The 60,948-nt window shown below is 44.9% G+C and overlaps 1 protein-coding gene and 1 non-coding gene across 2 annotated transcripts; both read right to left on the bottom strand.

The window, feature by feature from the left end:
• Positions 1 to 2,527: 2,527 nt before the first annotated feature.
• On the bottom strand, positions 2,528 to 3,802 carry LOC119458994 (uncharacterized). Its single transcript, XM_037720845.1, has one exon. It carries the CDS (start codon positions 3,800 to 3,802, stop codon positions 2,528 to 2,530), a length of 1,275 nt encoding a protein of 424 aa, XP_037576773.1.
• Positions 3,803 to 12,495: 8,693 nt separating this feature from the next.
• Trnat-cgu (transfer RNA threonine (anticodon CGU)) lies at positions 12,496 to 12,567 on the bottom strand. Its single transcript has one exon. It is a non-coding gene; the product is annotated as a tRNA-Thr (tRNA).
• Between the last annotated feature and the right edge of the window lie 48,381 nt (positions 12,568 to 60,948).

Here is a 60,948-nt window from a genome sequence, read left to right as displayed (position 1 = left end):
GACACTCCCGTGCATCGGGCCCGCCGCAGGATCAGGGGACTATCCCCAAAAGTCGTCGACGCTACGGTTCCCACCACATCAACTGGTATGACCAGCGCTTCCGTTCAAACCGCGCCAACCGGTACGGAAAACACGATGTCGAACCGGTACACACTTGAGAGCCCATGGATCCCGACGACGTTTCATGGCACAGTGTTCGAAAACGTCGAAGACTGGATGGTCGACTTCGAGCGCGTGGCCGCCGTGAGCGAATGTAACGACACGGAAAAACTGAGGCACCTCTACTTCTACCTGGGGGATGGCGCGCGCACGTGGTTTCAGAAGCCGCGAGGAGAAACTGACGTCGTGGCGCGAGTTTTGTCGTCAGCTTTTGGAGACCTTCACTAGTGCTGATCGCCATGGACGAGCGCAACGAGCGATGCAGCCCGCGTCCAGTTGCCAAACGAAACTGTGACCACGTATATCGAAGACATGACGCGCCTCTTCAGACGAGCTGATCCAAGAATGACAGGGGAGAAGAAGTTACGTCATCTGATGCGCGGGGTCAAGGAGCAGCTCTTCGCATGTGTCGTGCGGAGCCCTCCGAAGACAGTCGCCGAGTTCTTGTCCGAGGCCGTGACCATGGAAAAGATGCTTCTGCATCGGTCGAACCTATATGAGCAGCAAGTGAACGGCATGTCTCCTGCTCACATTTTCACGGTCATAGGGAGCAACAGTGACTGCCTGCGAGAACTCATCGCTCTGTAGTGCGTGAAGAGTTTCAAAAGCCCGCCATTACACCGCACCCTACGGTAAGTTCCATAGCAAGTATTATCAAGGACGAACTGCATCCACACGTTGCAGTGACACCTTGCCTCCTGACAACGCGGCGGAAGTACCTCCTGAATACCACCGTGCGACCTAAGCGGAAGCCATAAAGCGCCCTGCTTCCTCTCCGCCGGTGTTCGTTCGTGCTCCTCCTACAGTGTCAATTCAGTCGGTGCAGCTGATATCGTACTACGAGGCTGGGTACACGCCGCCGCCCTTTGCTCATGCCGCTCCAGATGCCCATCGTTCGGAGCAAGCGGTTCACTACGTCGACGACAGATGTACGCCCCCTCGGAAGTCGGATGTTTGGCGCACACCCGATCACCGGCCTCTGTGATTCCACTGCGGTGAAGCTGACCACTTGTACCGCCATTGCCCATTACCGGCGCCTTGGGCTTCACGGCTTTTTCCGCATACTCGGCGCCGCCCCGATACGGCCAGCGACCCCGTAACATTGCGGACTACCTCTCTCAGCTGCGCTTGCCACAGCTTGCCGGTCGGCTGTCGCGATCGCCGTCTCCTAGACGATTTTCACCTCCGCCCCAACGGCATTCTCCCGCGCGGTTGCGTATCGACGACTCGTTAGATAGACTACGGCGTGCTCACTATTTTTCTTCTCTCGATTTAAAAAGTGGGTACTGGCAAATCGAGGAAGACGAACGAGACCGCGAGAAAACAACCTTTGTGATGATGGTCAGATGGTCTCTATGAATTTCGAGTGCTCCCTTTTGGCTTGTGTTCAGCCTCGGCTACTTTCCAGCGAGTGATGGACACTGTCCTCACTGGACTGAAGCGGAAGGCCTGTCTTGTGTTCCTGGATGATGTGGTCATGTTCTCTGAAATGTTCGAGCAGCATCTTCACCAGCTGCGGAGTGTGCTAGAAGCCATCCGATTAGCAGACATTACACTTAAGGGCGAAAAGTGCCACTTTGGTTATAAAGAGCTCAAGTTCCTCGGGCATGTAGCAGGTGCCAAAGCAGTCTGACCCGATCCAAACAAGCTTGTCGCTGTGGCCGCATTTCCAGCTCCAGCCGATAGGAAGGCCGTCCGGCGCTTCCTTAGGCGCTATAACGTAAATATATTCCCCCCCCCCCTAAACTGTTTTTATTCCAATCTCCTAACGTCAAATTTACGTAACCACCGACGCAAGCATCGGGCTGTGAGCCGCAGCGTTCTCTGTTGTTGTTAGGTTGTTAGAACGTTTAATAAAATAATCATAAAAAGTTTCCGCCCCCAGGAAATCAATCCATCAGGGCGGAGGGAGGGGTAAAAGAGGAGGTTCAAATATTATTCATCATTTTTGACTCTTGTAAAAATTGTAGTAACGACTGGATAATGAGGCGCCGTCTCTCGGGGGGACCAGTGGGAAGGCGCCAGGCGTCCAAATCCTGAGGCCTCAGAGTAGGGGGAAGGGTGGCTATCGCTCTTCTCCGGTGCTCGGCGAGATCCGAGCAGCCCCAGAGTATATGATTCTGATCCAGCAGCTGGTTCCCGGAGAGGAGCGGCAAGTGGCTGATTGACAGGTCTGGAGACGCATCATGGCGCGGCGGGCTGGTGTCACTGCTGTCTCCCTGACGATGCGTCGCAGACGTGTGGCCTCAGCACGGGTAAACTTCCCTGGCAGGGGCGTAGGATTTTTCGCGAGGATGTTCCGGAGCACGGCCCTTAAGCAGCCTTCGCCTCTGCCAGGACATTGTCCGGGTCGATGGGGTACGGCTCGTCATGCACTTGTGGACTGCCTCTCTGAGGGGCAGGAAAGAAGCTCCCTTGCCAGAGAGTCGGCCATTCGGTTGCCAGTGACCCCAGCGTGACCTGATACCCATGCGAGGCGGACAGTGTGGCCAGCCTCGTCGGCGATTGGGATCGCCCGGTGTGTTGAGTGAACAGCACCATTGCGCGAGTCCAGCCGGGCGCAGGCCTTTATGGAGACCTGCGAGTCTGTGTAAACTGTGTGATGAGTGAAGGCTGCGAAAGGAGGCTTGAAGACGGCGTCGCATAAAGCGGATATCGCAGCCAGTTCCGCCGTTAATGGGTCGTTGCAGGCAGGACGACAGGAGGAGTAGGCCGTGGCGGTGCGTGGGCAATAGTAGGCTACGGTTGAAGCTTCGTCACTGAGGGCGGCGTCGGTGTAGACAGCGTGGTGATGGGGAGGAGCGTCGCGAACTTTTGCCTCATGCCGCCTTGCGTAAGACAACTGCCTCTCTGCGTGATCGGCATTCATGTTTTGGGGAATCGGTGCAAAGTCCCGGTCAGGGGACAGTCCCACGGAGCAGGGAAGGAGGGCAGAGGCCGCTGAGGGGACTGGCAGATGAAGAAGCGAAAGGATGCTGCGACCGGATATCGTGGCTCTTAGTCGGAACTGTTGTGAATGCTTCGCAGCCTCGGCTATTGCCTCGATCGTATTCATCTGGGCCATTTGGCCAAGGCGGTGTAAGGGTGTGAAACGCGGCAGGCCGGTGACAACCCTGATGGCTTCGTGGTTGAGCGATTCCAGTTTTTTGCGTTGCTTTTGGGTAAGATTGTAGAAGTTAAAGCCATATACAGCACGTGAGATTAGTAGAGCAGCCACGAGACGACGGAGAGTTCGCTCCTCACGGCCCCAGTTCTTGGACGCGATGCGGCGGATTAGGTGGAGTATCTGATGCCAGGTCCGAGTGATGTTGCGAAGCCATGTTGCTGCACCACCATCTGCATCGATGTAGATGCCTAGAACTCGAACACTGTCTTGCTGAGTTATTTGCTCACCGTCAAAGGTGAACGAAAATTGCGAGGCAGAACGGGCTGCCTTCGTGCCCAGTATTACGAAGTTAGTTTTGTCAGAAGAAGGTGTGAGTCCGACCTCCTTCAGAAATGTGGCAATGGTGTCGAGTCCGGTTTGAATGGCATCGGACTGGTCGCCGTCGGAGCCTCCGTTAGTCCATATTGTGACATCGTCCGCATACACACTGAAGCGAAGTCCAGGTATATCAGCCAGGCGATAGCAAAGTGGGGCCATCACCAAGTTGAACAGCAACGGCGAGAGGACTGCGCCTTGCGGCACTCCCACTCGTGATTTCTTCGGCGCGCAGAGTGTCTGACCTACAGCGACTTGAAATTCACGGTCACAGAGAAATCCGCGTATGTATGCCCAGGGCTTTCCTGTGATACCTGCGCCAGCTGCGGAAGCGAGGATCGAGGGGTGAGGTACGGAGTCAAACGCCTTGCGTATGTCGACCGTAACCAAAATCTTCACATCCAAGCGATGGCGGGTGTGTATAAGGTCCTGCGAGAGTAGTGCCAAATTGTCTTGTGTGCTGTGACGATGGCGGAAGCCAGTCTGGCAGGCATGAAGGATGCTGTTGCTTTCTATGTGCCAGTCAAGGCGACTCAGTGCCATTTTTTCTAGAAGCTTTCCAGCCTGGGAAGTTAATGATATAGGCCGAAGGTTGCTCAGAATAGAGGGTGATTTTCCGGGTTTGGGAATGGGGATGACCGTTCATAGCTGCCATGAATCGGGCAGCTTTCCACTGTCCCAAACCTGATTAAAAAGAGCAAGAAGTTCCTCGAGGGTATTGTCTGGAAGGTTGCGGAGGATAGCGTATGTAATGCCGTCCGGGCCTGGTGCACTGGACGTGTTGGTGGAAAGCAGTGCAGCACGAAGTTGCGCCTTGGTGAAGGGCGAGTTCATTCCCATCGCCCATCGCAGGTGGACTTGGGTTCGAAGTTATGTTTGAAGGATCGTATGAGGGTGGAGGGTTCATTGGGAAAAAAGCGGTTCCGGCAATGTCTGCCACTTCTTGTGCGGCGATTCGGAGGGAAAGAGCTAGGTCTTCTCCAGCTGTGCGAAGGCGGGTGCGCTGGGATAGTCCTCTGAAGGTGCGCCAAACGCGGCCGGCTCCTGTGTGGCTGTCAAATGATTGACAATGCCGCTGCCAATTTTCACGAGCCAGTCGGTTAGCATATTCGGTTGAGTCGGCAGTTGCGCGGTTAAGGCGAATTCTGTCAGGCATGGTTTTGCCGCGGGCGAGGTATATATCTTGGGCGTCTTGCCTGGCCGCCCAGAGGTTGAGAAGATGTTGGTCGGGGACTGGCGTGGAGTCAGTAAGCTGCAAAGTACGTGTGGCGGCACGTCTGGCTTCTTGCAAGTGGTCAAACAACGGCCGTTCTCGGGAGAGATCTCCGAGTGCAGCTCTGAATGCATCCCACTGAATAATGGGAACAGGTAAGCGTGCCTTTGCGCGGCTCAGTGCCATGACTTGTATTCGGATAGGGAAATGGTGACTGCCCCTGGCGTCTGCGAGGACATTCCACGTACCGGTAAGTTTCTGAGAGAGCCAGGTAAGGTCCGGCGTGGTGGCTGATTGAACCGCATGTAGAGGGTAGCGGGTGGGCCTGTCTGGCGAATTGAGCAATGAAAGATGAACTCGCTCGGCAGCTTGTAAAGTCGATGAACCGCGGCCACTATCGTGTGCATAGCTCCACGCGCGATGGGGCATTGAATTCGCCTCCGATGACACAAAGATGGGGAGTGAGGTTTGGAATTTGGGCAAGCCATGATGCGTCCCTGTCACCGGGAGCTGGTTTCCAGTACACCGACCACACGGACAGTGGCTGGGAGCCAAGTTGCACAATAACTGTTGTGATTTCGCAAGTCACTGTATTTAGGTGAGACGTTGGTACTTGCGTCGCAGGAATTGAGTGTTTCACGAAAACGTGAGAAAAACCGGGGGGAGGTAGAGTTTGTTGGCGAGCGTACCGGGGTGGTATAGAAGGCTAATTGAAGACGCGGTAACCGCGCAGGGTGAGTGGCGAGAGGTTAGCTTCTTGCAGCAATATAACATCATGGACTGGGTCTTGGGCAATCCAAACAGAGAATTCGGCTTTTTTGTTGCGGATTCCACGACAGTTCCATAGAAGGATAATGTAAGGGCTTGCCTTAGGTTTCGAAGGCATGTTGTGCCACGACGTTTAGGAGAGGCGAGATGGTGCTCATCATCCTGGCGAAAACATTTTCCACAGTTTGAGTGAACTGGGTGGTTAGGCGAATGAGTTCGTCTTGTAGGCGACGGTTCAGCCTTTCCTCAAGAGTTGCCAGGGCTGCTCGGTACGGCTCGGGCATAGGGGCCATCACTTTTGGTTGCGGGGCCCATGTCGCTGATGCGCCTGGCATAGAGACTGCAGGCGTCTGTGCACACAAGTTTGGCGAATTTGCTTTCTTTGCTACTTTATTGTGAGAAGGAGCTGGCTGAGATTTCTTGGTGCCTGTTGAAGTCGAGGCTGCTGCCTGATGAAGGTTTGGGTGATCAGGGCGTCTTGGCCACTCCACCGAGTCAGTGGTATGGCGGCTCAATGGAGGCGGAGACTGGGAGCTGTGGTCGCCTGGTTGAAATGTGCTAACAATTATTTCACTGTTATGATTGGTCGGTGCTGTGGGAGCATTAGTGTGGGTGGGTGGGGGCGATTGGCGATGCCGAGCGATGCGTACCTTGTGTTGGGGGCGACCTCCTATATGCAGAAATTGTCAAGGCCCGCACATTGCCACTGATGACACTTGCCCATTAAAGAAACAGCTCACGAAGCAGCGTTCTCTGAACAACCCAATCAAACACTCTCCTCGTTTATAGGAGGTCACCTTTGTTCGCTTTCCAAACCAATAACATTGCCTACACTCAGCGGTTTTTCTTATTTATTTGGCTGACAAGACTCGAGGAGCATGCTCTAGTGCAGAGGGTTTCGATGGGGCCGAGCCAGCACAATGAAAATAGATAACCGCATGAAGAGGGTGGTGCCGGCTTCTCCGAATGGTCCGCTTCACCTTACTTAGCTTGCGGTGGCTGGTCGAAAATCGCGGCGGAGGTCAACGAAAGGATTAGAATGCCGCAAAAACGGATCCTCAGCAAAGAAGAGTTCCCAGATAGATTTCATGTACGCGCCGAAAGGGTCCATAACGTTTTACTGCCACACAAAAAGGTTTATCATGCGCAAATAAATACATGCTCACCAGCCGGTGCTAGTAGCGAGGGCCTGAGCGATCGGCCGGCAGCCATCTTCTATTCCTTTCGGAACGGGGCAGTCTCTGGCTATTCAGAAAAATTTTCAGTTTTGTTCGGCATTTTAATTCATTTTTTTCGCGTACACGTCATTTTGACGCGGCGAAGTTGGGAGTGGCCCGCAAATGTTTGACCAATGGTAATGGGCTGATTGCAGAATTGGAGTAGACAATTTTAGAATAGCTTTACGTTATAGCGCCCCTGAGTTAGTGCGCCTACTGTCGCCGGTTTATTAAGGGCTTTTCAAAGATAGCGGAACCCCTGACTCACCTTACAAAGGACGACACGCCATTTGTCTTGCATAATGAGCAACAGGCGGCTTTTGCTGAATTACGACAGCGCCTGCAGTCAGCACCCGTTCTTGCACATTTTGACGATGATGCTGATACTGAGGTGCATACCAACGCCAGTAACATTGACCTTGACGCAGTGCTCGTCCAGCGAAAAGATGGAGTGGAAAGAGTTATAGCCTATGCCTGCCGCTCCCTGTCCCATGCCGAGGCAAATTATTCGACTGCGGAGAAAGAGTGCTTCGCAGTCGTGTGGGTGATCATCAAGATTCGCCCCTCCCTCTATGAACGTTCCTTCAAAGTAGTGACGGACCACCATGCCCTCTGTTGGTTGGCAAGCATGCGCGACCCTTCAGGACGACTGGCACGGTGGAGCTTGCAGCTACAGGAATGTGACGTCACCATCGTTTATAAGTCTGGCCGTAAGCACGAAGACGCTGATACACTGTCCCGCGCGTCCACTGATCCTGGCAGTCAGAAAACAGAGGACGATGACGGCTTCCTGGGCGTCCATTAGTTCATCGGACTTGATCAGACGGCAGCCTGACGACGCTGAGATTTGACCACTCATCGATCACCTAGAGGGCCGCGCACAGCCCTACCACAGCATCTGTGCCGCTCGTTGACGTCATTCTTTCTACGAGACAACGTGCTGTAGAAGAAGAATGCCCGTTCGACCAGCCGTGCTTACTCCTGATGGTTCCAAGAGACTTGCGAGACGACGTCCTCTTCGCTTGCCATGACGATCCCACATCTGGCCATTTAGGCTTCTCTCGAACACTCGCTAGAGTAAGCGAGATGTATTACTGTCCCGTGCCTTCGGCAAGCGTCAAACAGTACGTTAAAAGCTGTCGTGAATGCTAGCGCCGAAAGACATCATCCGTTAAGCCGGCTCGTTTTTTTCAGCCAACTGAAGCACCTCACATGCCTTTCGACCAAGTCGGCTTGGACATTCTCGGACCGTTTCCTCTGTCAGCCGACGGCAACCAACAAGTGCTCGCTGTCCCCCGAGCCACGGCTTCAGAGGTAGCGCAACTCTTCACGTGCCACAGCGTATTGCGTCACACCGCTCCATCCACTGTAATAACAGACAGAGGGACAGCATACACAGCGCAGCCTATGGATGAAGTTTTTTAATTAAGCAACAGCAGGCATCACAAGACGACCGCGTATCATCCGTAGACCAACGTACTTACCGAGCGACAGAATAACTCGGTCACAAACATGCTCGCTATGAACACCGACGTCCAACACAAAACATGGTATCGGATCTTGCCTTACGTGACCTTCGCGTATATAACACCGCTGTGCAAGAGACGACGCTATCCACACCAGTTCGCCTTCTCTACGCTCGTGAAGTCCAGACGATGATGGACGCTATGCTACCGTGTCAAGACGCTGACCAATTGACAAGTGACGCCGAGGAATTTGCAGAGCGTGCCGATGAAGCTCGGCAGCTTGTGCGGCTGCACATTGGCCAGCAGTAGCAGACAGACGCACAACGCTACAACATCCGCCACAGGGACGTGTCCTAAAACCCAGGAAACCAAGTTTCGGTGTGGACCCCCGTTCGCCGCCGTGGCCTCTGAGAAAAGTTGCTGAGCCAGTATTTTGGTCCACATAAAGTGTTTCTCCGCGTCATGTGACGTAATCTACGAAGTGGTCCCGGACTCAACATCGCAGACATGGACGAGGTCACAAAGACAACCGAGCTCGGACGTAGTTAATGTTGTGCGCATGAAAATGTACATTGCACTTTAGTAACTTTTTTCACTCATTCACCCCTCTTTGTTTCTGCTTTTCATGTATCCTCGTGAGTTAACTTCTTCATTCATTGACTGTGGCATCGTGACGTTTATTCTTTTTTTTATTTTGTACTTTCGCTTTGTCTGCGTTGTGTTATTTATTATTGTTTTTTCCTCTTTTTTTCTTACGCCTATTTTGCAGCATCGAGGCGATGCTTTTGTTCGGAAGGGCGGATAATGCCACCTCTCGGTAGTGGGTCGAGGGCAAGAGTGGGTCGAACCCAAGAAAACGAATAAGACCACGCGGGTCTTCCCTGCTCGAGCAGCATTAGACATTTGCTAAATGTATCCACTTAGCACATATATAAAATCTGCACGACTCTTGGCTGATCCCCGTGAGTGGGTATGTGCCAAAGATGATACGGTCATCATCATCAGCCAGCCTCGACGGTCACGTTTTCCAGGAGCCAGCTGCTGTATGCTTTTTTTAAACCCACAAGACTATTTCTGAAGGCTCGTGACAATATTCTAGGTGGGACGCGATGGCCGTTGCCTTCGTGCGCACTGTGTTAACGCGCGCCTATAGTGTTAGAGGTTACGTACTTTCAAGCTTCGGAGTAGCGTTGACGCAAGAGGCAGCACGAAGTGTTCGCTCGCCACGACTGCAATACTTCATTATGCCAATGTTCCGATAGCGAGTGGACGCAGTCATCGAGTGAGATATGTTCACGGTTGACAGTCGAAGCGTCAAATTACCCTTTTAAATTAAATTGTCAAGCGAATGCTTCGTGTAATATATCCGGCCAATAGAGGTATGACCCTACGTCGTATAGCTCTATAATACTTTGCTATAGTAATCAATGCTTCACCTTTTGGGCGGAAACTGCCACTTTGGCACGAAAGCGTCAAATGGCCCATTGACCGATAAATCCAGCGTGCGTCACGTGTAGCAACGAGACGGCACGTAAATTGCCATTGGCGGCGAGGACATGTCACGAGCACGCCTCGACGGAGTTCCCAGTGGCTACGTACACCACGTCACGGGCGCGCCTCGACGAAGCAGAGAAACACCACGTAGAAGGTGTTCAGCACAGCGGCCGAAAGGGAACACCTTCTGCCCCAGTAGCGCACCACGTGTTGCGTGAGGAAAAAGGGCTTGCCGCAACGGCACATCACCCTCGCTCTCAGAAGCCAGCATTATCTGCGCGTTCCTTGTCCGCGCAAGCTTTCGCTTGCGTTCTAAATGCGCCTCGGTAAATCCAAATCAAAACGGGCCGAGCATATCAACACAGTCGCTTATACCACGAGGAGTTCATTACTCGGAAGTACCACTCAGCGCTGTTCAGTTGGACGTTAATGCTTTCGCGTTCAGAGCTCATAAGAAGTGCATAGGTATCGCCAGAGTGTTTTTCATTAAGGAAACCTACATATTCTCGCTTGTAATGAACAATATCCGTTAAATGTTACCGCTTCGATAGGTGCTTTCTTAGGTTATTGACCTTGTCCCATGTTGCGCTGCTGAATTATTGAACCACCGCTGCATTTTACGGGCACCTGCGCAAACCTAGGAAAGAGGTTGAGTATCCTCACGTGAGTTGGGGAACGCATTTGGCCCCGCACTTCTGCTTGGCAGCTGTGACAGGAGACCTGGCCCTGCGGTGTCGTCGCTGCGCAAATGACCTGGTAAACTGATGTTGATGACAGCCTGGAGCACGATGGCGATTTTTTTTTCAGCAGACATTTGAATTGTGGATTCAGGCACACTGTATTCCAGGTGCTTCATTGTAGGACGGAGGTTTGTGACCTTCACATTGCGTGTATTAATATGGGATATTGGTCCACTGGGATCATCGGTAAAACATATTTCCTCTTAATCAACTTTCTTGAAAAAAGAAGATATAGCAGACAACAGAATAACTTTTTATTACTCTCATTGTATGTATATGTAGCACATTGTCTCTCTCATGTATACGCACATCCATCGGTGATAATTCTTGAACCCAGCATTTTGCAAACATTGGTGCCCAAAATATTTATTTCTGAAACAGTACTTGGTAAGATTGGGACGGCGCCGAATTCTAACCCATCGTAGCAAAGAACTTGTTATTTTGAGACCCAGGTTTTTTAGATGGTTTTGCAGGGCTCTGTTTGGCTGTAAGAAAATCAACGTTACATTTGAAATGTTCTTTAAATTGATCACACTGGCTTAATAACAAAGCTACGCCTAAAACTGTAACAAAAAAGCACTTTACTTTTCTTGTAGGTATTTGAATAGGTGCGGAGACTCTAGATTGTAGCGACTTTATTTGTAACCTTTACCGTATTTTTTTTTCAAAACGCATCAACTGCTGCTAAAGAGAGCCGGGGATTTGCATGCCAATATTAAGCACGTTTACAGTACGTGAATATTGCTTCACTAAGATTGTTTCAATGTTTTAATATTATTTCTCTGTATAAACAGCGGCCTGTAAAAAACTTATGTCGTTAAAAGTTTAGTGACGGTCATATCTGGGCAGCATTTAGAACCTTCGTATGCATTGTGGGAACACGATATATTACAGTGTGGTCAACTGAATGCCTATTTTGTGCTTTTGTTCTGAATGCTAGAAAGTGTGCGTAAATGTTTGCATTTGTATATGCTTATAAAACGAACCCTGCCGGCAATAATTCGCACGACACATTTCTGTTGTACATATCAGCATTTTTTTTCTATCTATTTCGTTATATTTTGCAGTGTATTCTGAGTAAAAAAATTTGTAACAATAATGAAAAACAATAAGCGAAGAGAAGCCGAAATATGCAATGTTTTCTAGAAAGGTAATTAATTAATTAATTATGGGGTTTTACGTGCCAAAACCAGTTCTGATTATGAAAGGTAGAAAATGTGTGTATTCGTAAAGGTATTTATGTTTCAATGGTAGCGCGAAAACATAGCGCAAGAAATTAATGAAATGGGAAAGCGAAAATTGAAAACAAAAGAGCAACTTAGTTTTATGCGGTTCTCCAGCTAATGGCAAGAAAGAAATTTCTATTCGACATTAGACAGTTTTCTTCACTAAGCAGATAAGAGTACCATACGGCACTATGATTGTTACGTAGTAGTTATAACAAAAACTGGTGCAAGCACATAGTAATTATTGAGTCAAATCAGTACAGTGAAACAGGAGCGGAAAAAATACTGACATATTTGACAGAATTTTGTGAAGGCCTCAAGTTTACGAGTGAAGCCCTGTCGACGGCGGACTGCCATTTCTAGACCTCAGGTTCCAGGGCAACCTCACGAACATTTGCTTGCGATACTAACATAGATGTGAGAAACAAATTATTGGCCATCTTGGCACGCAAATATAGTTAAAAACAGTACAACTTTCAAACTGCGGTGACAAAGTAGAGTGAGCAGCAGATGTAATTGAATGTGCCAGAACTGATATCACAGCCAAAACAACCAGCGTAACAGCAGTGAACGAGAAGAAAGGGAACCGAGGGCCCCGATTTTTAATTATCCTATCATAAGAAGCAGCAAACAATGACACCAAGGAGAACATAGAGGAAATTACTTGTACTTACTAATTGAATTAAAGAAATGATGAATTAACGGAAATGAAAACGGTTGAAAAAACAACTGTCCGCAGGTGGGGAACGAACCCACGTCTTCGCATTACGCGTGCGATGCTCTCACCACTGAGCTACCGCGGATCCGTTTTCCGATCCACTCTCTGGGGTATTCATGTTTTACAATTAGAACTAACCCGGGGAGTGTTAGCCACTGCTACCACTCACATATCACTCACCACGTATGTGAGTGGTGGCGCTGGCTAACACTCCCAACTAGTTCTAGTTGTAAAACATAAATACCCCAGAGAGTGGATGGGAAAATGGCTCCCCGGTAGCTCAATGGTGAGAACATCGCACGCGTAATGCGAAGACGTGGGTTCGTTCCCCACCTGCGGACAGTTGTTTTTTCATCCGCTTTCATTTCCATTTTTTTATCATTTCTTTAATTCAATTAGTAAGTACAAGTAATTTCCCCTATGTTGTCCTTGGTGTCATTGTTTGTTGGCTTCTTATGACAGCGAACAGCAGGTGATGTCTAAATTTGGGAAATACATAAAAAGTTTAAAGGTCCATTAATCGCCACGACGTAGTATATTAAAGCAAAACAAAAAGAATGCAGCCGTTTGATTTTATATAACGATTTATCACGTCGTATGAAATGGTGATCGCGGATTAGGGCGCCGATCGTAATTTCTTACAGCGAAGCTGTAAGAGGCAACTACACACACGTTCTTGTGGGCTGTGAAGACTCATGTGGTGTGGTGTGCTCGGAATAATGTGATAATCAAAAAACAGCTTGAGTCCCCCCTGTTTCCTCTGGCACGTAATATGGTGGATAATATATAAAAAAGCTGGCTTGGCTTGCTTATGCCCCAAATTGTCAAAAAACTATGTGCGCGGGTTCCTTAGCTAGAAATTGACATTTTTGTGTCTCACATCGACATAGAATGATGACTCAGCACAAGTACATCACGAGGTAATAGCAGAATTACTTAGGGGAGAAAATAAGGGCCATGTACATTCGCCGCCATATCGATACATTGCCCTCATATGTGAACGTGTCTATAATGTTTAATAAACCATGCAGAAAGAAGACGCTTAGTTAGCGCGCATACAGCCTCGTGACAGCTGCTCACAATTGCCTACGAGAGCACGCTACGAACTCAACGTGTCCACAAAAAAGTGATTGCACAAGGTGGGTTAGCGCCACGACCCAGTAACAACAATTCATCGCAGAATAATAACTCAGTCCTTCTGTATGAGTCAGAAATCAGTTACCCTTTCATGAAGTGAACTTGAACTTTTCGTTCTGTTATATTTCTAGTAGCCTACAAGTGTTTGCTGTGTACGTGGCTGTCCGAGTACTCGTCGATGTTTTATTTATCCACATTGTGTGACTGTTTTCCCTTCTCTTTTGGGTAATTCCCACGCGTCTTGCAATTTTTCAGTGATGCCATTGGCATCAGACAGCTATATTTTATATCGGTCACAACCGACCGATATAAATTTCAGATATCATAATTTTTTATTAGTTGATTGTAATGACACATTATTTGCGGTAATTTTTGTAGCCGAATGCTAATGTTCTTGCAGTCCTTCAAGCATGCGTCCTGACATGCCCAAATGACTATATTTCTTTAAATTGTTACGTGAATGCGCATCGTAACTTCTATATGTTATAGACGCCTATTTTTCAGTGACATAATTTTCTATGAATCCGTAAAATAGTAAACGTTTTGAGTAATTCATCACAGTATTTAGCCTGATTTTAGTTTCAGATCAATAAAGTTTAGCACTTCGGCAGCTAATACAAAAAAGCATTATGCTTGATAAAGCCCGCTGCAATGAACACGGTAAGGACAGAGTACTGGCAAAAAGTCCTAAAAAGTAAGAGAAGCCCAATGCAACTACGGGCGCCCATTGCAAAAGTAGTCTGAAAGTTTAGCCATTAAAATGGGTGGACCTCTTTTTTCATTACTACAACTTTGCTATGCAATTTCATTCGCCCAATGAAGACGTCCAAGCCCAGGCCCCAGGCAGCACGCATCCTAGCATTGCAGGTGCGGGCTGCTTCTCTAGATTATACATCAACCTGGTCCACTGGGTGATTGCACTGTATATCCACCAAACTATACATCTTGGGCTCCTGCTTGAGTACGACTGGACATGTGGGTATGTGGCGTAGTGGGTATGTCGCCAAAGAGACAACATGAGTCATTGCAAATGTTAGACTTGAGCAACTAGGTAAGTGAACGCTGGAGACCGTGAGATACTTGACAATAGACAAGTTGTACAAGCGGTGAGGAAGACGACAACAAAAGCGAATAAGTGTGGAGAAACAAATAAAGGCAGTAAAAAGCATCCATAACATGCATTGAGCAAGGAACATTGAGCTACAGAACAGTGATAAAGACCTTGCTAAAAGAAATTGTCTCCAATCCACGCTGTGAAGGTGGTTGGACAGCAAAGCTGTAAACAACTGGAACGATTACCCATTGCGACGTAGGTAGAAATTGTTCACGTGGTGACATTCCATACACTATTCCTCATCATGTCATTAAACCAGCAGAATAAACCAGCAGAATAAAATGTTCTCACGACTGTCATTAAATCACCTTTTGCAACATTGAATTTACCCGTATGCTATTGGACATTGAAGAAAGACAGGCGGTGAAGTCGTAGCACAGGACCTTGCCGATCTTAGGCGCAGGAACAAATTGTAATGGTTATGATTCACCTAAGGACGAAACCAAAATCAGGTAGCGGCGGAAATCGAATGCCAATAAGCAGCCCTGTCTAGCGCACCTTGTGTCATATTTTTACGATAAGTACTCTATTGCTTTGCTTTTTGTCCCCAAATATGAAAATTAAAGCAAAAGAATCTAAACGGTTTTACGTCTGGCATGTTATTTAGAAAAGCTGTACAGTGTGATTGCGCCTTAAAATCTTTAGTTTAATATAAGGCACTCAAAAATTGGAGGACGCTTAAGCTTCGCCTTTAAGAGTATAATTCGATAGCGTTATCGGGACCCGTTCGCATCGCATCGTTCGCATCCGGCAAGTAGGCTTCATTCACTGCAACACAGAACGTGGGATAGCCAGCTTACAAAGACCAAGCTTACACCGATCCCCTAAAAGTCGGCTTCACTTTTAAACAGAAATGCATTGCTGGGAAGACGTTTTTCCAGGGGCAATATAAGCGGTTCTTATATTAAAATGTGAAGGCCCTAGCACCTTTTTATTATTTCATTAATTGTTTGCTATTGCCCTGACGCGCGCGCGTGTCCGAAATGCATTAGCAGACGAAGTCCCAATTTGACCTGCCGAGGATGCAAGTGCCACCTGGATATCATTTTCGCAAGTAAAGCACCCGAGCGCGCGGCTGTAGGTCTGGTAGAAATGCTGGAAAACGGGTTTGTGTTTGAGTTTCCTTGTAGCAGAATTATGTTTTCTCGTACATTCAAATTACAATCCGACGTCGATTGGCAAACAATCCCACAGCGAAAGCGACACCGAATGGTAAAGTCGTACTGTACCATTTTTCTGATGGATTTTACTGTGAGAAATTCAATTTTTCTTCACCAAAACGTTGCACCACGTGGAGGGCCTGCGCGGTCGGGGTGCCTGGGGTGATTGGGGATGATTTTATCCGCTACCGACGCCGACATCGCACGCCGACGCCGGACGCCAACGCCGGATTTTCTGCCACATGGAGCCCTGAACGCTATCGTGTTAAAGATCACGTGCATCTAGGTCCAATAATAACAGGAAATAATAATTTGAAAAGAAAAGCGTACAATCATTGTATTCCACTGGTGATGCCATATGGGGCAGAAGCTTCGAGTTTAACAAAGTAGCTCGAGGACTCCTTAAAGACCTCTCTAAGAGGGATGAAACGAAATATGTTAGACGTAACGTTGAGACAAGAAAATGAGCTTTGCGGATCAGATTACGAGTGGTGGTAGCCAATATTGTAGTTGACATTAGCTTGGCAGGCCATGTATTGCGTAGGGCCGATCAACGGTGGATTATTCGAGTGACAGAATGGGTGAAATGGAAGGCAGGTGCACTCGAGGGAGAAAGAAGATCGGGTGAGGGGGCGGGGGTGAAGTTAGAAAACTTGTAGGGGCAAGTTGGAATTGGTTAGCACAAAACAAGGTTAATTGGAGATCGCTGGAACAGGTCTTTGTCCTACCATGTACATGAAATATGCTGATGATAGTAACGGTGATAAGTTTTAAAGCAAACATTCGAGACTGTCGAGCGACATGTTTGGGACCCTTGGCGTCGAGCGTCTGCCTGAAAAATATTTCGCTGGTAGCTGGCTATACAGCTGTGCTTGGGGTTATGCAATGAGTTACGAGATAGCCAAAGTAGTGTGTAAGACAAAAATTAATGTGCCTGACGCGAGGGTTTGTGCGACGAGAACACCAAGACGATGGCAACGATAATCGTGTGGCGCAGATGGCACGATTTCTATTGCTATAGCTCAACGGGAGCTTCTGATTTGCCGATTGCTGGTTTATACATAAATACTGGCCAGCATAAGAGCGAGAAATAGGGTTGTCGCGTTATAAGCGAAAAATTCGGCAGAAGCACTCACGACTGCTTACGAGTGGGAATGCGCAAGTATTATAGGCACTTTGTTGAAAGTATTTTTAAATGCGAAGCATTTCTTCGCGAAAATTTGCCCCTCGGACAACAGTGTACGACAAACATAAATAATAGGTCATGACATGAATGTCATGACATGCGTGTTATGTAGGTCATGAAACAGCCGCCTAAAATGACAATGACTCAGCAAAACAAATTAACACTCAAAAACCACTGAAAAGGGTTGGGACGTGGGTACTAAGTGAACGAAACACTAAAGGATCGTGGTAGAAGCCATAGTTATGACCATGACTCGACGAAGATGACAATGACTCAGCAAAAAAAAGGATTAACACTCAAAACTACTAAAATGAGTTCTCAAGTGGGTACTAAGTGAAGGGAACACTAAAGGATAATGGTACAAGTCATAGTCACAAGCATAATTTAGAAAAAATGACAATGACTCAGCGAAAAAACATTAACCTTCAAAAACCACGGAAATTGGTTTTGACGTGGGTACTAAGTGGAGACAACACTAAAGGATGATGGTAAACGTCATAGTCATGAGCAAGACTCAGCAAAAATGACAATGACTGGGCGAATAAACATTAACACTAAAAAACCACTGAAATGGGTTATGACGTGGGCACTAAGTGAAGGAAACACTAAAACATGATGGTAGAAGTCCAAGTCATGAGCGTGACTCCGCAAAATTGACAACTACTCAGCGAAAAAAGATTAACACTAAAAAAGCAATGGAAGGGGTACGGATGTGGTACTAAGTGAAGGAAAAGGCTTAATTAAGTTTGATAGTCGAAGTCGTAGTCATGGGCTTTCGCCTTAAGTTCTCTTAAGCGTACCTAAAGGGACTCCTGAGGACTCATAACATGAATGTCATGACAAGCGTGTCATGTAGGTCATGAAGCAGCCGCCTACTACATCTTGGCGCACCCGTGGGCGTTTCGTAAACTTGGTTGGCTCCCCGCACACTGCTTCGCATAACATCGATTACCACAGGGTGTGGGATCTGCTGTCTTTTTTCTGCGCGTTATTTGTCCGCTCAAGCACTCACATGAGTTTTAACTGCGCTTCGGTAAGGCCAAATGAAAACACGCCAAGGATCTCAACAGGCTCGCTTGCCCGCGAGGAGATCGTAACTTGAAGGACCGCTCAGCGGCATTCAATTCAACAATATTGTATTTTTTATTTTATACACTCATTCCGTACACTCCTGACGTGGCGCAACCTCCTAGCAATTGGCTGCACTGTCATGTGCCGAAAGACGCACGCACCAGGCCACACATTTAGCCAAACAGAACCGTGGTTCCGAGTTGGCGGTGGGGAAGCATACTTGTCACGCTCCACAGGGGCCCGGGTTCAATTCCCACCCAGACCGAAATTTACCTCATTTTCTTTTCGAAGGCATTAATTTACTTTGTTTACAGGAACGTTCTTGAGAAATTTGACGTCAATTCGAGCATTTTTGAATGTGGTTTTACTCTTTGCCGTCGGCCATTTTTGGTACCATCATTCGGTGTCTCCGCCGACTATAACGCCGGATTTTCGCATAATGTGGCATATAATGGTTTCGAATTATTATCTGTCATCCGACAATCATGCGGCAGGGTGTCAAGGCACGGGCTGTTATGCGCAAAGGGGGCACGCCACCGCGAAGAACATGGTCATGAACTTGCCTTTTCTACTACAGCTCACCCTGCTGTGGATCCTTGCCCCACCGTCGGTCTGCTCGGGCTGTGCTGAGGCGCTTACGGTGCCTCTCACGGACGAGCACGACTACCTGACCCTTCCACCGGCTGTCAACGGCTTCAACTGCGCTCTGCCACCACTCCTTGCTGAAGTGCGCATGCTCGGTTGGACACCTGGCGCCGCCACCAGCACGGACCAATCTGCCAAACCATTTAAGCCCCTGATGCCCGGCTCTCAGTCGGGGCATGCCACCGCGAAGAACATGGTCATGAACTTGCCTTTTCTACTACAGGTTAGTTACCTCGACAATGCCGCTTGTACTCGTACGAGTGACCCTTTTTTATTCGCGGTGTCGCGCCCCCCTGATTTCTTTGACTGTCGTCGACGATTGCAGTGCGTCTTATGCTCTCTGTATCAAACTTTTTACACTGGTTCTGCCCTGCTCTTACTGGCGGGCGATGTTGAGTTAAACCCCGGCCCTGAAACCAATGCCACATCACATTCCCTTGAATTCATAGCTCAAGCGCTTTCCCGCTTAGAACTGACTCAAACCACTGTACTAACTGAACTTGCTTTAATACGCTCTACCCAATCAAACATAGAAATCCTGGTTAACGGACTTTCATCCCGGGTCGACATCTTGGAAAAAACTGTCGAAAAGATGCAATCAACTTATTCACCTTCTGCTACCGCTACCACTGCTAGTACCCAGCTTGCAAACCTTTCTTCAGAAGAGAAGATTCTTACAACTAAATGCGACGATTCAGAAAACCGGCTGCGTCGAAACAACCTTTTATTTTTTGGTATTTCCGATTCCAACAATGAAACTTGCGCGCAGTCCGAGACGCATTTAATTTCTTTCCTGTCCCAAAAACTTAATATTTCTATTGCTCCCTCTGACATTGAACGCGCACACAGGTTGGGCCATTTTCTCTCTACAAAGAATAGTCCTATCGTTGTTAAGTACGCGCAGTTTAAGAACAAAATCGCCATCCTTTCTGCTGCTGGGAAGTTGAAAGGCACGGGATTTTCTATCCGGGAAGATTACTGTGCGCGCGTGCGCGTTGCTCGGCAAAAACTGTTTTCCTATGCGCAGCATACCAAATCACAATTTAAAATTCGTTTCGATAAGCTCATAATCGGCAGCAAGCATTTCATTAACAACGCTGAAACTGACACAGTAGTTGAAACGTCACAATAGCTAGCAACACGCGCTCCCAAACCTTCACCCCCCTTGTCAGCGTCAGAATAATGCCAATACTTTCCATAATCTATCCGTCATGCTAACTAACGCCCGCAGCTACATGCCCAAAAAAGAAGCACTGGAAGCCATTATCACTGACAATAATACTGACATCGCCATAATTACGGAGTCATGGCTAAGCCCGGGCGTAAAAGACCAAGAGCTTCTATGCAGCAATAGCCCTTACTGCGTTCTCAGGCTTGACAGGGCGGGTCGGCGGGGAGGCAGAATTCTGGTATTCACGAAACATGGCCTACTCTCTTCTTCCCTCGCTATAACTTCTAGCCACGAAATTGTTTGCCTAAAGATATCCCTCGCATCATGCACGATTATTCTAGTTTGCTGCTACCGTGCACCTAACTGCGACGCATCCTTCACTAACGAACTTAATTCCATCCTATCCAACTTCCACTCCCGTTTTCCGCGGGCAAATTTTGTATTATGCGGCGATTTTAACTTTCCTGATATTGACTGGAACATTCTTGCTACAAGCTCACGTTTGTCTAATCAATTTCTTGATCTAACTCTACTGTTCAACTTCACCCAAGTTGTCACCATGCCAACTCGCGGAACCAATGTTTTGGACCTAGTACTGACTTCCGATCCTAAGTTAATTACTCAAATGCAAATAATGGATGGAATAAGTGACCATAAAATACTGTTATTCTCGCTTTCAATTATGGTACCGAACTCTCTGCCTTTAACGAAATATATCCGGGACTACAACCGAGCTAACTTCAATCAAATTAACGTTGAACTCGCTGCGTTTCTTCAGCACTTCACTAGGATAGCCAAATCAAGAACCGTCGAACAGAACTGCCTGTCGTACAAACAACAGATCATATCGCTGATGGAAAAGTACGTGCCTCTCGTGCCCACTCGAGGAAATTCTGATAAACCTTGGTTTTTAAACACATTACGTAAGCTTTCAATGAAAAAGAAACGTGTGTTCCGCGAAGCCAAAAAAGTGAACTCTTCACAAAAGTGGGACAATTACTTCAAGGCTTTGCGCGAGTACACCTCTCTTTTAAAACAAACAAAGCGTAAATTTTATCACCAGGATCTGTTGAATAGCCTTCGCGTTAACCCCCGAAAGTTCTGGAATATACTAACAAACAAATCTGCTCCCTCACAACACATTACCCTACTCAACCCAGATGGCTCCCAAGTTCCTGTTCATCAACGCAGCGATGCCATGAATTCTTATTTTTGTTCAATTTTCACTCGGGAACCTGACCAAGTAATACCTCCCTTACCTCTCCTCAACTTCACGCAGATGCCACCCATAACGATTACAGCAGAAGGTATAGCCAAACTTATCGATAACCTGAAGACTTCAAGTACTCCTGGCCCTGATAACATACCTGTTAAACTCCTAAAAGGAACTAAATCAATTTCCAGTGCCATATTACAATTTATTTTTGATCAATCCATTTCCACCAGCTCGATTCCCGAAGACTGGAAGATCAGCCATGTCATTCCCATACACAAATCTGGCAGTCGTTCTGATCCATCGAATTATCGCCCCATCTCTCTGACATGCATAGCTTGCAAACTCTTAGAGCATGTTATATACTCCCACGTAGCCTCCCATCTGGATAACCACTCGTTCTCTTTTCCTAATCAGCATGGTTTCCGGCGAGGTCTTTCATGTGAAACACAGCTTTTCGAGTTCACCACAGACATTCACCTCAATCTGGAACCCGGCTTCCAAACAGACGTTATCTACCTCGACCTTTCAAAAGCATTTGATCGTGTATCCCATCGTCGACTATTGACCAAGCTTTCTTGCCTCAACCTTGACCCTTTAATATTATCATGGATCCATTGTTTTCTTAGTAACAGGTCCCAGTACACAGTCATTGACAACCGTAGCTCGGCTAGCAAGACCATGAGGTCCGGCGTTCCTCAAGGTTCGGTCCTTGGTCCCCTTTTGTCTATAATTTTTATTAATGACCTCCCTAACGACCTAGCATCCTCAGTGCGTTTGTTTGCAGATGACTGCGTCCTGTACCGGCGCATAACCTCGGAAACTGATCATTTACAACTGCAAAATGACCTCAACAAAATAACTAACTGGTGCTCACGCTGGCTTATGCTACTTAACACTTCAAAATGTAATTTCATGTCCATTTATCGGCAGCGAAACAACAGCATTTACCCCTATTTTCTCAATTCATCGGTCCTCTCACCCACAGATACATACCGCTACCTAGGCGTCACAATATCAAACAAACTCATCTGGTCTGACCACATCTTACAACTTGCGGCTGATTGTTCTAGATCGCTCGGCTTAATCAAAAGGTACCTATCAATGTCACCCGCTTCTATTCAAAAACTTGCCTACGAAACATTCATCCGCACTAAACTCGAATATGCCTCACTAATTTGGAGCCCTCATCAGACTTACTTGATTAACGCATTAGAATCTGTACAGAATCGGGCTGCGCGATTTATAGCTTCACAATACGATTGGAACACAAGCATCAGTAGTATTAAATCTTCTCTTAATCTCCAGTCCTTGTCAACGCGCCGCACAATTGCACAACTGTGTATTTTTCACAAACTCTACTACTATTTTCCCTAGTTGCGTAATACACTTCTTCTTCCTCCTCACCGCACTTCTCGTCGACTTTTCAACAGCTTAAGTATACACCGTCTTCATGGAACTACCACCGCATTTCATAAATCTTTCCTGCACATCACAATAGAGCACTGGAACGAACTGCCACAATCAATAGTTATTGAGCGCGATAGCTCAAAATTCAAGCAGTTACTGACAGCGCATTATCAAACCTAATCACCTTGCTTACACCTGTGCCGACGTCTTACTACTATTGCTGTATTTTATATATATATATATATATATATATATATATATATATATATATATATATCTGTATATGTATCTTTATTTTTATTTTTTCCTATATTTAGCGTTCATACAATTTTTTCATATCATGACTGCTCTGTATTTCTGTTTTTGCCCCCCCCCCCCTTATGTAATACCCCGAAAGGGGCCTTTAAGGGTTATTAAATGATGATGATGATGATGATGATGACTAGAGCACTGCATGTGACGCACGCACCGAACTTATGACAGAGCCAGTCGTCTTTAGCAAAACAGGAGTTTGTGTGCGATCATGAGCTATGTTGACTAAAACAATATTTGGCAAAAGTTTGATAATGATCTCCAAGCTGTTATAGATCAAGTTCTTGGAGGTCATTGAACTTGCGATATCAGGAGAATATCTATAGAAACAAGCATTCATATTGCGCGATTGATACATCAATGCGCAACACAAAACGCAGGCGTGGTGGTCATCATACAATGTGATTTGGTAGCATTCGCGAGAGTACACGATTATTTTGTACTTCAAGTGTGGAAACATGCTAACGTAAACTCCCGACATTTAAAAGGTGTAAGAATTTGCTATACTGAGGGTTTTTCCAGGTTGATTGTAAATCATTCCTTCACACAATCAATCTTCGTGCCATATTCAATACGCCAAGGGTAACCTATGTCCTTCTATTGTGTGGCTTTTATGTGTAGAACCATTATGGAGGCGAATTCTACGAGAGAACGGGCTCACGGGCTCATATTGCCATCAAATAAGGTTCGCGTGCTGGCGTTTGCCGAGGATGTCACCTATTTCTGCGCTGATAACAAAAGAAAACAAAAACACCCTGCATGTCCCACGCACTGTTGGAATCTATGGTCTGCGATGTATTTTGCAAGTACCCGAGTACCCGACTATGTAGAATGATTCCGAGTGCCGCATCGCAAAGCCACGCGAACCAAAGGGTTTGTGTAACTCGAGTAATTCTACGTGTGCGTCGCGAGCATAAGTTTACACAGAGTTAGTCGCAGTGGCGACACCTATCCATACCTAGTCGTGCTGATGCTTTATATATATATATATATATATATATATATATATATATATATATATATACGTACACTTTTTTGTCGGATACCTCATGTACGGCCTTCAGACATCGCATTGCTTCAGCCTGCGGCATGACGACAACGATGCGTCAACTGATGGATGACAGCGACTGTCTGACGACGACGCAATGGTTACGATGTCATGGCAATTTTGGCATAATCACAACTGAATTACGACAGCATGATGACGCTAAAATGACGGATAAGCTATGGCGTCGATGGAACGATGAAGGCAATTATAATACGACGGCACGAATGCAATAGAATTATGTTTCTGCAGTGATGAGGACCGTAAAACAACAACTTGACGACGTCGGCATAGTGACAACGGTGTGACGACTACTGTGCGAAGACCTCGGAGTAAAATGTACAGAAGCGCCGGCTCGCCTACCTTGCATATCATTCGACGCGTTCAACTAATGCCCCAGTGATAGTGCGTGCCAAATTTTCCACCATGCTCTCTACATCCGCTCTCCTCCTGTCTTCTTCTCGGCTTTCGTAGGTACTCTCCCCATTTACTTCCTTCCCTACATGTTGGCGAAAAATGTGCGCGCCGCGCTGCGGTCGAGTCGAGAAACAACCGCGTTGAGAGCCCTTTCAGCTGTTGTAATATTAAATGCCTGGATAGCACGTTTTCGATGTTGTTGCCGCATAAAGCGGTACATAATTCCTGCGTGTTCTTAATTTGCGATTGCATGCGGCTTAAGATACAGTCTGCCGAGTGAAAATGTATTTTGCCACGGAAGTTACCCATGCTTGTTATATTAGAAAATATAAATGCAATAACAGCGCGCTGTTTGAGCGTATGAGTAGCTGCATATGATCTTGTGATGGTGTTTGCAGGCGCTAACCTAATACGCCTTTAAAACAATATGAAATGCATAGTCCGTGTGTGCCCGCCTGCTACTTTATTCACTATCGTAGCCAAAATAAATTTGCATTTGTTTTAAGCATAATGGCAGCATAATACAAAAGTGGGCTAATGTTCCTGAAGGCGTGCGGTGTCCCCGAACCAGTTTTAGGAGACTGCTGTCACCATTCGACGAGTGAAGTGGTGTAGTGTCAGCTAAAGACACCTGAAAGCTTTAATTGCAGCTGGGGATTTTAGTCTGGTTGCATGCTGGCTGAAGCATGCTACGACACATTCCGAAACGTGCCGTAAGTTTAAATGCGTCAAACATACAATCTACATTGTGCAAACGTACAATTCACACACGCGCCAGGAGGGGACTTCGCTGCGGCAGCGCTAGCTGGCACAGCATAATCAGAGGGAAGCCAGAAAGAGCATTCCGGTGGCATACCCGCCTCATACATTACGTGTTTCTGTGGGTTTAATGCGGTCTGTCGATACATTGCGTGCATGCTAATCGCAGTATTGTGGGCATTCATCGAGAGGCGGATTCTGCCAGATTTTGGTCGAGTAGGTAACCAATCATTATATGATGTAGAGTGGGAAAGTGTAATGTGTGTAGCTGATATTATATTTACACCGTGCCCAAGAATGTACTCACGTTGTTCTGTGGCCAGGTTTGCCTGAAAAAAAAAAGTGAATAAAACAAGCATTAGTCTTAGGCTTAACTGGGACTTCAATTATGTAGAAAAAATATCCTCAGCATTTCCTGCCTAGTTGGTAAGCTAAGAGTGAAATCGCTTCGTTTTAACCTTAGCCCTTTTCTCGCTTCGGAAAATCCTATAGAATATGTAATAATGGCGTGAAGTACCAAACACGTATCCACAAATCAACAAACAATAATAAGAGTGTCAGGGTCATTTCGGCTCTGAACTGATTCAGTGTAAGAGCCCGTGCTCATTCCAATGACCTCTTCTCTTTCTGCATTGATGGGAGAACTGCACTATAGTTTTAAAACGATGACTACACCATCTCGACTGCATTTTAATGGTGATGACAGCCAAAGCAAAGTAAAGGAAACTACGAGAGAATGACGCCGCGCCAGGGCGCTGGCGTGGGTTATGAAAGTACAGGGTAATTGAAAGTTTAAATAAACAACAAGTAGTCATCAGAAAGATTTACAAGAATGAGAAGAAACAAATTAGAAGGGAAAATCTGTACGGTAACGCAACGAGCACTGTATGCTGCAGCACAAATACGGAGACCACTCAGCTATTCCTAATGGAATGCGAAGGGATACATCCAGTGAGAACCGTAGGTAACGTACACCTCCCATAAGCACGTGGATTTAAAGTTGGCGGAATCATCAGCCGGTCAGTAGTCGAGATAAGCAAGAGACGTTTATTATATTGGGGGAAAAAAGCAGGGAAGAGATTGATATGACCGGATCTGTTACAATCATAGGTAGCGGTACAAGGTAGGTATGCAAGGAAAAAACATGTATAAAAATGCTAGATACAACAAATATGTATAGCATATTGATTAACTAAAGCATGCTAGGTGACTTTTTGTCCTTGCCCCGTTTGAAAATGAATGTCAATAAATGATGATCACCATCAACTTACGGCAATTACAGCGTTTACAACAGCGTTAAAAAATTGTGGAATCATAGCAGATCAGTTGAGAGGATTACACACAACCTCCGCACTGCTCAAGGGCATGCTATGGCGGCTATTAGAGTAGGTGCGCCGACCAAGCGTTCTTCAACATTTCTGTGTATCTTGGCACTGAAATGGATCTACTGTAAGTAGAGCGGTGTGGCTGCGTGCGTTGTCTGGTACCCTTGGGTAACGCGTAGAGTGCTTCAGAGTGTGGCAGTTCCTGATTTCAGCGTTGGTGTATCTTTCTTACTATTTGTTGAGGAGCCCTTTGAGACACCCGTGCTGTCTGCCTATACTACCGCTAAAGATAATCTGGTTAACGGCTCTGTCCTGCACAAAAATTGCGATATAAAAGAACATCTACTATCCAAATATTGTCACTGCAGCAAAGATGCGTCGTCAAGCGCAACGTTACTTTTAAAGTGAATTATGTTCGTCAATTGTTTGGCTATTTGTTGAAATTGGCTGTGATTGTCGTTGGCTTCTCCACATTCGTTTTCTGAGTGGGAGCTTCCGTATTTTGGCAATTTCCCAACACAATATAGCAAGGACTTCTCTCTATAGAAACTGACGTTGACAGGCGAGAATAACAGGCTCTGCAGAGAGCCAAGTAAAGACGGTGGACAATATCATAATATTTACCTATACGTACACTATCTACCCTAAGCTGTCTCCGACCGCAGTGAGTGTGCTTTCACTCCGCACCAGTTTCACCACTCACTCCGCAAAAAAAAAAAAAAAAAAAAAAAAAAACAGCAGACGAAAATCTCATAATATTTACCTATACGTACACTATCTACCCTAAGCTGTCTCCGACCGCAGTGAGTGCGCTTTCACTCCGCACCAGTTTCACCACTCACTCCGCAAAAAAAAAAAAAAAAAAAAAAAAAAACAGCAGACGCAATTGATGAATACTATAGTGCTAGTCTATAAAATTTCACTTTATAGCTCTCGTCTTGAGTATCAATGGTCATTTTAGATGTAACTTTGCACACTCACTCCGCAATAACACTTGGGAGAGCTATCGTGGGTATTGTAGTGCACGTCCCACAAGGAAGGTGGCTATCTCAACATGTGTTTGAGGCTTTTTCGCCTCCTGGAGAAGTAGTGTGCTTTCATGAAATATTTCTCTCGGAATTAACTGTAGGATGCATCCAATACTGATTCTAACGCAACTAATAATAAAGAGGATGTCATTTTACTGTTTCTAAGACTAAGGCACAAACAATGAACCTTTCCTTCGACCGCTTCCTTAACTTACGTGAGGGCTCCTAACAGCGAATTACCGATCGAGGAAGCAAGCTTACTCTGAAAGCTCCCTTCACCCGTCCTCACGTGAGGAATGGTTGCCGCACGCCTGGGATCCAGAGCATCCCTCATAAGCTTTCCGCAAACACTTTTATTCAATAACAAAACGTCCGATTGTCACATATTATTTAAATTGAACTGATGATACAGAGAGACGTGTACACGCTTTCTTCCAGTTTTGCTTACTCAACTTGAGAAACCACCACAGTCGAGCAAAACACTTGGTGTGTGCTAGCAACGCTGGCACACCGACGTCGTGAAACGCCACTTATGCCGAATGTGCGATTGAGACGAACGCTCACACCTGGCGCCGTGCTGGCGTTTCTGCGCAGGCGGACGACAGCGCGCATGCGCAAGCAAACATCACGTGGGCCAGCAGTAGTGTGAAACGCTCGTTCACGGTCGGGAACAGCGTACAGACGCATAAAGGTAACATCGAACCAACGTTACGCTGAGGAAGCACCAAGGAAGCCTTCACCGAGGGCTGCTCAGTAAGGAAGCTTTTAGACTGACATAAGGCGGCCTCACCGCAATGAAGGCTTACTTACTGAGGTAAGGAGGATTTCATTGTTTGTGCCTCAAGCAGGAGACAAATAAATAATTTAAATATCCTTTTTTCTTTTAGAAGACAGGAAAAAAAGAAAACAAAATCCTACCTCCAACTTCTCTTCTAGCCTCCACATCTTCGGCTGTGTATGTTCCCTGAAAAAAAGTAAAATAATGGGCAGCAACATGATAATGAGCATACGTGTAGAAGCCATTAGTTCGGTGGATGGTCCTCTGCAAGATGTGGACAGAATGAGAAGCGTGGCGCTTATATATGTCACCCAATTCTCGCATTGTGCAGTTGAAGATGTGACCCACCAATGACAGGCAGTTTTTCTTCGTATTCTTTGGTACGTCAGCAGATGACGCGTCTCACATATTTCAATGTAATGTCAAAAAGGAAAGTTTGCCTAGCCTATCGAATGGTCATGACTTATTTTAATTTATGAGTAAATGTGGGATTAAGGACGCACGGAGACCATCGTAAAATGTTTCATTGTTCCCGCAGGCAAAGTGATCATCAAGGCTGGCATATGCCGCTACAACGTCTTTTACAAAGGGAACTCTGGTGTTTTTGTGCTTAACTCTATGACGTGCGTTTCAAGTTTGTACATTTTTGGGGAAGAGATAATTAGGCTTGAATCAATGGTTGCTGCTGAGTGCCCAATTGAGCTTAATAGTTTTTCAAACATTGTTCGCGCAAGAATGCGACTTCATGCTCTGCGTGAAAAAAGAACGCAAGACATCCCATTCGTCTATCCCACATAAGAAGAATTATATATATGCGTGTTTTGTTGCCAGCATCCTAAGCCATTATCGGAGAACGCAACAAAGATTAACTAATAGTTGGACACACAGAAAGAAACAGGCTCGTCAAACAAGGAATACCCTCGCTTCAATGTCAAACCGGAAAGCGTGCCCAGGCTACAGAATCCTCATGACGTCTTCTGAATGAATGTGGGAGTAAGGACGCACGGAGAAGATGGTAGACTGTTTCATGCTTCAAAAAAAAAAGATAGGTAACAATTATCAGTTGTTTGGCACAGGCAGAACGTATGAACCAAACTTGGAGCCCGCGGATGATCCTACAGCAAGCGGGGGGGGGGGGGGGGATTTTATCAATTACTCCCGTCTCATTAAACTGTATTGGGTTGTAGCATGTTGCTTTCCCTGTAGAAACATCTAACGCTATACGATATCATGTGTACATATAATACATCGTTGTTTGTGAATAAAACATAGGTGCAACTCAGCCCTTTTCCCGTGAGCTTATCCGTATTTGTGTCCTGTCTTCTTTCGATGTTGATGAATACGTAGTTATACCAAATCACATAACTCGTTTGTTTTAGGGCCATACGACTAATGGGTGCTAGAAGCGCGCCCTGTGTGGAGAACAGGCAGTGTACAGGTTATTTTGGTCAGGGGAGATAAAACAGCAAAAGGATAAAGTAGTGTAGATGGCCAAAGATTGGGCAGACAACCATCCAGGAATTCAGTGACAAAGACCGGCGGCGAGTGTTCGCGCCTAGCCAGTGGTCCACCTGCGTCGCTCTGCCCCCCCCCCCCCCCCCCCATCCCCACTATGATTGGAGTTATTGTAGATCGGCTGAAATGGTCTCCTGTGCAGCGCGAACATAATAATTTAGAACGTTGTTGCGCCACATTTAGCTGTGCTAGCTAGCTGTGGCACAAGGTCTTTCGTATTTCCAGGACATGACCGGCTCGTCCACCACACTGTGATTCGGAAAATGGGTTCTGTAACATCTACGAAACTAGCAATATTTCCGGGTCCTCAAAGTTTATTTCATAAGCGGGCCACTTTTCTTCACTTTGTAGGTGGCGTTTATCAAGAAAATGAAATCTTTCCTATGCAGCGTCTTGTCCCTGCCCGGTTTGTCAAATCGAGATGGCTGTGGTCAATCTCCTGTGGTCCACCTACTCAGTCGTAAAAATGGCTGCGTGTTGCTGTAAAGCCTATCAAAATGAATCGTTTGAGCAGTCCTCCGAACAGACGGTTTATCCTGACGGTTTCCCTGACGGTTTATCTTCAATAAAGGATACTCTATCGCAACAAAGTGCGCAACCACTGTATTGAAGTCTAATAATATCGTGTTGAATGACTTCTCACATATCACTATTTCGAATGCGAGGACAATAACTACTACACAGTGGGTATTTTTATAGACTTTAGTAAAGCTTTTGACAGCCTCAATCACGAGATCCTTATTCGGAAGCTTTGTTTGTATGGAATTTGTGGAGAACCGCTAGAATTACTCAAATCGTATCTCAAACATCGACGTCAGTACGTTTCTATTAATAAACATAATTCGTCCCTCTTACCTATTGTATGTGGTGTGCCTCAAGGAAACATTCTTGGGCCACTTTTGTTTAACGTTTTTATAAATGATATCGTAACCATAAACAGTGAGGTTCAATTCATTATGTACGCGGATGATTGCACGTTGTGTGTCTCATGTCCTGATGCGAACAGACTTGTGCAAAAATGTAATAAAATTTTGGCAAGTTTTTCCGATAGTACACAGGCAAATAAGCTTAAAGTAAATTCAAAGAAAACAACAGTTGTAATATTTAGCGCAAACAATAAACCACTTAGCCTTAATCATGCTATTTATTGTCACAGCCAACGCATTGAACTGGTTGAAGAGTTTAAAATTCTTTGAGTATATTTTTCTTCTAATTAACGCTATGCCCATATCAAACATATCTGCGGCAAACTTTCTGCGGTTGCCGGTGCTATGGCACGTTGCCGCACATTTGCACCTACGAGAGCAAAACATCAAATATACTATGGTCGCTTCGTATCGTATATAAATTACTCTTACCTTGTCTCGGCTACAACATCTAAATCTAACTTGCAAAAGCTGGTGATACTTCAAAAGAAAATCGCTCGATATATAGAGATCGTTCATCGGCTTTCACCAACAGAAAATATATTTCTCAAATACGGACGGAATGAGGCGTGATAAATGGGGCGTGAGAGTGCCCGCGATCGGGCCGTCAAGCTCGGCTTGCCGGTCCCTACGTGGGACTAGCCGGGTGGCGCGGGGTGTCCCCTGCGTCTTTCCTGGACCTCAATAAAGTTATTTCACTCACTCACATAGATTACTAGAAACAATTTGCTTCTCATCCGAATATGTTAAGAATTATTTGACATTACTTGCTCAGCTAGAACTCTGCACTCACACAAAACATGCTACACGAAACCCCGAGGTATGGAAGGTACCATATGGCTTCAAAACAATTACAGCCTACAGTCCTTAACACATAATATACCGGCTGTACTAAACAAATATAAGCACACAGCTACGCTTAATAAAAATAGTTTGCGTGATTACTTTCTTTCTTTATAGCGACACTTCAGTATATTGCATTCAAGTGTAAAATGCAATTTTTTTGCATACGTGCGATGTGTAATGCTTGTGTAGACAGTGAATGAAAGTGTTGTGTAGAAAGCCTTCTGTGTATACGTCATGTGAGTGCTACTGTCATGTAAAGGACCCTGGGCCTCCGTCAAGCTGCTGTGACAGCTTTTTGCCCAGGTGTCCCTCCAGTTCCTTTTTTTTCTGGTAAATAAAATTGATTCATTGATTGATTGAATCACTGCCTACATCTACATGGGCCATGTATTGCTACACATTTCAAACCAACTCTAGAAACAAATTTCTGATCTCGCTCCGCTTTCAAGCCCCAGAGATACGTACGATACATAGACAATATTTATAATATCCACATGGCGACGACCACCTAGGTATATTTGTAACATTTTTGATTATTTTCAGCCAATAATAAAATTCACATGGGAATCTTCAACTAAGCGCACAACCTTTCTGGACAGAACAGTCTATATGGAGAATGGGACACCTAAAAGAACGCTGTATAGGAAACCTTTTGTCAAACAATATCTAGCATGTAAAAAGTGACATCATCGACATTGCAAACAAGGTATCTTTAAAGGTCGTGCCACAAGACTGCGTCGCATTTGTGCTGAAAACCACATTACACAGGACTAAGACCACAAGAACAACTCATGAGTGATTTCTCAACGCGCAGAATTGGGAAAGAGCCTAGCACACCTATACCCTGGCGTGTACCTACTACCGGGGATTGGCCAAGAAGCCGGCGGCCAAAGGTTAAAGGGAAGGGGGAACGAGAAACTCCTAAACGAAAAAGTTAGGGGGAGGTAGAACGCTTATCACACTTAGAAAAAAGATTTACCTAGCAGGCACAGAAATAAACATATCAGTAATCATATATATATACAGCAAATCTAGAGTTTTTTTCTTTTTGGTGCTATTAGGATAACTTCGAACAATAAATTAATGAGCTAGCCATTTATTGATTTGGAGAATTAACATGCTGATATCACTTTTTGCTGAAGCATTGATAACACCCAATGAAGAATCCCCAAAGGAGAGTATATTGTGAGCATTTAAAGTCACAATTTTCGCAATGAACATTCCAATTTCGTCCTCTGATATTTATATCGACAGCATGCTAGGAAGCTGTGGTCATTGTTTTCAGGTTCCTTGCAGGTAGGACAAAGAAGACATGGTGCCAGGCTTATAGAGCTACAAATTTAACGGTGGGATGCGGCACCGTAATATTGTTACGGATTTTCTAATGGGACATTATTTATGCTCACATGAAAAAAAGAAACGAATGAATAAATTCCGACGTTTGGATTTTCACTTTTATAGCATCTTGGAATAGAGAAAATTTTCTAAACCCAGCCGCAGTGACATAGGCCGAAGGAGGTGTACCGACATAACTGTTCCATGAAAAGACATCCACGCAAGCGGGTCAGCCATTTGATTTAGGAATACACCTCGATGGCCTGGACCCCGTACCAATTTTACGAGACTTATGTTTGCAAAGGCTAAGAATTTGTGCATTGGCTGCAGTAGTGTCTCAAGATGGAGTGCCGTCCAAACTGAGAGTGAATCATTCGCTATGACCACTGTTGAATATTTTGAAAATTTTAATTATGGTGATTTACGTGCCAAAACCACGACCTGATTATGAGGCACGCTGTAGCGGGGTGCCTTCGAATCACTTTGGACCACTTAGACCACCAATTTGGACCACCCAGTGTTCTTTAACGTGCACCTAAATCTAATTACACGGGTGGTCTCCCATTTCGCCCCCCCCCCCCCCCCCCTGAAACGCGGCCGCCGTGGCCAGGATTTGATCCCGTGATGTTGAATAATTGGAAGGAAGTTTGCGAGGAGCTAAGATAATGGCTGATTATGCAGCCAGGAATACAGGTAAAAATCAGGAAGGCGTAATGCATATGACCTGGACAGTGATTCGGAAACAATACCCACACCCGCTGTGTCCTCACTCATTGACGCATCAGTCGCGTTCACATTCTCTATTCTCACTTTCGTTGAATAATCTTGTAGGATTCCATTAAAGTACGTTATGGGCAGGCGTCTGGCATTCCAATGAAAATATATCATACAAGGCACGAATGTTCTGTCAATTTTTCGGAAGCCATGTACAAGTATGCAAGTTCCTTGCAGTGCACATCCCTGACACTGCTGAATATCCGAACAGCAACGCGAAAAAGATCTTCCGTCACTAGCTTTGTCTTCTTAAGGTTTTCGGCACTTCGAAAGTTTAATAAATGGTTCCGTCTCTAACGGACTCGGCTCACTGTTCTTCAACAACGATGGCATCGAACTGGCATAATGGGACGATAGCTATGACAACGATGAGTGTATAACGACAATGGCGCGACGAAGGCTGTAGAGCGAAACCTGTGTAAAGGAGATGAGCTTAGACTGTTAACGAAGATGGAGTGGCATAGATGGAACGACCACGAAAACATCAAGATAGTTTGACAACGAATGCATGCATGAGGAATGTATGACGAGGATGGCATGGAGACGATGGCATGATGAAAGCCTGATCCCGAAGATGGAATGATAATAATGATGATAACGACGGCTTCGCGACCACGAGAACATACCAAGTGGCCCAATCTGGTAGACTACACAGGCCAGCTGGCGTAAGAGGCTAGATATACAGATAGATAGATAGATTGATAGAATAAATAGATAGATAGATATTCTCAATACCTATGAAGCAGGGAAATAATGCTGATCACAATAACACGAAAAGTTAACGTAGCCAAATTGGTATTGATTCTTGTCGAAAAACGCGGATCTATAACAAGAAAAAACAATAATACAGAGAACAGCAAACGCTCGTTTGTTTTCCATTCTCCGCGTCGTTGTCTGTTCTTAAAGTTAAATATTGCGATACTACCTTATCGGGAGCAAGCTACTAGGACAGTTTGCGATAACCAATATACGTATTCAATCACATGAACACGTCACGATTCAGTAATAAAAATGCACAAAAATGAAGTCACAAGCAATAAAATACTAATTTGTTTTTATCCAATGCAGAAAAATAATAATTTGTACCTTAATTTTTAATGTTATTTACTTTGTGGTATGTTTATAGAAAAATCTTGGAACTAGGTTAACCAAGGTAGGTTTCTTGCAATTGGACCTAGTAGCTATTTATTTCATATAACTTCAAACTTGGTGAATCATTTGTCTTTTTTTTCAGACCTTGCAGCTTCTAAAATTGCAGAAGATAGTAATGTGCTGTCCAGCTTACACATCCAGGTTTTGTTAACCTGATTGCCCTGGAACCGCCATGGGACGTCGACACAAGACATAGGTCATTTTACACCTGGGCCGGTATTTTGTAGCGATGCGCTATGCTTTATTCTATACTAGTCTTATCATCCACCGCTCACGGCCGGCTGATCCCGTCGATAAAGTGAGTGGACCGTCGCTCTGACCACTGACCAAACGCGAAACGCGTGAAAAGGCATTAGCATGGGAAAGGCGTCGCTACAAAATACCGGCCCTGTGTTCTTAGTCTACATTGACACGTGTACTTATTTATAGTTTTCCCAGGGACTGGTCCACGATTTTGTAGCGATGCCTTATGACTTGTTCTATACTAGTGTTATCATCCACCGCTCACGGCCGGCTGATCCCGTTGATAACGTTAGTGTACCGTCGCTCTGACCACTGACAAAGCGCGATAAGCGCGAAAGGCATTATTACCGGAAAGGCATCGCTACAAAATACCGGCCCTGCCCTTCACCCACTAGTAACTTAAGGTATCGCTCAGCGCCAGACGCGCCTGCATGATTGGAACTTCATCATCATCATCAGCCTATATTTATGTCCACTGCAGGACGAAGGCCTCTCCCTGCGATCTCCAATTACCCCTGTCTTGCGCTAGCGTACTCCAACTTGCGCCTGCGAATTTCCTAACTTCATCATCTCACCTGGTTTTCTGCCGTCCTCGACTGCGCTTCCCTTTCTCTTGGTATCCATTCTGTAATCCTAATGGTCCACCGGTTATCCATCCTACGCATTACATGGCCTGCCCAGCTCCATTTCTTCCGCTTAATGTCAACTAGAACATCTGCTATCCCCGTTTGTTCTCTGATCCACACCGCTCTCTTCCTGTCTCTTAACGTTACTCGCAAGATTTTCGTTCCATCCCTCTTTGTGCGGTCTTTAACTTGTTCTCGAGCTTCTTTGTTAACCTCCAAGTTTCTGCCCCATATGTTAGCACAGGTAGAATGCAATGATTGTACACTTTTCTTTTCAACGACAGTGGTAAGCTCCCAGTCAGGATTTGGCAATGCCTGCCGTATGCACTCCAACCCAATTTTATTCTTCTGTAAACTTCTTTCTCAGGATCAGGGTCCCCTGTGAGTAATTGACGTAGATAAACGTACTCCTTTACGGGCTCTAGAGGCTGACTGGCAATCCTGAATTCTTGTTCCCTTGCCAGGCTATTGAACATTATCTTCGTCTTCTGCATATTCATCTTCAACCCAATTCTTACACTTACTTGAATCTTACTACAATGTTATCGATGGTTCTATTCGTTTATGTTGTCACTGAAGCTTGTGTAATCTGATTGTATGCGTGGAGCGAATTGTGTAGAACTTTCTGGAAGACACGCGGACACGAGCGATTACTCTGCAAAATTCGGAGACTCATGTATAAAACTCGAGGCAGTTGACCGGCAAATCAGATTTTGACGATCGCCGACTGTGCTCGCCGCCATCGTTGTGCTTTTTTGGGAAAAAGTGCGCCCAATAAAAAGTTAGTTTCATCATCCACAGTTTAGCTATTTGTTCGTCACCGTCAATACCACTTGACATCTGGTGGAGGTGCTTTGTATTCATGCACCGGACGGCCCCTGTCAAACCCACACCCCGAATACAACACCAGCGTCGTCCGGGACCATCGAGCACGCCGCAGGCTACGAAAGCTGCCCCCGAAGCACGGAGCTCTACCCCAGCTGACCACAGCGAACACCTTGATAGCAGGCACGATGACAGTCCCAGCGTAGCCTGTCCTGCTGCAGCACCTCGGGAGCCACCGACATTCCGTGGATCATTAGATCAAGACCCAGAAACCTGACCCAAACCCTACCAAAAGAGGTTGCTGCGTGTGCACAACCACTTCAGACTGGAAGCACATCAGCTCCGCCGATTTTCGTTCGGAGTACCGGAATACCTGATCAGACCGCCGCGAAGCTACGCTCATCAGGACCGGAATGTGCTTCGGCGTTAACTATTTTCCACTTAGTGGTGTAAATGCACTCGGCAATCTCAAGAGCTCTTTAACGTTGCTGTGGACGTGGCGCGTTGACGGCGAACGCACCTTGTAATATCTCGCCGTATGGGCATTGGCGGTAGACATAACCCGCTTCTATGCAGCGGTACAAAGGTGGGCGGTGGTCGGAGGCACGCCAAACGTTGATCTTTATCGGGGCGTTGCAGAGGCTGACCGTGGTGGCTGCCGCTGTTGATGGCGTAGGTTCCGGCATCGCTTCCCGATGGCATCGCTTCCGCAACAGTTGCGCCTATTCGGTCTACATCTCGTTATTTCAAGTGAATGCAAAGGTTAATCGCTGATTATGACAGTATTGGAGTCATCTGAGCCTGCGACGAAGGGAACAACAAATTTCTAAAATATGTCTTTACTCCCTTGAAAGCATTATTGCTTGCTCGCTCCTCCACTAATAACTTCAGAACTTAACGAAACTATTTGTATCATTCTTGTGTCGGAAACATAATTGTTCCCAATACGAGAAGCTGTGGTGATTTCAAGTGTCATCAAATCACATTGACGTAAGCATCGTTCGAAAATACTCGTATGTCATTGCTATTTTTGCCTCCGTTGTCGACGAACTTAAGTGCGTCAACTATTTTAATGTATACGTTTCTTTAAACACGCTTGCAGATTATGCGAAAACGTAAACAAGGAGGATGGAAGTTCGAACACTGACCCTTCATGCGTTTCAAGGCCTGGTAGAAATACCAAGCTGCCCCAATTAATGTTTTTGAGCTCCTGTAAGTTCCTTTCGCCGGGTTGTGAAAAATAAGCATTCTACGTTTGTTATGGCCTTTACTTTTCTGTGCATAGATGCCATATCGCCCCTGTGCTTGCTGTCGGCCGACAGAATGGCCGACGCTGTAGATATGTTCCATTGAATAGGACACACAATTTTAAAAGTTCAGCTTTGTGTTCTGTGAAGTGTGTACAGTATGAAATCATATAAAGTACCTACTGATTGCGCGTCTGTCCGGTCCGTGTCTTTTCTTGCATCGCTTGCAATTTTCGCCACAAGAAATGCGAACAATTAGGCTTAGCTTTAAACTACCCTAAATAGTAGCGGTTCATCAAGAACTTCTAGGGTCATTTATCCTTTAACCTTAATCAATGCAAACCGTACAATTGTTTTTTTTTAATTTCGAATATAAATAGGCCCGAGAGCATATTTGTGACTCAGCTTCAGGTCTTAACTGTATAGATCTAGAAAAATTCAATAATCGCCCATCCGCCGTGGTGGCATAGAGGATTGGGCGCTGCGCTGGTAAACCCGAGGACGCGGTATGAAATCGTGGCACTGGTGGCCGCAATTTGATGGGGGCGGAATGCACGATTGCCCGTCTGCCATGCATTGCGTAATCGTTAAAGAAGCCCAGGAGGTCTAAATTTTCCATAGTCTCCCTTTACGGCGTGTTTCTTAATCACCCAACATGAAAATAATTTTTCCCTCTCTCTCTCTCTCTCTTAATCATGCCGTTCTTTCGGCGCGGCAAACCCTACAATTTATTACTATTTCTTTCCTATCGTCTCCTTGGGGTTAAGTGTGTGTGTGTTTTTTTTTTTGCGCAATGGGCTGACGTGAGTGGCGGAAGTGTTTTTTGTCAACATAAATGTGAACATATTCCGGTAGAATTTCTTTCTTTATTTATTTATTTATTTATTTCTTTCTTTATTTATTTATTTATTTATTTATTTATTTATATTCTGCTGTAGCCACAGCGAAAGAAGGCATTTGGTGGTGGTAGGAGCGTTAATATTTGTTATGCAATACTGCTGACGTCTGCAGAACTTTAGTTGCTTTACATATAAACAAAGATAAAAATATGAACCAATTACTATGACGTACAAGAACCTATAAGTAAGACAATTTTGATACTATTAGAAGAACTTCGGTGCAATAGCACATAAAGAATGTTAGAAAAAATGAATCCAATTAATGGGCCATGAAAGCAGCACTGGCCGAAACATGGGCGTGTAAGAAGTCAAAATAAGAGCAACAGATTCTTTCTTGAATCGGTTGTAACCGAAAAAAAGACATTGGTTTGAGAAGGTGGTCACCAAACGTTATGTGAAGCACAACCATTCCTTCTGCTTTCTTTCACAAAAGAAATTCGATTCGTGGATGCGGAAGCACAGCTCGAAAGCTTTTTTTGTAACCGAATGGGTGAACTTGCCATGGATTTCAAATTTATTTATTTATTTATTTATTTATTTATTTATTTATTTATTTATTTATTTATTTATTATTGATTCACAGTACCGTACAGGCTACTCATCGGAGCATAGTGTAAGGAGGGCTTTACTTGGTTAAATATTACATAACATGTGGTGACAAGTACTGAAAAAATGATATGATACATATCTGCGGTCAATAACAATGTGACCGTGGAAATACAAGGCATCAAATACGCGAAAAATAAGAACATGAGCTAAAGTGTGTACAGAAATGCTTAGTATAATGATCACAATGCTGATTCTCAATTGAGAATACAGATAGATAGATTAAAACAAGTTACAAAATGCTTAACTAGAAATTAATTTCAACAAGGAAAAAGCAAAAGCAGGTGAGAACATGTCCGAAACAAGTAAATATGGTATTCGACAAGTATTGAACGGTTAAAACGCAGGCATGAATATCGGTGATGCTTGCTTTCTGATTTTCTAATCATCATCAGCTTGCTTTATACCATTTGCAGCATGAAGGCCTCGTTCAGCGAGTCCCAGAGGTACGTTTATGCATCAGATCAAGCTATAATATGCATGCAAGTGACATAACCTGCTTACATTGTCGAATTCCTGTCTGTCCTCCAGCGTGATGCTATCACTTTGCATCGCTTCGTTTATTGTTGTAAGGCACCAATAACGTACTTCGTGCCATACTGGGGCAGGAAGTTTAATTTCTTCATTTATTTCTATTGAGATATTGGGAATGCATGTTGGTTCTCTAAGAAGTGCTTATGTTTGCATGCATTGTACCATTGCTACTAAGTTTCGTAGTTCATCGCACTATTATTTCACAGTGCTCTTTCAAAGAGGTAAGATAGGCAAAGGGGGGGAGGGGGCGGCACTTTACTTTCAGCTTTCTATACTATAAAGTGCTGCGTATGCTGATTCAAAATAAAGAGCGGTGAGCGTATTTAGGAAATACTATCTATATGAATGTATTTTAGCATTTTACGTGTTTATCTACGCAATTTTAGACACAGTTCCAGATTTTAAGCTGCCTTTTCTCAGATTTATGCATATTCAATATGGCTTTCTTTAACAATCTGACATACTCCTACTTGAATAGATCTGCTTCGGTATAATTTTTTTACTGTAATAGAGCAAAACAACAAAAAACTTCAGGCAAAGCTACTGCAATAGAACAAGCAATTAACTCATCAGCGCTGCGATTTTCTATAACACTTAGTGATAGTCTTTCTGACCGCAATACTAATATATGAAATTACCAAGCTTTTATTATTTACCTGCTCTGCGCAACCAGCCTAAAGGTAGCAAGATTTGTGAGAGGACTTATCAGTCACCACCCGCCCATCTCGAAAAAGTACTAATGACATTGTGTAAAAGCCTATCAGACTGACCAGTTTTTCAACTAAAGTATAACAAGTTATTCGTTAATCACCATTGCTTTGTTTAAAACCCCAATCTTCATCTGTCCAGGAACTGGCAACACAAGGTACAAGCGCGGATGCTCCTACATATTCGCATCCGCGGTTTTCATCATAGGAAAGAGAGCGGTGGATTGGCCAGATACTGCAATCACCACCATTTCCAGTTTCAATTCTCTTTATTATCGTGAGAAGTCTTCACAATAAATTTAACAGCTTATCATCGGCAAGTGACACGTGTTCTCCCAATATAAACACCCTAACCGAAGCGTGGCCCTCAGCGTATATGCGTGACCCTGATATTTTTCAAAGTGCTCACGAATTTGCTGTTTACTGCTGTGATCGTACCGAGCGTCATGCAATCGGCGTACTTCTCGCCATTTCAAAGTACATTTGGTGTTCACACATACCGGTATAAAAGCATCTTGAACTAATCTGCGCATTACTAACGCTGGGTCAGATAAGAATTATCACTGGCGCCTGCTACACCGTCTTCACCGCCTGCATTTGTGAAGGAATAACACGATAGTAATTAATATCATAACGTCACCTTTTCCTTTATACTTCAACATTTTATTAGGGAATTACAATCTTTGCCATCTTCGCCAATAGCTAACATCATCAATGTCATCGTTATCGTGCCACAATAATTTTCTTTGTGACAGCAACTTTGTTGCCGTCGAGGGATAGTCGTCGTTATCGTCGGGCTTGTCATTGAGTAGTCATGCACAGGATCATAATGCTGGCGCCATTATCATGGCGGCACCATCATCATCGTTCTCCTGCAACCGTTGCTGTGGACGACGTATCTTCACTGCACTGCTGTTTACTTCTTTCCACATTTCCTATTCCTCACATTAGGCAAAGGAGTCAGCCGATCCAATGAACATTTATTCCAACAATAAATGACAGTTTGGGTATTACCGACCTTGCCAACTACGCGTTGGTAGTCGCTGTTGGATTTTCTATATATAAAGATTTGCCTGGCGATTCCTGCTTGTCAACACATGGCTACCGGAAAACAGCGGTAATTAAAACGGCAGTGACATCAAACCTAATAGTATTTGAGTGTGGCGAGCTGCTAGATGCGAATAAATATGTTTAAGATAGTATCCCGTTTTTATGAGCTTGAAATAAATCATGCTGCTAGTTGACAGAGCACGCGTCACTCGAATCCCCTTACAATTTACTTGAAGGAACGCATATGTAAAGAAATGCAAGGAAACACAGCGTCAGGGAATTGGGATAAATTATTAGTAAACTTCCCACTGTTTCTATGTCGGTTGGCCTCAGCAGGACTATGGACGCCAGACGCATTGAATGATTGAAAGAATTCGGCATGCAAGTCTGTCTAACTTGTGAGTGTGTGTGTTATGGTAAATTCAAATTGAAAATTTATGAGTGGCAAAGAACAACGACATCGTCGCCAACGGGCAATAAGCCTTTAAGCAGGAGCCACGGCTGCCTTTATCTTTGACACCGTTACTTTTTAGCGCACGCAGACACTATGTAGGTACGTTAATATAGTGTATACGTTTAATCTGCATAAATGAAGGAGTGCAAGTAGCATGCGCCGTCAACATTTATTCACGTACATGGATCGTACAGGATTGCTTGAGAGCGCCCTTCAAAATCAGTTTATTACTAGCCCCGCTGAATTTCCTGTGTGGGTCATATTTCTTGCCTTTATTTTTCCTGGGCCTTCCTTGCTGATTTATTTTTCGTTAGTGCGGTTGGTCACTTCTCTTCCAGCTTGGCCTCCGTTTAGAATCTGATAATTTTTAACGGCACTTTATTATCATACATTTCTACCATGCAGTTTGTTCTTCAAGCTTCCTGCCACATCACACTATTCCATAGATAAGGTCTAAAGTATACCAAGCGGCATCCTTTTCTCACTGCATCAGAATGTCTCATTTTGTGTCAAGGAGTGCGGATGCTTTGCGCACATTACAGAAGCACTCAGGACTGTGCAATTTGTTTAGAGTTAAAAGAACCCCATTTATACAAGGCCTACGTTGTGGTGAGGTATTGCAGTATATATTTAGGCCACTCTAGGTGTATTTACGCCACCCCTCGGGTTTCAATAAGTTTCAAACGGCCACTTCAAGAGGGTGCTTCTTTTTACTGACCTACGCATTTACGGCACTTTTTTACCTTTTAGTGCAGGGTTATTAACATATAGGGAAGGAGTACTCTCTCAGCGTTTCTATAAAAAATTTGCTCAGGCTCGGCTATCCTTCTCAATATAATTTTTGACAAAGTTGATATTCAGTTAGGCTGTAGTATTTTTGCGCAAGTTGGAATCAGCTAGCGCAAGAAAGGGGTAATTGGTAATCGCAGTAAGAGGCCTTCAACCTGCAGTGAACATAAACATAGGCTTATGATGATGATGATTTTGGTGAATTCAACAACTTGATTAAGGGCCTATGTTCTAAAAACCTGTCCCTGTATTTGTCTCCGCCTATGTGCACCTATGATAACACCTAACGTTGTCGGGGACTACTTGACGGTAACTGTTTTGCTTCATGTGTCCTTTTACTTTCGGACTTACTTCACAAATTTGCAATGTATAGTCCCCTGGCCATTATATTGTAAATATACAACTAGTTGTAGTTTTTTTGTTTGTTTTTGGCAAGACATAGTGCCCCTCGCACCTTATAGTATAGTAATATTTTAGAGCATCCGAGCACAATCTCCTTAGGGAATTACTTGTCAGCCTACTGGACATTCTTGGCTATGGTGTTGCGCTGCTTTGCACAATTCGTGCGATCAAATCGTTGCCACGGCGGCCGCTTTATGAAGGGCATGATGTGCAAGAACGCCCTTGTGCTTAGATTTAGGTGCTTGTTAAAGAACCCCAGGTGGCCAAAATTAACCCGGAGTCCCTCACTGCTGACAATATGTAGCAAGTCCGCACATTATAAACAGACCGAGTACTCATGTCGCCATTTATAATTCTTCTTTGTTCTCTTCTGCCCCACAGCCCTCTTACTGCGGATTCCTTCTTGTCTTTTTATTCAAACGCTTCAGCTCGCTTCAGTCTCCCTGGGATTCCATTTAAAAGTGCTGGCTATAGAGGCTGATTCAACGGTGCCATTGTGGCCTACATATTCGACAGTCTTTATGATTGCCTGCTGGCTTGCTCATTACCAGGAATTTGGGACATCGCCGAACAGCGCCTTTAGCGGCCGCCTCTGAAAACATGCGCGTTTTCTATGGGAGAGCGTCGTATTTCCCAAATAAATAATCATAGAAGCTATCTTTCAAAATATTCCCGTCGAAATAGGCTTTAGGAGCTTAGCCCGACATCTCATGCAAGCGGTACCATTACTTACGGCAGAAAACTCGTTCCAAATTGCGAGCGAAACTTGAAGTATAGGAGTCTACGGAAAAGGCCAAATTTTGGAGGCTTTTTTGGCCAGTAAAAAGCAATTTGCGCTGAACCTATAGCATCGATTGACGTATTCCCGGGGAATTATCAACTTAAATGACTCAGCTTTCAGCTACTTGCAGCAGCAGCTCTTGAAATGCCAAAAAAGTCGTTCCAAGATAATCGCAGTTTTCATAACAAGATCGCGGAATTTATTGTGGTACATATATAAGCCTAGTTTTTGCCTACAGCAGCGCGTCGAAGCGTTAGCCAGGCCACGAAGTACTAAAGCGGGTTCGTAAGGTATATATTTCTCCATGCTGCAAAACAACCTTTTATAAACTACATAGTGAAGCGTTACCGGTAAAAACATGGCTACAGAAAAAGGGTATATTGCGTCCTCTGTTAATTCTCGTCTTTGTCACGTGCGAGAGACAATTGAACACTGTTTTATTGGCTGCAAAGATGCCATTCTTTTTTGCGATATCCTCCAACGGACTCTAAAGAAAGACTTGGAAATCAACTCCATACAGTGCGATAGCTGCTGCCGACCTCTGATGACAATGTACCTTTCGACATGCTTTTTCTCATGGGAATGCACAGTTTGTGGAAGGCGCGAATGATCGACCGCAACGCCGAACCGGTTGTACCTACAAGGGTACATTTCATCCAGATCATTGTACCTCTAAAACATATTAATGATGGACTTGATGTTCAACCGGACTGGTACCCCATTTTGGTGAGGTGCTCAGCCTTACCACCGTTTTAAAGTGGAACAGTGCCTCTTCTGTTTTTCTGTGTGTGAATCATTGTGCCCGCCATCCCATGACTATGCACAATTGGTGAGCGTTTTATTAGTTTACATGTTAAAGTAATAAATACCATGAAAGAAAAAAAGAAGCGATAGCCGAGCTTTCTGAGCGACCATAGATCAAGATCACTGATACCACGATCGTGAGTTCGCAGGTCGCAGCTGCGCCGCGCTTTTTTTAACACTTTGTCGCTGATTAGTTTGGCGGCTTTCCGCCAGATGGCATATTCCGAATTGCAGGTCATTTAGTTACGGTTCTTGTTTCGTTTCTTTCTACTGTACCGACGTCTGCCTAAAAAAATACCTGGCTGGTTTCGTGAACACGCGAACTTGCTTCCAAACTTCTTTTCCACTTTAGGTGTAATGCATTTTAGACAATGAACGCAGATAACGTGTTTTGAAAGTTCATTTCTTTCTTAATGCGAATATTTATGAAGACATTACTAAGAAATATTTTTGCGGTCAATAGCCCTCGGTGTAGGCATTCTGATGGTATAGCGGACTTAGTCCAAATGGTGTGGACCTGTCCTAGCTTTGATGAGCCTCATAGATGTAGAGAAACCTGGGAATCCTTGCTACTCAACGAAGAAGAAAATGCTCAACGACAAGTCATCGGTCTCTCCCTGACCGCCGCCGCGTCCCAAGGGATCCCGGCCAACGGTTAGGGAGGATGCTTGTGGGTTTAGGCTGAAGCCCCTACCCCGTCATTAATTTGACGGGTGCAAATAAATTCACTTCTCTCTGTCTCTCTCTCTCTGCCTCTTCAGCTATGTCATGGGAAAGGCATGTTTGTGCGACTCTTGTGCAGCTTGAAACTTACCACAAAAATAGTGTCCAGTGTGTGCAATTAAAAGACACAGAAGTAGAAAAGTTGGCTGCAGCCCCACACGTAGACTATTCTTACGAAGGAATACTGTTGAAGCTATTTGACTTAGTATATTCGCATTATATCAAAGCAGGATTTTTGCACACCTGATCTTCGGTGCAAATGAAGGCTGTCCGAATTATTTCACAAGCTTCTTTGTTTAGTACAAACCGGTACCTCGAAACATAAGCATTATATCCTCAATATGCAGCGCCCGTGTCTTATCACCTTCCCGAAATTCCAGAAATACTAAAGGTCTTTTACCACGACGCACGCAGAGGAGTACTCGAAATTATCCGAAAAGACAGCGGGACGTGTTAATGTAGCCTGTCGCCTAATAATAGTGAACGATTCTAATCCCAGACCACACCCTTTCTGAGTTATGCCCACAAATTTGTGCAAGAAGACATTGTTTTCGGCTACAATCACCAAAGTTGCTATAGCATTCTGCTGTTCTGTTCTTAACTATAACTCTATTGCTGAATCAGGTTGCAGCACCAGGATATAATTACTGGTGCAATTCTTCAGTAATTCTGTGAGAATATTCTCCTTCTTCTTGTTATTTCTGGGGTTTTTTGTGCTAAAACCAGTTGTGACTATGAGGCACGCCGTAGTGGAAGGCTCCGGAATAATTTTGACCACCTGGGGTGCTTTAACGTGCACTACAACGCAAGCACATGGGCGTTTTTGCATTTCGCCTCCACCGAAATGTGGCCTCCGCGGCCGGGATTCGATCCCGCGATCTCGTGCTCAGTAGCGCCACAAGAAGAGAATATTCTCCTACCCTAAATTTAATGTGTTTGAACAATTGAAGAAACATAAGACAGGACCGTAAGGGTTTGCAGAAATGTTTTCTTATTAGAATCGTTTATGACCCACACCGGTACGGTGGTTTTGTTATGACCACGCCCGCGTCCACTGACACCATTTATCACTTTGTATACTGCTTGTAAATAAAATATAGTGTTGTTCCTTGTGCGTGAGTAGCACAATGGCAGCTGAACCTTTCATATGGTCCTACTAAGCCGCACCTTCCCTTTTCTGCCATGGTGCCACAGGACATGCCAATTTCACCTTTCAATTTCACCATTTCAATTTCCTAGAAAGCATACGGACGAACACAAGACGAACAGGCGAAGATTTGAAGTAGTCCTGAGATTTGAGTAAACTTTCGTAGGCAATGTTATCATCCTTTATTTGTTGACATATGTAGTACACCTCACTGGTGATAATAATGACGTACTACATAATAGTTCAGTTCTTATACTTAATACATCATGTCTGAGATGGCTGTCCTGAAAATTAACCAGGTGTAAGCACTGCATGATATTGGCTGGAAGGCCATTCATTAAAAAGAATAGTGTGCAGAATAAAGAAAATATAGGTGTTCAATAGCACAGTCGCCGACAAAAGATTACGCGGCTGAGGTTCTGCGAATAAGTTGATTTTCAACGTAGGTACGCCGGCAGCCAGTAATGCTATGCAAACCTTTTGTTTACTCTAGACCAGTATACGCTGTAAATCCGAATACCACGATGCGTGCCTAAGGCGTAGAAATATAAATATGTTTTCAGCTTCCGGCGTCCGAGAGCTTGGCGAGGCTGCTTTTTAGCTTATACGTGATGACAAGCGCTGAGCTCTTGATGATGCAATATTGGAGCGTAGAATTGTAGCAAGGTCCGGGGACTTCATGACGCAAACCTAGCGATAGAAGCTCACCATGCTTTTTGTTTACTAACACTGATGATAAATGTATAGTCAGAGTAAATGAATGGTAATGTCTGATTCTGGACAGACTCGAGTGTAATGCATACATTCTAAATCACTGAAGGTACCATACTAATTTCATACTGCAGATGCCTATTCGAATTTTGACCTGTCTTATGCCTACCGAGTCTTTAGCAATGAGAAGAGGTAGGCAATTTCTTCTTGGGTTGTAGCCGAGGCCATGGCAGATGTGATTTGTAATGTGGTATATGTGAGTAGGCTGGCTGGGATTATTACATGAAGTACGCCAACGTACCTACGTTAAGTCACGGTGGAAATTACAGAGCCCTTTATTGTATGTATATTAAAGTCATCTGAGACTGTCTCTGCTAAAAAGTTATAAGTTTAATAATATCAGGACTGATTAGACTTTTGTTAAGCTGTTGGGAAAAATACCGTGTACGAAGTTCTATTGTGGTGTAAATTTCAACGTTATCAGCGCTTCCAAAAGAAAGTGACTGTACAAGTTCATCTTTCTCGGGCGTTCATTTCACTTAGGTACCATCGCCTGACTCACGCCCTTTATATTTTTAAATCTGCCCTGATGACGTAAGTTACGTTGCGGAAAAAAATAAATACCCTTTCTAAAGAATGAACCATCACAGCTTCCCGACAAAGCGCAGTACGTTGGCGCAAGTCGTCATTTGTGATAACGATAAGAGCGACAGCCCGTCGTTCACGATCGCTTGTCACTCTCCGGTTTTTATTTTTTCTCAAGGACGCGACTAACCCGTAGAAGGGTAATCCCGACCTAAGCATGATGCTTGCGACCTTTCTGGTTCCGGACGAGCGCGTTCTTTGGGTATATCTCAGGCGCTTGGCACCGAAAGCATAGAGAAAGAAATTCAACAAGAGGGGACACTCGGCAAACACTGGCAACAGGAAACACATCACCATACGTCACGCTATAGTATTGATGCCGAACGTTAGCTGCCGCGAGCATCGGAAAAAAAGGAAGTGAAATTAAGTTAACAAACATTGATTTATTTTTTAAATTCTTTAAGCTAAAACGTTTTGCGTATAAATGAACTTAAACATTGCGACTCATTTTTCTTGCGTTACCTAGCGACAGCCAATGACGGGCCAGATGCATGCGTCATCCACCAGACACTTCCCCGAGGCGAGCGAGGGCGGCTGCGCGCGCGTTTGAGCGTTTGCCCGCGGCGACCCGCCTGTCTCTCTTTTTAAATGTAGCCTGGTTTCTTGGGCTCCCGGCGTTTTCTTGCGTTCCTTCTGCACTGGGACAAGACAACACTGCACTATTGGACTACAGCATAGTGAGAAGTTTTGTTTCAGAGTCTACGACGCAATAAGGCTTACGGCAGGGGGCCGAGACTTAAGACGCAGTTAGCGAAAAACAGCTCGGCCGTCCTGGCGCAGTTAATTTGAGTTAATGAATCGTGCAGGGACATGTTTCCGACGCTTCCTTGGGGATTATTATAAGCTATTTCGGTTCTGTTGAGGCACACTGGCCGCGCAGCGCGCTGTGACGCAGTTAGCGATAAGCAGCTCGGCCGGGGTGACTAAAGTTAGTTTGGCGTGTAATCAATCTTAGAGGGACAAGTTTGTGACGTTTTTTGTGGCCCCGCAACAACATATACCTTTTGTCGGTACTCACGCCTGTCGAAAACGCGATGGGCGATTGCCAAGAGTGATAACATGTGAGCGTGTTGCTGGCCCTGGCAGAACGCGCGAACGATAACGCCGAGGAACATATCAGAAAGATGTAAATCGAAAATTCAGTCTTCTAAAGGAGTGAAAACAGGCTTTGTACCAACGCATTTGTCTTGAGTTCGAGCAGAAGGCATTCTGCGAACGTCTAGGATGGTGCGGCTGGGAGCCTCTGTTGCGTACGTCTGTGTATGTAGCGTATCGTCGCGTCACCCGAGGCCAAGTTTTGGAAACGCAAAGTCGCCCGTGTATTTGTGCTGCTAAAAGTGGATACACACGCGAGGGCAAAATCCCGCCTGCTCCGCGGGCCAAACAGTCACGTGATCACTTGAATCCGGCGCAGCCGAGTTAGGTCGCATTCCCAGAGCCGGAGCGCCGTTTGCGGAATACGCGTGCTTACTCTCGACTCGAACGCTTATTAGCAGCTGCACGTTTGCATACTCGGCGTGCTCTATATTACATGGCGCTGTGAATCCCTCAACAAGAGCCAAAAAAGTGACGGTTGCCTCGTCACTTAGCGTTTTCTTGTGCACCTCACTCATGTTGAGGTCACGCAGGCTGCGCGGTCCGAGTAAATAGGAATGCTCGCGCAACCATGACTCGCCTTTCTCGCTGCACCACAGCAAAAGCACGTGCGGTCACTGCTGCACAACAACAGCACACGTGGCTTCAAGCCGACAACACGCCATCGTAGCCACGCTAGTCTGTCCAATGTTGACAGATTTGATGCTGACTACGCTAAATTGACGTCAGACGATCAGCCAAACAGACGGATGGAAATACCGGCGAGCATTTTCAATCCAGGACCGCGAGCGGAGGAGGCCGGACTAGGCAAGGGCGATGCGTTTTGATGACGCGCGCGTCACGTGATACGCCATCTGCTGCGAAAATTCCTCCTCCGTCCGGTCGTGTGAATGCACCTTAAAGTGCAGGAACTAATGGCCGAAAATGGGGGAATGCTTGGAAATCGGATGTTTTCATATTTTGTGGTGTTGTTTGGGATGAGTCGGGTATTTTCTACGCCATGTATGTAAAAGTGAATTGCTTTTGTTTGTAATGCCGCCCATTTACCACTTTCACACGCTTCGCCTCTGCACGCAGTATTCCTATATCTAAATACCAAATGACACATGCTTGAAACATTCTCTTACATGTTTGTAAATGTAACATGCTTGCAATTTACCTTTTTTTCTGCTTCTGCCGTCCGGTGGAGCTTCATACGGGAACTACTGCTTACCTGGGGTCACAACGTTGTATGAACGCACAAAAAGCGTGTAACGAGCTTTTAAATAGAGCGAAATATATATTTCCTCATTTCACAAGGAGTCTTGCGTCTACTTTGTGAAATTGCACGTGGCACAGATTCTATGGGACTTGACAAGATCGTTCGCATTCATTTTTACCAAATAATAAACCGATTCCGCCCGAAGACCGTGCGCGGTCGGGCAAAAAAGCGCAGCCGGCATGTTAGCTAGCGTTCAAAGTGCGCGAGCCCAAAACCGAAAACAGAAGTGATTGATGCCGACCGCTTGGCGCGCTGCCGTCAATTCGGCCGCTGGGCTCTATGGGAGTGTCCGCTCTTGTTGAATTGCTTTCTCTATGCCGAAAGGCTTAAACCTTTAAACAGTGAATAGCTGTCACGGTCACTTCGGTAGCTGCACGGAAAGCGCGGACAATCAGTCCACTTTCAGCACACGCGCTCTGAACTAATACACATATTTGTGAGAACGGGGCTCCTATATTACCCATAGCGAGAAATGTATCCACAAACTACACCTCATTATTCCTATGTGTCTATGAGCCGCACTCTGCTGCCTGTATTCCGTATTATGACAAAAATATAGTGCCTGCAGTGTCAGTAGCCTAAACGTAAAACAGAAAGTTGAAGTCATCACATAAACTGTCATATATTATAAATTGCAAGAAAGAAAACTGAAACTGTAGTTCATAATATTCGCAATGCAAACTTTGATGCATGTGATTCATGTTAATTTCCTATCTGTTCAAGGGTAGAAATATGCTGTTCAGATGGTAAACAGTTTATGTAGCAAAATTTCATAAGAATTTTGTCCCCGAACATGTGCTCCTATTGGTCATACACATTTCTCTCTATGGCAACTGGCTTCTCCACATGTAGAGTAAATGCCGTAGGCATTTGATAATGTAATAATAACCAATCATTTGTTTGCATAAACTTCCTAACTATAGGTATGTAATGGAAAGCTCAAATGGCTTTGTCTTTTTGCAGCAAATTCATCCACTGCCTTTGTAAAACAATGCATTTTTTTAGCGCATGAGTCCAAAAATACATAGAAACTTATTTAACATAGCGATATAGGTTTCAAGAGTTCGTTGATTACGTTGTCATCTGAGCAAAGAAGACGACAGACTTTCATGCACAGAAAACATAAGCCGCTAAGAGCGACAACTGATTAGTTATTTCAGAAGGAAAATACTGAGTTTAGCTATGTAGTGTTAAACTATGAACTTTAAATAATGCACATATTTTATAGATCGCCCGACAGGGGTCTTTGGAGATAGCTGGGCGAGGCCTTCGTCCTGTCATGGACATGAAAATATGTTGATAATGATGATGATGAAGCATTGCCGGAGGTGACCGACCCTCATCCAAGAAATACTTTGTACAGTTTAATCATTTATCTTTTTGCGCCGTCAGCGCTCGAAGGCATTACAGAAGGGAATGGATTGAGCAGGCTAAACAAAGAATGCAATAATGAAAAAGTAACTTTCTAATCATATAATTTTAGCTGGTGGTAAGTGGAAAAAACTTCAGTGCGTACCAGGAAGGCAGCTTTACAACTATACCATATTACATGATATTACAAAGAATTAAAAAGGAACATAGTAAGTAATTAACAAATTCAGAATACACAACGTATATGCTAGTTGATGTTGCATGAAACTTGCGTTTATTAGTACTCTTTAGAATTTCTTTGGGGAGGCAATTCCATTCAAGGGCTGTGCGAGGCCAGAAAGAGCTTAAGCAAGTTAATGTGACTAAATCTGACACCTATTTTGTACAGCTGATCAATACGATGTGATATATGTTGTGACGGGGATACAGTCGGACCCGGATATATCAAACCAACTTATAAGTGATTATTTTGTATATCGAACTGTAAAATCCCCTTGAAAATTCCATGCAAATGTATCGGGCTGGTGCACGCGTATATGGAACGCCCGTTCACCAGCACATTCGATATATCGAACACGGCGCCACGCAGAAGACCTCATAGCGCACTTCTTTGTGCAAATTGAGGTATTCTGGCACCTGGGAGAAGAGAATATGCAGTCAGTTGAGCCCCGTCGAGCTGTTCGGCTAGCGCGCATGCTACCTCGAACGTCAACATTTCTTCTATCCGATTTTAGAGGCGTCGTCGTGTGGGTTGAGTGCCTATTCGTGAGTTCATTTTCCACAAGCGATGGCTGCTGCAAGTGTAAAGAAAAAAGCCAGCTTGGACTTTGCAATGAAGTTGAAAGTGATCCAGCAATTTTGTTTTAGCGGGTAAATAAAGTGTGCTTGCTTTTTTTCCCCGAGTTGCGTGCAGTAACTTAGCTGCTCTCGGACGCACCAATCGGTAAGCCACTGTTTGCCTAAGGGCCTATTATTTTATATATCGACTTATCTATATATCGATTTTTGTGTGATTCCTTTCACATTCGATACATCCGGGTTCGACTGTATCAGTTTAGGGGTTACAAATTCAAGTTTAGTTTTATTTGAGGTTATCGTAGCTATTCGATCATAAGTTGAACATATAAAATGAGTGGAGTAATTTTCAGTTCTAATGAGGTAATAAATATAATGGAATTTTACACATTGAATGCATACTCAAATTTTCTTCCTATTAGTGTTTTCTATTGTAGTAACTTCTATTGTAACTTCTTTATATTGTAGCTCATCCTATTTTCACACAGAACACGCCATTTTATTATTGCGATAGCAATTATATAGACACTCAAAAGCAGATTTCTGCCGTCGCCGTCGCCGTCGCCGTGAGGTTCCGTATGACGTCAATGGAGATGAAATCGTCGCCGCGCGCCGAACGCTGTATGTGCGAGTGAAATGGCGCGAGGGGCGCGCGCTTTCACGGGGAGTGAACGCACGGCGGAGAACAAACGCGCGTTCTGCGCCGTGCTCGCTTAAGGGCTGCAGAAGTAGGCGTCTCTTTCTTCCTTTACACTCACCATATATGTAGAGCAAACGCGCCTTATTCCGACGCGCGAGAGGCCGTGGGGGAGGGGGGGGAAGGGAGGCGACGTTTAGCTGCGGCACCAAGTGCCTATTTATATCAGAGGCTCCGGCAACAGTCACCAACGCCGCACGCATTTTCAGCGAACGCGGGCAAAACGCCGACGGCGTCGACAACAGTTCTGCGTGTTGCCGGTGCTGCTGCATGTCCAAGTTTATACAGCTGATAAAGCTAATATCATTACTCCGTATAGCTTTCTACAAATTTGCTATCGCAATTGATGCTTCGCCTGTCAGGTGAAACTGCTACAACTTTTTGATTTATTCGGCATCATTATACTGTAAGTTTTTCAGTCGACCATTTAGGCATCCTGGTTTCGAAATATATGCAAATTTGGACTCTCTCTACTTGTGTTTCAGTACAGTGCATGTATAACGTAGGCAACGTAGTTTTTTTTCTCTGTCAGATTACAACAGGGCCTGCGTAAATTCACGTAAATTCGCAGGCAACGCACCTAGTGCTACAAAAAACATATACAAGGCTGTGAACACAAGGGTTGAGCCACTGAACAAGTGGAAATAGCATTCAAAATAAAAATTTACTGAGACAGTACAATGTTATGCATTTTTGTTTAGTTTTTCACATCCATCTTATCAGATGAGAAATTTTTCAGCATCCTCATGGACTTAAAGTATTTATCTAAGAACAATGGACGCTTGAAAGTCTCAATTTAATTAGTTGGGCTAATTGTGCAATAAACTACGGCTGAATATTCAACTCGCTTGAAAATATAAAGAAGAAAACAATGGAAACCAGTAGTGAGTTGCATTATGCCTTAATTAACACACAAAAAGTTGTGAATGAACTTTTCAGAATTAATTTGCTACAATTTTATCTAGGTACTCTAAGAACTTCCGAAAACTTAATTTTTGTTTTCCATTAGAACTATCGCGCCCGAAATCTACATATTTTTGTGCAGCAACAAAATATTGCAGCCTACTCTGCCTCTAAGCACGCCTTCCGCTCTAGAGAAATGTAACGAGCTGTACCGAAACTCATCTCATTGACTCCCCTTAAGGATATCTTGGATACCTGAGACCAATCCAATAGTTTCCAATATCTTTAGCACGATTGCAATGCATATATTTTTGTAACTCTGTCAGTTTGATTCGACTCTCTGATGTCTAGCAACTTTTGAAGTTTGCCTTTCGCCGCTATTCCCACCCATCCCAAAGCACATTCCCTTGGTGAGAGGCGGCGGCGCTGTCGAAATCACACCGCTACATCCATCAAACTTCGGATTGTCCGTCACACGCGCCTGAGCACGATCACCTCTAGGAATTCCAGGCGTTATTAAGCTGCGAACAATGTGTACCAGAGTTTCTTAGTGTCGCGAAGACGAAACAATTCTGGCAGAACCCATGTTAAGATGACTATCGAAGTTCATGCGATTAACATTCACACAATGTAGCGAACAAGAAGCGACACACAGTGTTAGCTAAGACACCTTCGTTTAGAATCCGTAGTGTTTCTCCTGATTTTTCAAGTAATTGGGCTATATGCGGCCGTAACTGTCTCCCTGATTCACCCGCGTTATTATGACCATCACTCGTGAAGGCTATCTCACGACGGTAGGACGAGTACAGCAGGCCGACGGCGCAGGCAGTGACGACGATGGAATTACGAAGAAGGAATGACGTCGATAGAACGACGAAGGCATGACGACGATGAGATGATTCTGAAGTGATGGCAATGAATAATTGCAACGCAGTTAAAATGCCATGACGACGGTTGCCTAATCTCGATTGATTGACGATAGCATAATAATAGCGGAATGAAATAGAAATTAGGCTGATGGAATGTAAGGTGGTATGACGACCACAGCAGTTAGTAATTGTTAGCCAACCAGACACGCTTCTGAATAACACCCCTGCCTTCTCCCTTTCTTTGCTCCTATTCCTTCCCAAGTCGCTTTACAAACATCCCCTGCCGTTGAGCCCAGTACGCCGGTGCTGTAGCTCATTAGGCCACGATCGCTCGCTTACAAACATATCTTACCAACAAGTACATTAGTCAAGCTCGAACTTAAGGGTAACATTGAGCTTGGGCGCTCCTATTGAAATACATGGGAAATGTACAATGGTTTCTCAGCGGAACCAATGCACCAAATCTGATGAATTATGTTGAATTTATAAAAAAGTTAAAGTCTAGTGATTTCAGAAAGAGATATTTTATTTAGGCTGTCAACTTTTTCACGTAAAATTTTAAAAATTAGCAAAATTTAGAAAACGAAAGCTTGACGTATACAAATGTGTATCTCAGCAACTAAAAACGATATCGGAAGTTTGTAAACTGCACGTAATAACACATCCAAAGCGGACAGCAATCATATATTATTTACCACCCTGAAATACACCGCTAAGTTGTGGATCTTGTATTTGTAAAACCCTTCTAAACATATAACAAATTGACGTAAGTTTTGAGGTATAGCAAAAAAATTGTTCGCTGTTGATGCTCCAACGTTTGCAGTATATAGAAATGCCATATTTGTTTTTCATGGCTGAGTAGCTGATTTGCAAACTTCATGCTTCTATTTTTGTTTCCGAATTTACCAACATCCTGAAATTCTTGTAAAATATTACACAATCTAAACGAAAATTCCATTTGCTGCAGCCTCGGCAATTCAACTTTCACTCATAAATGCAACAAGTTTCATTGAAATTTGCTCAGCGGTTTTCTCATAAAAGCTTTCCTGCGTTTTATGTGTATTGGAGTATCCGGCATCGAAGATAGGCCCGAGCTAAAGCTTCCCCTTAAACAATGGATCACGGCAGTTCTATAGGAAACCCATCAAACAGAACCTTGACGTATAAGTAAGACCGTGGCCACAGTGGTGCTCAAATAAAAAGTCCGCTCAAGAAAAAAAATATTCATCGGAAGCTTCGCGGTTGCCGTTATCTGGGCCAGAAATCTCTCCAGAATGCGGACGAGCTTTCTGGCCACGTGTCTAGCAAAACCGTCTATTCTTCTCAGTAGAGCAAATAGCTGGCCGTCTTCGATATAACGCTGATATATAAGCGCACTGGTTTCCAAGTGCCAAGGTGAAGTGGCAGACTTTTAGGGTGTGCTTCTTTTTATTGTGTTTTCTTCAGTTGTGCGTCATGGCATACGTCACAGCGGGAATTTCGAATTCTTTAAGGTTTATACGCCACGTGGTGGCAGGAAAAGGAAACTGAACGAAATGTCCCATATTCCTGGCTATGGTTCTGACAACAGAGAATGGCTTTCTGTGATTTGAGCCCGAGTCTCACTAGCCCCAAGTCTCCAACTTCTACTCTAGGTATCGGTGTGTTTTGTTTTTTATCAAAGCTCCTTTTCTTTCTTTCATGGTACTTCACTCTCTTCGTTTCTTCTCTCTTCTCTCAGTTCCAGCACTGCTTGAACTCCTAGAGAGGTGTTTGCTGGTTTATAGGCTGGATTCCCAGTATAGCAAACAATGGCGTGCATCGCAAAGCTGTTGTAAAGAACTGCTTGCCATGAGCTACCACCGCTATAAGGCAGCACTTCCATCCACCTGGGAAGTCTGGATACATAATAATCTAGTGTTTGATGTCACAGATAACTCGCTCAGCTAGCCCCTTCACTGCTGGGTGATATAGTGCTGTGAACCTGAATCACATATGGTGAATCATGGCGGCCCGAAACTATATTTGAATATGCATTTATTTCTTGACACTATATGACGTCTATTTATAACATAGGGACAAAAGGCAGTGGGTGTCCATAAATCCCTGATCCCGCGCAGTAGCAGCAGTGCAGCGCACATACAAAAATGCACATTTGTTACGGAAAATATTGCTAATTGAACAAAGAATTGTACTTAGTGTTTAAGTCTATATGCAGTAGAAATGTATAGCTAGTTAGCGTAATAACATTGTTGATGTTATACACTGCGAAGTAGAATCAACATGAATGACTTGCAATATTCACAAGAAAAAAAAAGACAGCAGATGTGTGCGACCTTGAAGAATTACAACCAAATTTCTAGCCAAGCTGTTTCGAGCAGTTGCAAGAAATGTGTGTTTGCTGTATTTATATCGCATTCTTTAAATAGTTGTCCGTGTATGACGGTTCTGTTTGAAACCTTGACCGCATGTAATGCTTCGGAGCAATTCTTGTTGGGAAATTTGAAAAATCCAGTAACTCACCAACACACATCTTACTTTGCCAGAAGATTTACTATGATATCTTCCCTACATTCCTCCACCCCACCGCACCAAATTTTCACTAGATTTGGTATCGGTTGAGTCCACAGTTCTGCCAGGTCGGCGGGGACAGTTCTGCTTTGTTCTTAAAACACATTCATAAAGCTCCGGATCTCTTGGTTGCGTAATTTACTGCAAATATCATAATTAGTCACCTACCTTTGCAGTTTACTTGCATAGTGCCCATACCGCCTCCTTTATTTTCGCCTAATGTAAACAATGTGTCTTGTTTATTTCACCGATGACATCGCTGAAACGAACTAGTAACACCTTATGACGCATGAAAAACAGGGGGGAAAACGACGACTCAGTAATTATTTGCAACGCTTATAACTTGACCAGGACACATTCCACTAACCATGACCCCCTTCCCCTTCTCACGAAATCTAGATTTCTTATAACAGCTATGTCGGGACACTGGGAAGCATAGCATAAAGTCGTCATATCACACGCTCTACTGTTTGATCCAAGCTCAGTTATCTTCACAGAGAGAGTTTTCATACCGTGCGCTCCATTTTCTCTTAATTTTGTCTTGGTGGCGTTAATAGTTCTGTCAGAGCAGTGGACTCTGTTTTGCCCCGCTCGTTAGGCAGGCTCATAACACGCTACAGTGCTTAAATAGGTGTTTTTGGCGAAAGCCCCTATTACCTGTCTATTTTGAAGTTTTCCTACATATCAAACATTACCTGGTCGTCAGAGTCACAAATCATAAAGAAGCTGCTTCCTTTAGTTCAGTGAGGACACCAGGCGAACCCAATATATCACGCATGAAACAGTAAAAAGAAAAATTGAGGGTTCAATAATTATTCGTAACGCTTCTAAATAAGCCTGGCAACACATTTTACCTAAAATGCTGCCTATTCCGTCAAAGCATAAACTATTTGAAAGGCAGAGTTCTCTTGGGACATTAGAAAACCTGGCTAATAACAGCAGCGTAATACTGTTGAATACTTGCCTATAGTTCTTCGCACTTCCGTATGAACACGGTTCGCCATCTAGCGGCACAGCTGCGTAGTCCGCGCGGGGCGCGAGTGTACTTATTTATTCTGACACGACTTTTATTTATTAAAGGCATGTGTTTATTTCCTCCCTGCATGGCGAAACATGGAAGGATATTTTTTTGGCTTTCAATAGCGCACATATCGACTAGACCATACCCATGGACTCAAAGTTACCGTCAATGACGTTCGCCAATGAGCAGCACATGTGCATGGGTATATTCGCAGTGACACGAGTTGGTACCAAAAAGGTTTTCGAATATGGCACATATTCAGCTACCGAATTTGTAGCGAAAGAGGTTTATCTAAGAAGGTCACAGACCTCCGTGCCGTATACCCTGTTACCGAAGCTACCAATAGCTATTTTCGAACTTGGTTCAATCAACAGAGCAGCCCGGTACTCTACCAATTACACAACGCAATAAGCAGTAACCGAAGTTGCCGGGAAAGATGTCAGATGCAGTCAGAGAGAGGGGGAAGTATTGCCACGCGTAGTTACAATCTTTCCCGATCACCAGTTTCACTGGATGATACAGCAATAATTTTATCACCCAACGCGAGACCTGCCATTCAGTCGAGCCACAGACTCATGTTACCAAATCGAACATTGAATTAGAGTGGGAAGCACTGCAAGTCGAACCATTCTATGGGCTTACACGGTGTCTGCAGTCACCACCTGTATTCCGTCAATTCGACAAAAGTGCTGGCATCGAAATCGCCACTAACGCCAGTAGTGTAGGCCTCGGCGCCGTCCTCTTCCAGATGAAGCATTCTCTTGAAAGGGTCATATTGTTACGTGTGGAAACGGCGATGCTCACACGTGCAGTACACATGCCGACGATAGGGACAGTACCTCCATCCGCAACGCGGACGACGCGTGCCGACGCTGGGGTGAGGAACTTTCTGAGTCGTCGTCGGAAGGCAGCACTCATAATAGAAATATAGGCTCCTGTATCGATCAGTGCATTGACAGGATAGCCGTCAACGTCAACGTCAAGAAGGGTTTGGTTCGTAGGAAACGTGAGCAGAGGATTTGAGAGCAGGGTCGACAACTGATATTCACCTCCAGAAGCTGCAGTGGCTAGTTTTCCGGCTGGATCCGGGAGGTGATGGGCGGCGAAGAAAATCGGTGGGGTTGGGGCGAACGAGACTGATGGCGTAGAGGTGAGGGCGAGCGGCTGTAGCGAAGGTTTGGATCTGGGGCGTCAGCGGCAGCGGGTTCATGGCGGGTAGCATAGGGAACATGGCGGGAACATGGCGGGTACCTTTCGACTTGTGGTCGAAAGGTACGGGAATACGCGTCGGTGTACGTCCGAGCAGGTAGTGGCCATCGGTTGCGGCAGTGACGAGCGACGTGGCCGATGCGACAGCAGTGGAAGCAGATCGGCTTGTCATCAGGGGTACGCCCGGTATGGGGCAGAAAAGGACGGCCGGGGACGAGGAGGGCCGCTAGAGAACTGGTGAATGCTGTATTGAGTCGTTGAACACACGGAGTTCAGACCCATGTTCCCAAATTCCTGTCTGACGACGGCCTGAATCATGGCAATCGTGCTTGCAGGCGGATCGGGAGGCGTCGCGGAGAAGCCTGGCGAACAGGTGGCCTCGAGCTCGCGGTGAACAATATGGGTTACGTCGTCACAGGTGGTCGTCTGACGCAGTCGACCCTCACATGTCGACGTAGCAGCAGTGTTTGGTAGCCGCGTGATGTGGTGTGTTATACGGCGGCTATTAGCCTGTTCAATGCGACGGCATTCTTTTATAATGGCGTCGATAGTCGATACGTTGCCGAAAATAAGCAAATTGAAAGCGTCGTCGGCGATGCCCTTTAGCACATCTGCCACTTTATCTGCTTGAGACATGTGTATGAAACGTAGGGCTCCGTAGATGTCTGAACGCGAGACGCAAGAGCCTTTCTCGCGGCAACCTTGTGCCCAATGGAGTCGCCGAACAGTTCCCGTATGGTATGGTATGGAGAACTTTATTGAGTCCTGAAGGTCAACCCTGGGTTGACGCGGGCCGCTCCCACGTTGGGACTGTCAGGCCGAGCCCTTCAGCCACATCGCGGGCCTTCTGGACTGCCCGTAATTGGTCAGAGAGTGATTCACTTCGTAGCATTTGCCGCCACCATTCTTGTTCCTTGTCACAGTCTGCGAAGACCGCAGGGCACTGCCAAAGCATATGGTCAAGAGTAATGATGCCATTGCACTTATTACAATTGGTTTGAATTTCCCTCTCCGGATAGATCCTGTTAATAAAATATGGACTTGGGTATGTCCTTGTCTGTAGCAAACGTAATGTGACCGCTTGGGCTCTGCACAGTTTACCGTGTGGCAATGGGTATTCCCGTCTGCTTAAATAATAATGTTTCGTGATTTCGTTATATGTTAATAATCGATCCCTGTGTTC

The sequence above is a fragment of the Dermacentor silvarum genome, chromosome 7 (genome assembly GCF_013339745.2).
Source record: "Dermacentor silvarum isolate Dsil-2018 chromosome 7, BIME_Dsil_1.4, whole genome shotgun sequence".
Classification (NCBI taxonomy): Eukaryota; Metazoa; Arthropoda; class Arachnida; order Ixodida; family Ixodidae; genus Dermacentor; species Dermacentor silvarum.
This window is presented reverse-complemented; position numbering and strand designations above follow the sequence as displayed.

What these genes read in the sequence shown, in the direction of transcription:
- LOC119458994 (XM_037720845.1), bottom strand. Translation starts at nt 3,802, where the DNA reads ATGGCCCCACTTTGCTATCGCCTGGCTGATATACCTGGACTTCGCTTC.